Raw genomic sequence first — 71,181 nt, 5'->3', positions numbered from 1 at the left:
GGTTGATGTGCAGTAATCCTCCTTCATGAGGATGGTCATGCAACCGTCTGACTCAAGCAGGTCGCAAACACGCTTCACATTACTCTATGAGAAAATTGATTGACGGATATCCACTTGAAGGTTCACTAGAAACTTTTCACATCCATAACGAATTCGAGCTTAAAATTAAAACATACGGTGACAAGAATAGAGAAATCTTGTGGTAAACTTGTGATTACCCTATAAGACTGTTGCTGGTGTTCTTAGCTTATAACAAATTTGGTGTTCGCTTTTTGCTCCATATAAGGATCAATAACAATGGAATGGTACAGATGGGTAACTCTAAAATCAATGGCTTCCGTACCGAATATTTCATATGCATACTGAACTCGTCAAGGTAGTGAACATTGGATTAATATCGTCCATAGCAAATCACACAAATAGCCCTAAATTTGATTACAAATAACTCAGGAACCAAAGGCTTGCAGCATGAAGATATTTCAATTGTGTACTAAATTCTGAAGTTCTATCAATACGTCAATTTTGATCAAGATCGGATGCGTTTTATCGATCGCGTACGATATATGCATACAATCTTTGTGATTGATTATTTTGAGAAAAATCAAATGAAGGATAAAAGTAATAGGACAATAGAAATAAAAAAAGATAATTATTTCCCAACTTCTATTTATTTTTTAAAGTAAAGTTCTTCCGCGTTGCCATACATAAATTCTGCAAACCAAGGTTTATTTGTACAGGGTGATTCTTTATAGGGTTTACAACTTTAATCAGTTATAATTCTTTATTGGAACCACATGCAGACTTGGTTTATATGTCATTATACTGCAAAACACTTCAAGTTCAAGACGTTCAAGTTCAAAACACTTCAAGAAGTTGCGGAGTTGACCACTCGCGGCGCCATCGGTCAATTGTTGAAAATGGGGACTTTCACTGGTGTGGAAACAGCTAAGTGCATGTTTTGGTTTGAAGAAACGAAACAGCAACGAGTGTACAATGTAAGTTTCGCACACAATACGGCAAGTAACCACCCACCAGACCAACAGTGTACAAATGGCACCAGACATTTGTTCAAACAGGTTGTTTTGTACGATACACAAAGCCTCCAGGGTGCTCACCCGTGACTAACGATGCAGTTAGGAAGAGTTTTGTCCGCAGTTCTTGAAAATCTACACAACATGCATCACAAAACCTAGTATCCCTCAGATCACTGTTTGGCGTGTATTGCGTAGACATTTGTCCATGAAGCCATACAGACTGTTCTTGGTACAAGCACTGAGTGAAGTGGATAAACATACCCGACAATAATTCTGTGTTACCATGTTGGATCGCATTAGTGGTGACAAGTCATTCTTAAACAATGTGGTATTCAGTAACGCATCAACTTTTCACATTTCCGGCCGAAAAATGAAATGAAATCTTTAAGTTTTACGTCCCACGATATGCCGGTTAGGCTAAATGGGACGGTGATGATGAGAGATGAGTGAAATGAATGGAATGAAGGGAATGAGTGGAATGAAGGGAGGAAACGGGAGAACCCCGAGAAAACCCTCGAGCACGGTGTTTGACCAGCACAAAGTCCACACGGCGCGAGCTGGGATCGAACCAGGGACCCCAAGCACCGGAAGTGAACGCTCTACCACTGAGTCACCGCGCCCCCACCTTTCCGGCCGAGTCAACACACATAATTGTCGTATTTGATGCACGGAAAATACACATGCGCACGTGAGGCTGTTTCTGAACAGCTCCAAAGTGAACGTATTTTACGCTGTTTCCAGAGCAAAGGTGTATGAACCATTCTTCTTTGCTGAGAGCACCATTACCGGCATTGCCTATCTTCTTATGCTAAAGAACTTTCTTGTTCCAGTTAGATGAAGGTGACCATGATGGCCACTTATGGTGACAACAAGACGGCGCCCCGTCGCACTACCTGATAGACGTAAGAGAATTTCTTGATCAGTGTTTCCCAGATAAGTGGATAGGTCCTGGTGGGCCAATTGTCTGACCGCCACATTACATGGCACTTGACTTCTTTCTGTGAGGGTTTGTGAAAGCTAAGGTGTACACCCCTCCCCTGCCTGAAAATGTTAATGAACTGAAACATCGCATTACAACAGCCATCGCAGACGTTACCCCCGAAATGCTAGCTACTGTTTGGCAAGAAATCGACTTTCGTTGGGATGTGTCCAGGATGACCGCAGGTGCACACATTGAGCCATAATGGATTTGTCACAAAAGTCTTGAAGTATTTTGTAGTTTAATGACATAAATACGGCGACCATACGTCCCGTTTTGACCGGGGCAGTCCCGTTTTAGGGGCGTGTTCTGACCGTTCCGTTTTGACCGGGACAATCCCGTTTAGGGGCGTGTCCCGACCGTTCCGTCAGTAGATGGAAAAAAGTAGTATTTGTCCCGTTTTATGCAAGTGAAAGAAGTAAATAAAAAAACGATTATTTTCACTCCTTGTAAAGGTAAGCTATTAATAATAAAAAAGAGGCAAGAATTGAACTGAAATTCCCTACATTAAGCATGATCTATAGTTCGCAGTACTGCTCGAAAGGCAGCAAAGGTTTTAGCAGCTGCTTGTTTCTTGAACAAACCAACGTGTTTTTTTCTTTTTCATAAATATCGAATTACGTAACCCCGCCCTGTAACAAAGAGATAGAGAGAGGAGGGGGAAGCTATTATATCAGACCACTGATAACAACAAAGGTAGGCCTAAAAGTAGAGATGCAAGGGCTCGGAAAAAACCGGCTTTTTTGGAAAAAACTCGGTTTTATCTGCTTCGCTTTTTGGCTTGGGAAATTTTGGGCTTTTTTGAAAATTCTGCTTTAAATTGATAAAAGAGACTTTGTTTCGCTTCTGTATAACACAAAAAGTCATTTAATTAGTGGTTGATGCCGATAATAATATAAAACCTGGAAAATAAACCATGAATTTCGAAAAGATATTTCAAACAATTTTTCTTCAACACATTTACGTTATGAATTCCAAAGGATTAACCAATGCATGTAATAAGAATTTTTTAACCTCCTATATACAAAAGTAAGCAGGGTTGGCAAGAACCATGGTTGTTTTTGAAAATATCAAAATCCCGTTTTTTGGTGGAAGTTTAAACCAGGTTTCTTGGGTCTAAACTAGGTTTTTTGATTTAGATATTTTGCGTTGTGTTTTTATATTACATATTCACAGAAATAAGTTTGTTTCGCCTTGGTGTTATTATGCAACAACGGGGTTATGCTGGAAGAGGTCCCATAAGCTTAAAGAAGTCCGGTCAGTAAATTTCTTAAATTGAGAAATTCCCGCCCTAGCCATCGGGAAAATCCCGTCATTACTTGAAATGTAAAACAATAACGCGAAAATCCTGTTGTTGCTTTGCATGTAAAATTTGAAGGTCAGCGTATCATAATCAGTACGCTAAAACTGAGGTATTAAATTACAAGTTTAGTATGTAGATATCATTGAAAGTCCAATCCAAGCTAATGTTAGAAGCTACGTAGGCAATCGATAAATTTTGCCAAGTTCTATCAATATATTTAAGCAACCTTGGCTTCTTTATAAAAACAGGCATTCAGAAATATATAATTTGGTTTCATTTCGTATGTTTAGGCTTAACATCCTTACATAATACCGAGGTTATCAAGAAGAAGATTTTCGCTTAAAGTAACATCCGAACCGATACTTGGTTTACACTTGAAAGATGGGTTGTGGTTCGACCGAAAATTGAATATGAGGCGCCTTGATTAAAAGGTGAAAAGAAAATAAAACTAACGCAGATGGTTTGATATGAGGAAACGTCACCATGAAGTTCACACGATTCGCATTTTTCTTTCTTTTTATTTTTATTTTATTTTTTATTTTTTTGGTTTAAACCAGTTATTAAAAAAAACAGCTGGTGTAAACCAGCCAACCCTAAAAGTAAACACTTCTTTAAAATAAATACACAAATAACTAGCAAAATTGTATTTAGTATTTTTACTTCAAAATATTCCATATCCTCTTTTTGAAACAAAATAAAATTAAAACATAAGAGAAATACTTAGATTTATATGATACACTTAAAGGCTGCACATCTAGAGCTTTTGGTTCTGTATATTCTTGAAATTCTACAGTTAAGTTTTATATAACCACCATCACGGTTTACCCAATCCTCAAGTTTTCTGAATTTTTAACAAGAGGAATTCAACATATCATTACGGAATTCCTCCCCCCTACCAAGAAAAAAAGGACTACGGAATATATTTAAGCTAAATACAACTGCACAATAAACATGACTGAGTGGTTAGCTTTTGCGTTTCTATCGGAAAGTCCGGGATTCAATCCAGCATTCGACCATTCTGACAAAGCTTTCCTTCATTCCATCTGTGAATGTAGAAATAGTGCGTGTACTGTGAGTTGGCCGACTTCCTTTCTTATTGATTTTAAATCGTTATTATTACTAATTACCAGCAGTGACGGTTTTACGAAGATTAGGGGGCGGTCTTTCGAACTGAAACCTGTTCTTCAAAGTTACGGAATGTCTAAAACAAACGAAATATCTATTAGTTATGCCTTTACTCATAAACTTTAAGCTCCCGTCAAATAAAAATTACGAATGTTTACAAAAACTAAACATTAGTAAGAAAAACCTCTCCAAAAATACTTTTCTAAATCCCCCACTGATTCTCAGTATAAAATGATCTTCAAGGTTGTATCCGAAAGATTATTGCTAAATATATAAACGAAACGAAATATTAGTTATGCCTGTACTCATAAACTCCAAGCACTTCCCAAATAAAATTAGGACTTTTTAGAAAACGAAACAGAGAAATCCCTCCCAAAGTGCTTTTCTAAATCCGCTACTGATTATTTGTATAAATTGGTATTCAAGGTTGTATCCGGAAAACCATTGCTAAATCATTGCACAACTGTAGTATAACAGAAGTGTGAAGTACGGTTTGACTGATATATTGAAAAACGTACGCTTTGACGGATATATAGAAAAACGTAACTTTTGCGCTAGAAGCTAGAGTACTAAGCTCTTAGAAATGAAACACGGATGACAAACTAAAATGATCTAGAGAAGAAAAATGTCAATAACTCAAGAGTTTCAGAGCGAAATATGGCATTTAGGTCATGGAATTCTTATCTAACTATAGAATATATTATAAGAAAGCTATTTAGATTGAAAAATCATGAAAATGTAAAAAGCCAAAATTTCCAAAATTCTCGTTTTTTCCCCAAAAAGCCGGCTTTTTATGTAAAAAAAAAAAACATCGATTCAAAAGAGCCGGCTTTTTTGCATCTCTACCTAAAAGTCAGCACCAGTAGCAATCCTAGCCACATTCAAGAGTCAAGTTCTCACCCAATGTAATATCAAGGAATCAAGCTACGGCAAAGAATCAAATGATGCAACTGCATCATGTCCTACTATATTGCAACTTAAATGCTGTTTATATGTTATAGCTTATATATATTATAAAATGATATAAATGTAGGTGTATTAGGTATTGCTAAGGTAAACAGGAACTAGTTTACGCAGTGACCTGGTTCTGATTTCTCCTGATTTTTCAAAAGCCGGAACCCGTCCCGTTTTCAGCTTAAAAAAATTATGATCATCCTACATATATACCAAGTCTATATGTGGTTCCAATAAAGAATTATAACTGATTGAAGTTGTAAACCCAATAAAGAATCACCCTGTATAATCGATGCCCTTGAAATCATTACTTCGCATTGTATGATCATAACATTTAAATGCTAGCGTATTCTAATGCAATCTAAGAAATAATACTATTTTATTTGCTACTCCTGGTTCCGATTTTGAAGTCAAACGCGGTATAAACATTTGACATTAGATCCTGACACTTCTACTATCCAAATCGTACTCAGGAATAACAAAATTTTTCATCAGGGTGGAATATACAATAATTTGATACTTAATAGCCAAGCTATTTGATATTATTCAATAATACATTTAGAATGACCTTTGTTTACTTTTTTTTTAGACATTCTTATGATATTCAATGCTGAAAACATCAATATTCCAATTACTGTATCTTCGAAGTTGTTTTTTAAGTATCTTTTAATATATGAGAATAGCAGCGGAAACTTGAGTTAGTGATGGAGGGGCTATCGAATCTGGGAATTCTTCTTTTGCAAATGAAACATTGGGGAACTTTTTTTTAATTAGAAGGAACGTCGGAACTAAACGTTCCACGAAAATATAATATTTAGCTTGGCTCTTCGTGATTTTTGAAATGGGCAATGTATTCGTGTTTTCAGGTTTATAGTGCGTTGTTTTACAATGGATTAACTGAAAGTAAAAGTAACTGCATGTATTCTATTTGCTGTTATTATAAGTTTGGAAGTAGTACAACTCTTTTGCAACTGCTTTTGGATTGGATTTAATATGAATTTAGGGTCCTTCTCAGCTTCAAGACCATATAGGATAGACCTACAGCTTAACGTGGGATCCGAACCACATGAGCTCCCACCGGGAATTGAAATCAGAAGCGTATATGCTAATCAGTCAGAAGCGTATATGCTAATCATATAGCTACAAAGTAGCGCACTGTTAATTGTTATTACAGCTATCGAGTACAGTTTAGGCATGGCATTGTGTATAATTTGTTTATAGTAGCATTGATAACAATCACTTTGTTGCTGAGGGGACAGGAAAGATTGCGCTGATATTAAACTGCAGTGCTGAACTTTCCGTGGTCTGATATAGTAGCTCAAGTAATATTGAGTGCAACTGAGAATAGGCTTCATTGGAGGTTTCTGTCTTATGTTTTTGTACTTTACACATTTTCTGCCGCAAAAATAAGAATTTGACACCCTGTTCTTTCCAAGTCAGCTTTGTGGTGGACAAACATCGTATGTGTGGATTTTCCGGGGTTTACCCTTTTCTTCTCAATTTTGTCATTCCACTATATGATTTACCTCATCATCACTATCTCCCTTGGTCACTGTGCCTAAACTCTAAAGTAAATACACATAAAAATAGATCCTCCCATAAAACCTAGAAAGTAGGTAGCCATCTCCAGTCATATCTCCCTTTACTCCCTCCCTCGCAATGAATTTCTGAATATGTTCCTCCCTTTTTCTCCTTGTCCCTGACCGATTTAAATACTGAGATGTGGAAATTATCCAAAAATCGTAAAGGTAATATGCAAAATATTGCATCAAAGTCGAAGAAGTTTAACTAAAATTATACTGGAAAACCATTTCGTTATATTTATGTGCTATCAAATGTTCAGACATGTTATTGCAGGTAATACGTTTTTGTGCCTCCTCCTGTGCTTTCTTATACAATTTGTCTGAACATTAAAATTCGCATGAAATTCAAACACTTCGTATTAGTGACTTAATAAACCATCCCTACCTCATTCTCTTTCATTTACGTCATATATATATATACGTCGTTGAAACGTGTTTAATTATCTTAAATGAAAAGTCTCAATACCAAATTTCATGCCTTATTACCTTAAAGAATTCCGAGGTAACACTTATCCCTACTTCGATATTGAATTTCCTTAGTGATTTCTTACGTCACAAATCCTATACATCCTATATATCACGTCACAATGTATAGAAATGTTTTCTATACATTTGTATGCATGTTGAGATATAACGAACGTGCAATATTAGATGGATTTTTATCCTTTTATTATTAAGAGGTCTGAACCTTAAATCACAGGCTCATTAGAGACAATTATTTCCCAAGGTTAGAGGAAGAAATATATCAAGTTTCATTAAAATCGAGTAAATTTTACGAAATTTGTCGTGGAACAGATAGACAGATTAACAGGTAGGTACAGAAATGGTTGAGTCGAATGGCAGAATCTCGCTTATACCCTCTTGAACTACGCAGATTTAAGATTTAAAAGTTGTTTGCTTGAGCCATGCACTCAAAATTGACCTTTAACTCGTTATCAAAGGTAAACGTATATATGTGTTAGTTAAGATCAGAGAAAATTATGAGAGATAAAGAGTATAAAACTCAAGTACATGAAATGTTTCCTTTCCTTGTCTTTCACATTATTACATTACGAAAGATATAATCTTTAAAATAAATTGTAATGACCTAGAATATCAATTCTTTAAAGGAGACGGGAGTATGTAATTTGTCATTGAACATGACAATGAAATGATCTTCAAAGATAGTGTTTTTTTTTTTTTAATGGAAGTCAGGTCAAGGTTACAATTACAATTTTTAATATAGTTAAATTATACAATATTACAGTACTAATACTTAATTTTAAAAATGTAAGAAATGAGACATATAACACTAGATAGATATTCCTAATTTCAACAAAATGATATAGGTTAGTGTAAATCCTCATGTGTGGTTTATCGAGAGAATGGAGCAGAACATTTTCTTTCTTTAGCTACGTAAAAATTTGCACTTAACAATAACCACGCAACCCACATAGCACAAGTTCGTCCACGGGATGTCCGAGACTGAGCCCGCAACGGACGACGGGACATCCCGGGATATCCGAATGTGCTCCGAGGACATCCACAGGATATCCGCGGGAGATCCAGATGTCCGCTAATATCCCGGGATACGGGATATTCAACGGGACCACGAAGGGATGTCTGTTTTCCCTCGGACCTCCTGTCCCATCTGGAATCCCATGAATCTCTCGTGGAATCCTACATGGGAATCCTTCAGGACGTCCCATGCAGGACGTCCATGGGATGTCTTCTCATTGTCCCGATAATCCCGGGAACCGAATGGGATGATTGGGATCAAAATAGGACATCCCAGGGACGTAGTGTGCTATGTGGGAACTTATGCAGCTAATACTGAAGTATTACTTCATCTACAATATTTGCTCATTATGATTCCACCAAGGTGATATTATACAGTAAGGAAGTGTTAGTAGGTTTCCTTAAGCAAATTTCCCTCGATTAACACAACGTTTTCCCCTTTTCCCATCAAATTTTCCCTAGTTTGTTGAGTACCCAATTCCTATGACCAATTGCTTTTATTGTTTTTGAAACATTAGTTAAAGTTTCAGTTGCAAAATTTCCTGTTATACAATGTGTAAAACAATACTTGAGATCCACAATTTCAACGCCTAACCTAGCCATAATATCCATCAGGAGAGAGTTAAGATAGAAACTTCTGCAGTACCCACGAAAAGCTGTAAACTCATGATATACCCATCATAATCTTGGTTCTGTTTGCACTCCCTTCCCAGTTCTTACCTTCTAGATCCGTCACTGTCCTGAATCATTGAAACGAATCCTGTACATCCCAAAAGAGCAAATTAGGTAAAAGCTCATGTGATTCGTGTCCCACTAACGTAGTAGGTCCATTTCTCATATAGATTTTGGGCTACATTCCACAACGCTCTGCGTCAACGTCCGCATTTTAGTTTGCGATATAGCCTAGCACAGTGGTTCTCAAACTTGTTGTTCCTGCTACCCAATTAAATAATAAAAAGTATTTTGTGGCCCACCTACTTTTATTCACATACACATTGACATTCTACGTAATGGTGGTGTACCGGTATTTGAAAGCAATTAAATTTTGTAAATCATATCTCTAATTTATTATTTCCTAGACGAAAGAAAGAATAAATAAATGATATACAGAAAGTAATTGGAAAGCAAAATCTTTGTACTGCTATTTGTAATGAGGAGCATGCGATGTATGTACTTGTTTTCAATAATTATTCACTGCATCGATATCCACGGTGAAACGAGTTGCTTTCAGGCGCAAGGAACTGCACACTTGCAGTCAGTTTCTGTCTTTAGTCTTGATCCCCACCATCGCTGAGAACCCAGCTTTACATAAATAGGAAGAACTAAACTGGAGTAACACCTTCAAAGTTTCAGTAAAAAGTTGTGGATAGGTTTGCTGAACGGGCAGTCAAAATAGTGTCAGCTTTTTGAAGTTGAAATTCATACGAAGTGAGCTATCTTGAGATAGGTCGATTAGTTCTCATCAGCCTTCACTGATATTCCAGTTGAAATGCCCCACTGACCAATGGGTTTGCAATCCACTTCTGTTGCTTACACTTTTCCGTATCTTCAAGGAAGTAAGATTCAAAATTTTCTTTCAATGCCTCCAAAAGTGCGGATATTCCAGAAATTATGGAATCGTCTGGATTCAGTTCATTTTCGATCACGAACGTTTACGAATGTTTCAAAATAGTCATAATTGTGGTTTGCAACGTTACTCTTCCACAAAACTTCTTACGGCCCACGAAAAATCGGCCCGCGACCCACTAATGGGTCGCGACTCACACTTTGAGAAACACTGGCCTAGCAGTTATAATTGATTTTGCTTTCGGGTCCGCAAATTTTGCGAAGGTTAGTATGAAATAAGGCCCTCGGTATTAGAATAGTACCCTAAACTCAAAATTAGCAAACGGAAAAATACACAAGAAAATACGTACAAAAATAAATCTCTCACCAATCACAACAATGGAACAAATAGTGTTATCTCTACAACACGTATGTGATAACACTATTGATATACGTTTCATAGACTATTAAAAGATATAAATTAATAATTAAAAAATAGTAGCAACTGACATTTCATCTAAGAAGGTTTTTAGTCAGGATGTGGTTGCTAGGCCTCATTAGTTTGCTTGTAGTAGATTTATGTGTGAGTCAAAATGATGATTTTTACTACGACACTTTTCCTGAAGACTTCATCTTCGGAGCTGCAACTGCCGCTTATCAAGTAGAAGGAGCCACCCATGAAGGCGGTAAGTAATTAACTAAGTCTATAGCTTAAGAGATACGAAATTCATCGCTTCAGAAGCAAAAGCTCGCAATTTGCATTTAACATAAGACAAACCAACGAAGGTTGTTGTTACTCATTCTTCTCATGTTATAATTTATCCTACAAGGTTGTCCAAAGGTCTCTTTCCACACGTTAGCCTCATATACACCAGTGATAGAACGGGATCACGAACTTCGTCTAGATAGATCAGTAACCCGAGTGACTCGATCTGTCCATGATAGATTCACAACGTGGAGTAACTCACAATCTTTTTTCTCGTTTGTTGTGTATATCCTCGTGTGTCAAAGCATTGCACCGAAGGATACCAGGGATGTAACATGCGTGCGGCAATCGGGGCAATGCCCCAAACCAATGGATTCGTGAATAAACGGAAAACGGAAATGTGAATCCACCAGAAAAAAGATTTTTGGGAAAATAAAAAAAATGAATTGTGTTACTGCTAGTACGTGTATAACAATGGAAACAGGTTACCTTATCTTCACCCGTCTGCTCAACACGTCATGACGAGGCATATTTCGTACACTGTGCTAGTCATAATCCAAAACTAGTCCTTATAAATGAGATAGAGGCCATTAAGGAAATTGCAGAGTTCACCGACAGTTCAAAATATAGGGTAACTAGATACAATAACCCGACCATTCTTAGTTTTTCGAGGATTGCACATTTAATAATTGTCGGAATAAAATATATTGTTTCATTGTTTCTTAGCTTAATGTTCGCTGATTACAACATAGTACAGTATATATACTACAAGTAATACACACAAATATCGCCCAAAGTGAAATGGCGGCATTGCATACACTATGGATACAATAGCGTCAGTTATCATTATTCATATTATCATGAAACTAATGAACAGAGACACACTGGAACAAGTACAATTAGTTGGAACAAAAAGAGCTGTGTCCAGTAAGAGGCAATATGTAATCACAAGTTTCGTGATACCACTCCTTACACGTTCCACATTGCAACGATTCAATGGTTTTACCAGCATTGTCGTAATAGTGCTCTTTGCAAGTTTAACCGAATAGTAGAAGCTATCTTTGCGATGACTTTTACCTTCGCCATTCTTTTTAAATACCTCCTTTCTTTCGTCTACTCTCTTGCAAAGTTGACCCTTTATCCTTAAAATATTCGTTAAACAGACTTCTAGCACTGTCATTACTTTTACGTTTTTTGATCTGTTCCTTCCAGAAAGTGGTCGTTAATTTTTGGAGTTGGAATAAGTTCAGTGAAATAACTGTTACTGGAGGATGTAGAGTGAGAAGACTAAGACAAAGCATTAGCTATATGATTACGGATACATGGTTGGGGGGTGTTGATATCTTTAATGGATGGCTGGTTATTGTTGACCAATGCAGTTCCAATAGGAGCTTATATCGGAAACACTGAAAAGATGGTACTTGATGCAAAGGCAGTTTCTAGGAAAATTAAAGGATTCAATGGGTATATGCCAATAGCTTGAAAATCATATATTGAATTCTGAAGTGTTACAGCTGCAACCCAGACAGTACAGCCATTACATTCATCGCGTTCGACGTTATTGGAGCCATACAACACAATGAACATAATTGACTCATGTAAACACAGTCGATAAACTCACTATTGACCATTGTGTTATATATATATATATATATATATATATATATATATATATATATATATATATATATATATATATATATACATACATATATATATAATATACCGTTTAAATTCCTGTAGTGATATTAATATAAAGGACTTCGAAAACTTCGCTTACGTTTTCTGCCTTCAATTTTCTGGTCTAAATTGATGACACAAAAACTGCACAACACACACGTCACACCAGAGGAAATCAATTCACGCGCCAAAACAACAGATATGCCTCCCATGCAATGATACATTGCAGAGTGCTGCCACGTGCTTAGTTTCTGTGCTGTAAACAGTTGAAAAACAAATGGCGTCATTGTAGCCAGTTACTCCATATATATATATATATATATATATATATATATATATATATAAAACCTCAACATCCCTCGATGGCAACAGCTGAAAGTATCATCTGAGAGCGGTTCAATGGTAATATTCAAACTCGTTAATTCGAAAAGTATGATGCCGTCTATGCACTTAAAAATATCTTTATTGATGTTCAAAAGTTTTATCGAATATATATTTTTTTTGAGTAAAAATACCAGTGGACGCAATGAAGCCAACGGGTTAAAGGCGAAAGTGGAATCGTGCTGTTTCGTTCTGCTACTGATCAATCGGCGGATCCCCCTTGGCACTACGGGTATTACTCTGCTTGCATCCCTTCTGGTGGTTTTCGGTGGGTGAATATTTCGCAAGGGGAGCCTGTTGTGTGTAATGGGCCACAATAGCTTTCGCAGTAGTCATCCCCAGTGTTAAATTATTCTTCCCACACTGTTACACAATGCGTACGTACGAAAACTTAGCTTGGAAAAGGGCGATTACGTAACCCTCCCAATACCGGTTGATGTTCGGCGCCATTTGATAACACTCACGCACTTACAAGATCACACAAAACAAGGCTCCCGCTAACAAACCCATAGTTCCATCAGATACGCCAGGTGACAGCACCGAATCGAAATGGTCGGATATACAGCAAACAATCTTTTGTAGAAGACGTAGACATCAAGATAAAAAGTTAAATTGGATTTTGTTTTCTTTTAGGAAAAGGGGAGAACATCTGGGATAGAGTCATTAGCACAAGGCCCAATTACACAGCCGATGGCCAAACGGCAGATATAGCTTGCGATTCTTATCATCACTACAAAGAGGATGTAAACGCTTTGAAGGAAATGGGGGTAAGTTAAACGATGAACTACTTTTAGTATAGTAATAATACACCACTGTGCTAAACTTAAGGACGAAAATAAGTTTCGCATGCTGAATCATTCCGAAGAGGCAGAGATCGATGGAACTTGAACTCATACGGAAAGTGGTCTTACCACATGGCACAGAAAACAACGGGAAGAAACACGTTAGAAGAACTAAAATTATTGCCCTTCTATATAGAAACAATAACTTACGTAGAAGTAACTGTGACCCATCATGCTCCCTCCTGACATTACAAAACGAGTGAAATGGTTCTTAAAAAGAATATGACCACCACGGACAGCTATGCATGCTCTGCAACATGCTCACAAAATTAGTAATGAGTTGTGGTGTGGAGTTCCATTCTCCACCTGGGCTGTTGAGAACTGCTCGATAATCCTTAGTGCGTCTGGACGTGCTGCAGGACGTCTCCCTATGGCATATCACACATACTTGATGAGATTCAACTTAGGGGAAGGGTAGGTAAGTCTATTCGAGAACATTCTCTCGTTTCAAGAGTTCTGTCATCTGCACTCTTCGATGCAGTCCCGTGTTATCATCCATAAAGATGAAGTCGGAGTCGACTGTAATTCTAAAAAATAAAGTGAAATTTTTGAGTTTTTCGTCCCAGAGCCATTCTGCATAGGCTAAAGGAGATGTTGAGAATGAATGATATGGTAGAATGAAGAAAATGGGAGGAAGCGGAAGAACTCCGAGGAAACTCATATACAAGATGTTTATATATCACAAAGCCGACTTGGCGCGAGTTGGGATTGAACCCGAGATCTCATGTACCAGAGGTAAACACTCTACCGCTGAGTCAACGCGAACTTTACACCTCTGAAAAGACGCACGTGAGGAAGGAGTACAATGTCACAATAACATTGACCGATGAGTGTACCACGTTCAAAAATGTGGAAGTTGGTATGCACATACAACATTAGTCTATGCCTCCCCATAAAAAAACATCCATACCACCAAAACCATTATGTATAACAATGTTCTTGGGTACATTATGTATTACACCTTCCGTCGGATGAGTGTAAGACCAGAATCACTAAAGACTCGAATAGCTCTCATCTGAAAAGAGACGTGACCTCATCCTTCCTCGGTCCAGTCCTGATGTTCTTGGCTCTACGGCAAAACGATGTGCAAATGTCAATGGAATACAATACAATGACCCTAGGCCAAAAGGACTACGCCATGCAGTTGACATGCCACTGGAAAGCATCAGATTGGGCGCCTTACTGCCCTATTAACATCTTTGAAATTGCACTCATTGTTTGACGTCGGTCCCTTAGTGCATATTGCACAATGTAACGGCCGTCCATTGTTGTAGTTGGCCGTGGTCGATCTCCACCTCTCCTCACAGCATTGCCTGTGGTTCGAAAAGCTCCCTATGAACGTGAAATAATGCTGTAGGCAATACCAAACTGTTGGACCACACTCGACACATTCATTCTTATATTCTCCCAATGACTCTACCCCCAATTGTTTTGTCTTGGGAAGCAGTTCTCTTCGACACTGCAACCACATTGACAATACGCCATGCAAAGTCTTACTCCGTGTGTACATGTAGGAGACTTGTGGCAACATGTTGCCTGATTTCCGTTCATTTCCAGTAACTATTTTGATACTTTATTTCATCTTTGAGTTTTGCACACTTGTGTACTACAGAGAAAGGTAAGTCTTATGTGGGTGAAAGATTACCTTAATGTGACAAGCATCAACCGCTTGCGTTCCAGGTGCCATTTTCCTTTGTGCGTGCTGTGATATCAGGTTTTCATTTATTGTTAAAATACTGTCTAGACCTTTATATAGTGCATAGTTATTGTGCAAGCGCGAGGATAGCATTCACATTATTGATAAAAAGCACTTGCATTGTGAAACATTTGTACTGAAAAAGAGAAATGACATGACATCCACATGTATGTCATTGAAACGCAAGGGATTAATTTCCGGCTGGGCAGAAAATAATCTGATTAAGAACATTATTAGTCATGATTTTTTCATTCTCTCGATTCCTGATGAGTTGCCGAAGCAATTAATTACGAAAGTTATAATTCCAAGAGAAACATGGTTCTTTCTTTCTTTCTTTTTACATAGACTACATTGGCGCTCCAATATTTTAAAAAGAAACTGGAATATTAAACGACAAAACATTTTGGATATCACAATATCAATTGAAAAATTACGCAAATTTACACTTGAAAAATTTGTTACAAAAACTTCAGTTACAAATGTTATAATTATTAAAACTAAAAAAAAAAAAATGCCGCGAAAGTTAGAGAAAAATCACCAATCAAAATTCACTTGTTACAGGAAATCAACTGAAAACATGGCGGAAAATATTGAAGCATTACTGTTTTATTTTGATTAACCTATAGGAGTATTTGTAGAAGAAATCTAATTTTAATTTATTTTTCTTAGGCTGATTTTTATCGTTTCTCTATCTCGTGGTCGAGAATTCTGCCAACTGGAGATATCACTGTTATTAATCAGGAAGGAATAGATTATTACAATAATCTTATTAATGAACTCACAACCAATGGAATTCAAGCTATGGTAAGTGGTTTTCTTAATGTACGAATAGACACTGACTTTTAAATCAAATTCTTTTTCCTTTATAACTAAGCAATGGTATAGCCATATTTGATACTTCTTCGGATCAACAATACCAGTTTTATTTAGTATAAAAATATCCATTTTAACGTTTTTACCTGTCGTCGGTATCTTGCCATTTCTTTCTTTCTTTTTTTCTTTTTTCTTTACAGATTTTTTTCTAAAATATATACAAAAAAACTTATTTTTGTAACCAGAAGCTGACAAGCTAATATGTTTTTCGTTATGAAGACTCTATAAACGGGTATTCGTATACGAAGACAATACGTAATTTTCTTTCTGTTTAAATACATTCTGAATACATGACTTCATAATGCCCGTTCTTCGCACAAGGAGAATACGTTTCATTTTGAACATAAACGGGATTTGGATATAAACGGTACTGGAAGTGTCACTGTTCCTTTCAGTGACCCAGAAAAGTATGGATTTGGCACTAATATCGGACATTTTCAATCATTTTTAAATATCCTCCCCTCCCTTACGTTGCATCGTTAAAGTGAAATGATAAAAAATTCCAGACGCGAACTTAATCTATGTTGAAAATTTGATCAAGATCGGTCCGGTGGTTCAAAATTTATTAAGTCACAAATTCAGTCACTTTCAGTTTCATGTATTTTTATATATCTCCCCTCTCCTTCCCCTAAGTCGCACCATCAAAGTGAAATGTTAAAAACCATCCCAGGCCCGAACCTTATCAATGTGCAAATTTGATCGAGATTGGTCTCGTGGTTCAAGAGTTAAAAAGTTTTAGTCACTTTCAGTTTCATGTATTTTTATATATCTCCCCTCTCCCTACCCTACGTTGTACCGTCAAAGCATAATGACAAAAACAGCCCAAACCCAAACCTCATCTATGTTGAAAATTTGATCGGGATCGTGTGGATGGTTCAAAAGTTATTAAGTCGTCAAACATAGTCACTTTCATGTATATTTCGACAATTGTATACTTACTCAGTAATAACCATTATTGCATGTAAAAGAGGTAAGTAAATAAACATTTGATGAATAAACAAAGAAATCCTATGGTTAGCAAATAAGTAGATATCAAATACACATCAAGTCTTGAAGATAAAATCTGCAGTTTAGTGGTTACGTTTTATGTTTCATGCTTAACATTAAACAATGATTGGTGCTTTATATTATCTAAAAATATCTATTTGATAGTTTTTCCTACTTTTAACTAATTTTAAAATGCTTTACGGATATGTTTGATGTTTAAATATTGTTTAATGAGGTGCCTAATGAATTCAGAGTTTTCATGGTCATGGTCAAGAGGGATACGATGCGAAAGAAAAAATCCTAAAGTTCCTTTAAAAAATAAACATTGAACCTTTGTTAAGAGGGGAATAACTTTTTTTCCTATTATACATTAAATAAAATTGTGTTTGAAACTTAAATGTTCTATGTTGTAAATAGTTATTGTTTTATTTTGACTAAAAGTGTCTATTTTGGCGTTTTTGCTATCTTCGTCTACTTTGCAAATACTACACAAATACTTGTACTTAAAACACTATTTATTTAATATGCAGAATGGAAGAAGTTGTATATTTGCATGGTCTTGCATTTCTTCTTTTACACCTAATTTAAGATCTTAAAGCATCTATTTTAACTCCCTAAAACTTACTCTTTTAGAAACTAAAAATCTTGTATCTGTTTATGTCAAAATCTCCCATTAAAAACGAGCAAAATTTACTTGTTTTTATAATTCCCCTGGTATCGTAATGTGAGTGTATAAATACGAGACGTATGTGTTTTTAACAGTAATTGGTAATAAAATGCACAAGAAAATAATTATAAGAAGTAATATATCTATGCTCCTCTGATTTTTCACTGGACATTATTTCAGTATCCCATTGATTCCTTCCTCAGTCCAAATAGTTGTAAAAATAGGAGTACTGATTCTTCTTTACATTTTCTTAAATATATAAAAAATTAGAAAATTCTTGACATTTCTACTATGAAACACCACACTCAGAATAAATCCTAAATTAACCGTGTTTAACCTTCGTTTCCAGGTAACACTTTATCACTTTGATCTACCGCAACCACTCCAGGAGAACTTCGGAGGATGGCCTAACCCTGTCCTCATAGATTACTTTGCAGATTATGCCAGAGTTGCTTTTGAGAATTTCGGAGACAGGGTGAGTGCTCTAATAGATAATGATAAAAACAGCTGTACATTGAGACAATCATTACCAATTAACTTTCAATGTTCTTAATACTGATTGTTGGCATGAAGACGAAACTCTTCTTTACCACAATATTTCTTTAGAACATAAGAACTGCAATGTTTTAATATGAAAGGAAAGGTATAATGTTTACCAAGGAAGAATTCATCACAACTTTATATATTTATTGTTCATTTAATTGGGACTGAAAATTCTTTACCAGCACTAAAATTCTTCACGAGAACTTTTTTTTGGTGTATCGTGGAATTTAAACTTACAATTCCACCGGAAGTCGAATTTGGGTATCCTGCACGAAAAAGGTTCGAAAGCTAATGATTTACCGTCATTAGAGTTGTATTGTTTATTAAGTAATTTTCTTCTTTTATGACTATACTACAATGACATTGATGTGCTATATAAAAGAGTTTGTAATCAAGCCAATTTTTTTTTTTTTCAAGAAATTAATTTAGTCAGTGTAAGAATGGAAATATTTTAGAAAACTGAAGAGAGATGCATGATTCATTATCATTTTTGTTTTTCCTTGCTAAATTTCATCGTTTAATCTTTTGAAATAAAGGTAAAATATTGGATAACATTCAATGAACCGTGGGGGCATTGCACAGGAGGTTACGGCAGTTCAGGTAGCGTACCTGGAGTTGATTCCCATGGTGTTGGAGAATATTTCTGTGCTCATACAGTCCTCAAATCCCACGCCAAGGTATACTATATGTACAACGAGGAGTTCAAGCCAACACAGAATGGTAAGAATCAACTATAACTTTTTCTACATTCAGAAATATACAGCATACAGGATGAGGCAATATTTCGTATTATAAGTAGTGTAAGTGAATATATAACACAAAGTATTGAAATTATATTGACTGTTGACTGAATTATATTGACACGACTTTAAATCATATTGGGCATTTGGTAGAGTTCAAGTTGTGGTTTACAAAAGTTTAGCTAAATAAAATGACCAGCAGTGGAATTCAGTTGGTTTATATTGGTTAGCCGAAACTCGTTGCTCAAAGTTCTTAAGTTACCAGAACCGGTTGTTAAAACTGTCTTCAACTCATAGATCCAGTACTTACGAGAAAAGAATACTCTAGTACTATTTTTGAGAATTTAGTATATATATATATATATATATATATATATATATATATATATATATATATATATATATATATATATATATATATATATATACATTTTCCTTTCTAGATTTTAAAGATATAATTAAGGCAAGTTGCAGTTAAGATACGACACTTGAAATTTGTACAGTTTTCCATCAATGAAAATGTATTTCTGTCGACTTCAGACGCAGTTCGTTTCTGGAACGTATGTGTAGTTTCCTGTCAGAAACGAAACTTTTGCGTTAAGTTGCTACTGTTATTAGTATTAAGTAATAATAATATAGTGTATACACATAATGTGATCATATAATAATAATATTAAGTCAACTTACTACATTTATAACAGAACCGGTTGTTAAATTATTTGAATGACACTACTGGAAATCATGGGCGCACGAAGATCTAGGGGGCTATTCTCCCTGGTTGCTATATTAGGTTTGGTATTTTTGTTTGTTTATATTCAGAGAATCTTAAGGAATTTAATAAATTTTCGTGAGCCAGGGAGGCTCCCCCGCTCTTCGGGCATCCATGCTGCTAATGTCCATTTGATTTTGCTTCCTATTGTCAAACTTCGATGATACACAGTATTTGTAGGTAGTCTTGTACGAGTGGAAAAAATGCCTAATTTAATTTTCTATCTTAATTAGTTTTTAAGCTTTAACTTTCTGATATTTTCAAGATTTTCTAAAAAGCAAAGCACGTGCCTACGGATTCTTATCGAAATATAGGTGTTGTTCAGAAATTTAAGATTTTTCTTGTGTGTAATGGATAGAGGCAGCAGCGTAAGCAGGAATTTATTTCGGGAGAGGTCCAAACTCAATATGAAGGCATTTTATATTAAAATTCCTAAAATATTGCCCCTATAATTAAGCTAAATTTACACAAAAGTCGAAATACATCCCTGGGTAGAGGTTATAACATTTTGTTGATATTGTCTTGTAGAAAACTCCCATTTACGCAATTACATTTGAATTTCTCCAAAAAGTGTAAATTTTAAGAAATTTTGATTGAAAGTTTTTATAGGCGTTGGCGATGCTTTCGCGAAGGTATGATGTACCTAAAATACAGTAATTCTGGGGTCATGATTGAATCGAAAGCTTGCAATGAATAGAATAAAATTTGCGTTACTAAAATTATTGTCTTAGAACAGACAGGCAGACGCATGAATGCCGATTGAGTCGAATTACAAAAGCTAGTTATACTTTCTTGGAATTATGTATAATTTTGTTAAAATGTAATACTTCATGTTTCATTATAATGTTTGAAAGATACGAGTAATCAAATAAATTCGGAGTGTGGCTACAGAAATTTATATTCATTTATTGAAGATGTAAGCTATAGCTTTAAAATATCTCAAAGATCCCTTTCTCTTTCAGTAACAAATAGAGTTGAATCATTTGCTGCAGGCCCGTATCCAGGGGGGTCTTGAGGGAGCTACCCCCCCTAAATTTTGGCTGGCCCCCTAAACATTTTACAGTAGGCGTGCAAAAGAACTATAATATGGTGATGAACTATCATATGGTTGGATCGGCACCCCCCCCCCCCCTAAGTTTTTGGGCTGGCTACGGGCCTGCTTTGCTGCCGAATAAAAATAAACAATTTTACCATCTATGTAGTGTAGCAAGGACCTAGTTGCAAAATCTTTCATCTTAAAATATTTTATCTCACCCATACCAATAAGTACTGTATATAGTTTTCTTTCTTTTAAATGGCATTTTAAAAAGTCACTACTTAAATTGAGAAAAATGAATTGAAATCTTTGAGTTTTACGTCCCACGGTTATGCCGGTTAGGCTAAAGGAGACGGTGATGATGAGTAATGAATGAAATGGTGGAATGAAGAAAGTGGGAGTAAACGGGAGAACCCCGAGAAAACCCACGCACACGGTGTTTGTCCATTACAAAGTTCACTTGGCGGGGGCTGGGATCGAACCCGGGACCCCAAGCACCAGAGGTAAACGATTTACTTAAATTGAGATTGCCTTCTCCGCTGGTCTAGTGGCTAGCGCTTATGCTTTTGGTACATTTGGTTTCGGGTTTCGATTTCCGGTGGAAACGCACAAAAATTTAATTTCAGAACTTAACCATCTTCTGTAGCCTAAAGGGTATAATCATGAGTCGTTAAAGTGAACAATTTCATTCCATTTTTTAAGTTAAGATTGTATTCTGCTCATTTCGTCATTTTGTTGATTACAATTATTTTATTTCATAAGTTTGTTTTCCGTAGGTAAAGTAGGTATTACCCTTGACTGTGGCTGGTATATACCCAAGACAAATTCATCGGGAGATATCCAAGCAGCTGAAAACGCTCTACAATTCAGGGTAATTATTATGTTAATCTAATTTACGTGTAATGTTAACACTGTAGATTTGTGTAGTAACTACGTTTCTGTTAAAGCTCTTACCGATCTACATGCACTTTGCTTGGACTTCTCCAATATATAGATCTAATATTGTACTATCCAACGTGACACTTGAATTTTAAACTTGTAAGAAAGAAGATAATACATTATTGTCCAGTTTGTTTAAGAACATTCGAAATAAAAATATTTTCTTACTCGTGTGATTTTTACCTTTCTAAGTACAGTTTTGTAACGAACACACACACACAAAAAGAAAACTCCTAGAGAAGATAAAGCATTCCAACTTGCCTTGATGATATACAATGATAATTTATTAAGTTTTTGCTGTACCATACAAATGTGTCTTGCCAATTTGTATTTCAATAATTAAATTTCTATTCCATTTCAGCTTGGTTGGTTTGCCCATCCTATCTTCAGCGCAGCAGGTGATTATCCACCGCTCATGAGAGAAATGATCGATCAGTTTAGTAAAGAAGAAGGTAGACCTCGTTCAAGGCTGCCTAATTTCACAGCTGAAGAAGTGGAGTACATCAGAGGTAATGTAACCAAATCGACCTTATGCTTAAACCATAGTTACTGATTAACACAAAAGCAATATTTGTTAAGGATTGTATGGAAAGTTTTTCGAAGGGTATCTGCAATGTAAGGATTCTAAGAATCTATTTTCGGCAGAATTGTTTTTTAAGTGTGATAGGAATGTGTCGATAGGAATGTATCGAGTGCATTTTCGCGTTTTTGGTCTCGTGCACATACAAACTGTAATCTCTTTATAAAGCAACAAGTTCTTTGAATCTTGCACAACAATGAAATTAGAAACAAAAGTATTCTGAAGTGGAATGTGGCAAAGATATCCAGAGTAAGATCTGGGAACTTCAGCATGTGAAGCAAGGAGTTGAAGAGATTCGTCACTTTTCCTTTCTCTATAATAACTCTTGAGTTGATCGGTTGCTTGCTAGTGCAAGACTATTATGAGTATCATACTGATAAAACCTGCATATTGTAACGTCTATTGGTAGAGTCAATAACAGTCCGGGATTTAACCATTCACCAAATTTATTTATAAAATATTACAAAATATCTTTGTAAGTACAAAGAGAATTATTTAGTGTTTATTCTTATCACAAGTGAAGGTGAAGGAAAAAGATAATTTTGCACAGGAATCAATTACCTCCTGGCAGCGTCCAGGATGTCTGTAGCGACTATAAGTTATAGTATCTCTTGGTAACCTCCTTAGCTCATTACAGCCTCCAGAGGTTTAGGTTGTAGTTAGGAATTCCCTTAGCTCATGGTAGCCTCCAGTGCTTTAAGTAAGATGATACTTCTTTGTCCAGGGCGACCTCAAGAGCAGATATGAGTTGTGCCATCAGTGGTCAACTGTACCTAGGTAATTTGGATGTCTCTTGGTCCTCTTTTATAGGTGACTCCTGGGTAGTTCGCCCCTCTTCGGGTTTCGTCTTGTAGGCTTCGTATCTTCCTGTTTACTTCATGTGTATCGTCTGCTTGAATTGATGTTAATAAACAGTAGCACGTGTTTGATAGATGTAACATGTGCTCGATGAAATAATGCGTACTGAAAGGTGGGAATCCGTACAATATAGACACATACGTAGAAGTACATTGTATTAAGGTCAAATAGATCTCATCACCAAATAATATCAGTTCCGCCACTGTAACACTGTTGGACAAATGGAAAAATAAAGTTTACGAAAGATTAACAGGTAACCAAGAAGTAAAGGAACACTCGTCTAGTTTTCACATCTAAAAAAATAAATAAATAAATAAAAGGACTTTAGAATTTTACCAATAATCGATTTAGCGTTTTCTTTCTCTTGAATGCATCTGTTATACAACCTTATCTGGGGATCAGCAAACGTTTATTCCTTGAATTCCTTTAAAAATTCTAATAGATAATGCGCAAGTGCTGTGCTCGTGATATCGAATTTGACCTGCAATAAAATACTTGTTTTGGACATAAACTCGAGTAATGCTTTATGTCCCATTTTAAAATGTCTCTTATAATCTCGTCGTTAAAAAAACATTAAACTCCAATAAATCAATATTTTTCATTAAATATATTAACTTAATACTTTTTCATATACCTACGTACAAAGAATATACGGTACTTACAAGGGACATCACCCAATTGTCCGGCTCCGATTTCAATGAAATTTTTATTGCTGATAGAGGACATGTATTCATTACTTGTGATGACAGAAATTTTTGCCATGGTGCAAGTTTTCTATTTTTAAATAATTTTCAAAGGTTGTGATGTGGTTAATAGAGATTACTGCAGATGTTCCTTACTACCCTTTGTAAACGGAGTGTTAATGAAAGAACAACCATGTAGATACGTATAGGACCTAGGGGGAAGTCGTATGGTACGTATGGCCTTGACGGCAGCCATCTTGAAATCCGCCATTTTGAATTAAGGTCAAGTTTTCTAAATGGGAATAGGGTAATATGATATATAATTTCGGGCTAGAATTTAATCAGGAAGACAATGGTGAAGTTAGTTTTAAGATGTGCCGATTTGGTGAAAAGTTACAAGCATATTAATTGTTTATACTTACTATGTGCGTAAGTTCCTTACCTCCGCTTATAATTCCTCTATTAATGATAATAAGTGGATACAGGTTTCGGTAATACATATTATGCCTAGAGCGAAGTGATACGATAAGGGTATCATTGACAGCAGGCATGTTGAAATATGCCATTTTGAATTTAAGTGAAGTTTTGAAAACTGAAAACCATAGCATGTGGCACCAAATTTTAATAGTAAATTTTCCCCAAAAGCCAATGGTATGCTTATTTTTGTTCTATAGTTAACCAATATGAATTTATGGCTCTTCTAATGTGCACGAAACGTCCATTTCAAATTGGCGACACTCCTAATTTTCATCGCATGTTTTAGGATTCCAACTGGCACTTTGCAATTGTTTCCATGGCTCATGTTTTCTAAATTTATTTTCTTTTTTTAAGAGTTGCGATTTGTCAGTTCATGAATAGTGTTGGGATAAGCATCCAGCAATCTTTCTGAAGTTTGAAGATTTGCCATGTAATTAGTAATTTCATAGGCAATGTAATTATTTATTTCCTATACCTGCTCTTCAAAAACTCATTTACTGACATGAATCATCGCAGAACGAAAGAACTCCAACTTTGCATTCAGGTAATACCGGAGACGTAGCTTGTAATGGATAGTAGATGAGACGAGAAATAAGTTGAAAATTTACTTCAAAAAAGGAAACGAAATATGATTGTTGTGTAAATCAATGGTCTTTTGTTTTGTTTTATATTTATTTGTTTATTGTATATTTATTTATTTATTTATTTATTTATTTATTTTCTATGGCAATATTTTAGCTAGTCAACAAAAAAGTCATTCGTTTTCTAGCGATTGTTGTCGATGGTTCATGTTTGTAAGATTTATAATCAGTATTGATCGGGAACTCGATTAAGTTACACCTCTTTATAAACAAGTTACCTGTTTTCATATTTTGTTCACGGCATAAACGTGTGTTGGGAACAGTCATATTATGTCTCTCTGATATTTTCTATCATTGCTGCTATTCCTTTAAAGTTATAAAGTCGTATTTATTTTTTTTAAAAAAATACTGTTTGTCGTTTGCGCAACATGTAGGCTACATTTCATGATAATTTTGAGTTCTTGTTACACCAATTTCTTATAATTTCATTTGTATTTCTTTACATCACATAGGTCCATAGGTACCTCATGTACTCTGGGTTAAAATAAATAATTACACTGCTAGGAAATTAATAATTACATGGCAAGTCTTCAAAATTCAGAAAGATTGCTGGATGCTTATCCCAACACTATTCATGAACTGACAAATCGCAATTCTTAAAAAAAGAAAATAAATTTAGAAAACATGAGCCATGGAAACAATTGCAAAGTGCCAGTTGGAATCTTAAAACATGCGATGAAAATTAGGAGTGTTGCCAATTTCAAAGATCGAATAATGGACGTTTCGTGCATATTAGAAGAGCCATAAATTCATATTGGTTAACTATAGAACAAAAATAAGCATACCATTGGCTCTTGGGGAAAATTTACTATTAAAATTTGGTGCCACATGCTATGGTTTTCAGTTTTCAAAACTTCACTTAAATTCAAAATGGCATATTTCAAAATGGCTGCCGTCAATGATACCCTTATCGTATAACTTCCCTCTAGGCATAATATGTATTACCGAAACCTGTATCCACTTATTATCATTAATAGGGGAATTAGAAGCGGAAGTAAGGGACTTACACATATAGTAAGTATAAACAATTAATATGCTTGTAACTTTTCACCAAATGGACGCATCTTAAAACTAACTTCACCGTTGTCTTCCTGATTAAATTCTAGCCAGAAATTATATATCATATTACCCTATTCCCATTTAGAAAACTTGACCTTAATTCAAAATGGCGGATTTCAAGATGGCTGCCGTCAAGGCCATACGTACCATACGACTTCCCCCTAGGTCCTATACGTATCTACATGGTTGTTGTTTCATTAACACTCCGTTTACAAAGGGTAGTAAGGGACATCTGCAGTAATCTCTATTAACCACATCACAACCTTTGAAAATTATTAAAAAATAGAAAACATGCACCATGGCAAAAATTTCTGTCATCACAAGTAATGAATACATGTCCTCTATCAGCAACAAAAATTTCATTGAAATCGGAGCCGGACAATTGGGTGATATCCCTTGTTAGTTGTATATCTTTTCTATAATGTTTAACCGAGATTCATATTCGTATTGTTTTATCGTAGGGGCTGGCGACTTTTTGGGACTGAATCATTACACGTCAAACATAGCAGAAGAAGGACAGGAAGACGGAGTCAGCCCATCCTGGCACAGAGATCAGTCAAATATTGAAAGTGTCGATCCCTCATGGCCAACTTCTTCCATGTGGTGGCTGAAGGTTAGAAATTCTTTTAATGATCCTTATTATTTCATAGAATACAATGTGATATATTTTCAAGAAACAAAAATATATATTCTTAACAATATTTTAAACTAATATAAACTTTATATTTTACTCCGATTGCAGCGTATTGTAATTATTCATTCGGACATGTGATACAGGTTTCTAGGATTTTGTGTTTATTGAATTTTCTAGTTAAAATAGTTTTTATTATTAGTAAAAATGATCTGAGAATTTTGACTAAATTCAATATATTAATTCCAATAATTTCTATTGCATTATCTTAGTTATTTTTAGTATTAAGATCACGGTAAACATATTAAGGAAAACGTCAATTAATAAAGAATTACGTAAAAGATTTGCTTTAAATATTTTGTTTATAGAATTATTCTGCACGAGACAGAAATGTAGGCATTTTGAGAAAGCAAAGAAAAGCAATTTTAAACACAGAGATTTGGTAATGAGGAGAGTGGAGAAAATTAGGTTGATGAATTGGAAACTCAATGAGGAAATGTTAAGAACCATAGGGAAGAAGCGAGCAGTAGTGGAGGAAATTAGAAAGAGAAAAATAAACATTTTTAGGAATCTATTTAAGATGAAATTGTGTCCTCAGAGATAAAGTAGGTGGAATGGGTAAGGGAAATGAAGGGGAATCATAATAATGCTTATTCTTGTTTCGCATTAAAAACATAGAAATTCTACTAAGACTTAGCTAAGGAGAACGTTTTTAATTTGTCTATGCTGATCTAAAGATGGCAATAGAATACTTACGAGAAAGAAATCAATGTAACTAAACAAAAACAATAAAGACAATTGTAAGTAGAAAATTTGTAGTATCTAAATAGGTAGACTAGGTTGATGTTACTGTATAGGTGAAATCATTGTGTGAATTAATTCGGTATATAAAGGATTTCCTCCCCAGACAAAATATATCTCCCCTGGGGAAGAAAATTTTCATCTCTGGTTAGGATAACTTTACCCCTCTTGATTTTTTTCGAATGGTCATAAAGATAATAATATGATAACTTTTATTTTGTGTAGACAAACTTAAAACAAATAAATTTTCCCAATTAACGGACTCAATCAAAGTAGCCACATTGAAAATAGAATTCATGCCAGTCGAATTATTATTGTTGTTATTATTATTATTGGAAAATCGAGATCTACTTTAATCATTTTTTTTGAAAACATTATTTAAAAAATTAAATTCATAGGACCCCCTCTAAGATGTAGTGAATATCGTCCCACAATTACTGTGAATACTTCACTGCATGAATTTTCAGAAAGTTGAAATCCATTTAAGTTACTTACTGGTACGCGATTTTTTAAAAACCGAATTTCATTAACATTCTTAGAACTGCTCTCTTTCTTGTTTCCGGAGGTGGGTTTAAGAAAAGTTTCATAAAAATGCTTAGACATTTTTGAGATACAATTTATGAAGAGAGAGAGAGAGAGAGAGAGAGAGAGAGAGAGAGAGAATATAAAATGTTATATATAGGGTGTAACGGGAGGTAATGTAAATACTGCGGTAGGTGATTGTACATGAATAGTACATGAAAAAAGTTCATATGAACATATATTACAAAGCCTTCATAATGGTGACGAAGAGAAACGAGTGGCCCTAACACAACATGGGCACTTAATCCTGTATATTGTGTTCACCGATGAGGCAACTTTTACGCGAGATGGCATAAATAATAGCCACAATTGGTATTATTGGTATGATGCCAATCCGCATGTCATCATCTCCATAAATTTCCAGCACAAATTCTCGGTTAATATGTATTGTGCCGTGGTAAGTGGCATACTTTTTGGCCCAATTGTCCTAGACAATAACCTGAATGGACAGACTTTCATTCAGTTTCAGGAGACATTACCACCTGCGTTTGAGGACATACCACTGGACATTTGCCAAAACATGTACTTTCATTAATGGTACTACTAGTAGTAGATCGGTGAATACGTACGTGGTGCTTTTCGTTATTACTCGTTTTCCCCAATTTACTCGAAAACTAGGCGTTTCGCGATGTATGTTTATATGAACTTATTTCGTGTACTAGTCACGTACAATCACCTACCGCAGTATTTGCATTATCTTCCGCTACTAAAACTAACTAACTAACTAACTCTATGGCCTATGGAACCCGCAGGTTCAGTGCCGCGTTCACAAAAGCTCTCCACTGACTTCTATCCTTAGCTAATTGCATCCATTTTCTACTTTGTATTCCTATCTCTGCGAGATCTATCTTAATATTATCCTCCCATCTGCGCCTAGGTCTTCCTAATGGTCGTTTTCCTATGGGTCTTCCAGTCAAGACTTTGAAAGCGTTTCTACTTTCTTCCATTCTAGCTACATAACCTGCCCACCTAAGCTTCCTAGACTTGACGACCCTAACAATGTTGGGTAAACCGTATAAACTATGTAGTTCCTCGTTATGAAGTTTCCGCCATTCCCCATTCTCGTTCCTCTTGGGTCCGAATATTCTTCTCAGGATCCTGTTCTCAAATATTTTTAGTCTATATTCTTCCCTCAGAGTAAGTGACCATGTTTCGCAACCATACAGAACAACAGGCATGATTATCGTTTTATATATTTTAAGCTTCAAATTCTTCGACAGAATTCGCGACGACAAGAGATTTTGAACCGAATAGTAACACGAATTCCCTGCTTTTAGTCGACATTTAATTTCTTCGTGAATATGATTTTTCGTCTGTTAATATTGATTCTAAATATTTGAAAGTATCCACTTTATCAAAAGTATTATTTAATATTTTAACGCCTCCACAATTTGCCGTATTACGGTCCCGACGCACTTCCATGTATTTAGTTTTCTCTGCATTTACTTCTAAACCCATGTCCCTGCAAGCATTTAATAAGACCTCCCGCTACACCCTGTATATTAGGGTAGTCCTTATTTTTGGACTTCTGAGTTTTTCTGAGTTTCATCCCCTAAAATAGCTCCGCACATATCAGACCAAAGTAACCCATGAGAAAAAATATCTCAATTGAGTAATAGCATATGGTGCCCCAAGCGACCTCAAGTTTTGGGTGCATTTGAAATGAAATCTTTCAGTTTAACGTCCTACGATTATGTCCTTTAGGCTAAGGGAGATGGGTGATTAAGGCAAGTGAATGATGATGGAAGAATCGGTGGAATGAGATTGTGGGAGTAAAAAGGAGTATCCGAAGAAAACGTATGTACACAATGTTGTCCACCACAAAGTTACTTGATATACGTACCAGAAGTAAAGTCTCTATCACTGAGCCACTCTGTTAACTTAAATATGTTAACTATGGTACATGTGGCCAGTGGGAGTAAATGTGTAATTTATGTGAGAATAAATGGCCTTTTTTTTTTTTTTTTTTTTTTTTTTTGCTTGTGGTATTGGATCATGCAAATAATATTATTTTGACTTAATGATAAACTTTACTCCATATTAGTTATTGTTTTTCGCGTACAGTAATTTGTTCCTTTGATTGTAGGTATTTAAAATGCATGTTTTTGGATAATTCGAATATTTTTCGTGTCTCCTTTGACTTTAAATTGAAATGAGCCCGCTGTATAGGTCTATATTAGTTTTAGTTTCTCTAAAATTATTTCAGTTCCCCTTTGCAAACTTTGTACCCTGATTCCGATTATAGTTGTGGTTGATTCACTTTTTTTTTTTTTTAATCCAAAATGCCTTTGTCACTTTAAAATTTCATTTAGTGTATTTAAGTATTAAGTATTAGGTGAATAATGAAAGAATATATTACTTCTGAAATTAAACGTTTAACTTCATTCTTTTAGTGTGCCACTCTATAATATGAACCACGTTTGTCTTCCGTGTACTTCTTTATTTACTTCTTTTAATATATTCTTACAATTCTGGAATATCTAGATCATCCAATAAATACAATTAATTTTATTATTTCTTTATATAATTCTTATACTTGATTAAGTTTACAGTCTAGATACACTTTTCTATCTTTTCAGAGAATACATCATGTGAGTAATACGTAGTTTGCATGTATCCATTTTCGTAGCATTTCCTGCCCGACTACTAACCCAACATTCACCCTCCTTTACACATTTTACTTCTTAAGGTTTCCATAACGTCCACAACAGAACGTACAAAAGAATACAAGCTACTTAAAACATAAATTAAAACGCGAAAACTGGTGTTGGTTACTTGGTAGTGCTACTTCAAAGTTAATATTAAAGTTAATTAAATCGGGCAATTCAAAATAAAATGAAATTAAAATCTTTCAGTTTAAAGTTCCACGTTTATGTCCTGTAGGCTGAGGGATAGGAATGATTAAGGTAAGTGAATGATGATGTAAGTATTGGTGGAATGATAAAGTGGGAGGAAATGGGAGTACTTCGAGAAAATCCACGGACACGATGTTGTCTGCCACAAAATTACTTGACCAGGAATTCGGTGAGCATACGTAATCCACATCAGTGGTGCTATTCAGCCAGTTCGTATCGGTTCGTTAGAAACCGGTTCTTACAATATTTCGAGTTTGCAGAGCCGTTTATTATATCCAGACAAAACAATAAATTTGCCTAGTTATACCCAGGAACAGTAAAGTTTAGTTTAACTGTCTTCATTTCTAGAAATTCTTACAGTTACAGGGTTAAACATGTGATCTCTCAGAAAAAGGTATAAGCGTTTGTTTCTTAATCTCAAATGCTCAGATCAAGAACGAGTACTTTGATCATATGAGCGTAGTAGTGAGGGTTATTGATATTTGAAACGCATACATACGTTTATCAATTTTTGATCCGTTGCTAGATTAAGGTCTTTCCAATACATTTTGACCATCTATCTCTCGAATAATTCGTTTAAATATATATATATATATATATATATATATATATATATATATATACGATTGTTAAAAAATTAGAATAACACAACTGATCCACATCCAGATTATGGAAGAAAAATATAATACGTAATTTTACTTAAAAATTTTCAAAGAAATATTAAGATATTATTTTTTTTTTTTTTAATTTCTTTTTCCTTTCTACTGTAGGTTGTTCCATTTGGATTTCGTCAGTTATTGGGGTGGATCAAGAGTGAATATGACAATGTCCCAGTTTTCATCACTGAAAATGGTTACGCTGACACAGGAGGTCTGAACGATACTGGAAGAGTTGATTATTATCGGGTAAGCCACTCACAATTAAACTAAAGAAAACAAGTAGAAGCGTCATGTGTACCTCACGTGAAGGAGTATAGTTTGTACAGCATGCTATTTTTCTCAATACTGAAACCGGAAGTGGTAGCAGTTTACTACCAATTCCGGTTTTAATAGAGAAACTAGAGAGGAGATGGAATATAAACTAAGGTTGTTTAATTGATTACATAAAACTCTTTTCGTTATCTATTACCGTTTTTATTCTGTAACTATTAACGTTAAAATCGGAAGTGGTTTATACTCTATGGAGATCAATATTGAAACCGGAAGTTATAGTAAATTTCTATCATTTCCGGTTTTAGTAGAGAGTTCAAGATGGAGATAAAATGTATTTTTGATTGCAGAAAACCGCTTCTCGCTATCTATTAAACTTCTAGAAATTGTTAATTTCTACCACTTTCGGTTCGAATAAACAATTAACGCACTCAATTCCTAACTGTTGACCCTCTAAATCAGTGACCGCCAAACTGTCGATTGCAAGCTCCGACATTTACGGTAAATCGCGTTAAGAGTCTTCATCCCGGCGAAATTAAAATACCGCTAATTTTACAGTAATTATGTGATATCTTCAAATAGATAAAAGATAAATGAAATATGGAACAAGAGCGCCCTAGACAATATTATTTTGCGTGAGGTACCGTTATCACAAGTTATCTAGTGGCTTTCCGTTTTCAGCTGTTTAGAAACGCGAAAATAAATGCCGATTTTCAAAATGGCTCGAAATCGAAAGCAGATAAGTGAGTCGTGATAACGGTTTCTCACGTAAAATAATATTGTCTAGGGCGCTCTTGTTCCACATTTCGATTATCTTTTATCTATTTGAAGATATCACATAATTACTGTAAAATTAGCGGTATTTTAATTTCGCCGGGATGAAGACTCTTAAGGGCCCGGTTGGCTAACCTTGATTAGTGTTGTCATTTTGAGGTAATAGTTGCTAAATCTAGGGGATTGGACTTCCAGAAGAAAAAAAAGTTGTTGATGACAAAAAAGAGTTCCATTCTTTTCATTAAAGATAATAAGTCTGATAAAGAAAAATCTGTTATTACATTTCTTATATATATATATTTAGAGATGCAAAAAAGCCGGCTTTTTTGAATCGATGGTTTTTTGCACATAAAAAGCCGGCTTTTTTGGGGAAAAAACGAGAATTTTGGAAATTTTGGCTTTTTTCATTTTCATGATTTTTCTGTTTAAATAGCTTTTTTATAGTATACTCTAAAGTTAAATAAGATTTCATGACCTGAATGCCATATTTCGCTCTGAAATTCACCATCATGATGGATGGAGCACATGGTTTATGAATTAAAGTAAACATAAAGAAAGTAGTATTTGAGGGCAATTTTAGAAGCTATTTAACTTTATTTTAACTGCTGAATTATCGACATTTTTTCTTCTCTAGATCATTTCTTTTTAGTCATCCGTGTTTCACTTCTTAGAGCTTAGTACTCTAGCTTCTAGCACATAATTAAACTTATGTTTTTCAATATATCCATCAGAGCGTGCGTTTTTCAATATATCTGTCAGAGCGTACTTCCACATTTCCGTTATACTGTAGCTGTGCAATGATTTAATAGTAATCTTCCGCACACAACCTTGAATACCATTTGATAGAAATAATCAGTATCGGATTTAGAAAAATATTTGGGAGTTTTTTTTTCTGAATAATGTTTGGTTTTTCTAAAAATTTCTAACTTTTATTTAAGAGGAGCTTAAGTTTATGAGTACAGGCATAACAAATATTTCGTTTCGTTTTTATATTCAACGATAATCTTCCAGATACAACCTTGAAGACCACTTTATACTGATAATCAGTGGCGGATTTAGAAAAGTATTTTAGGAGGGTTTCTTATTAATGCTTAGTTTTTCTAAAATTCCTAAATTTTATTTGAGGACAGCTTAAAGTTTATGAGTAAAGGCAAAACAAATATTTAGTTTGTTTTAGAAATTCCGTAATTTCGGAATAGAGGCTTCAATCCGAAAGACATCCCCACCCTAACCCTCTTCGAAAATCTATCACTGCTGGTAATTAATAATAACAAAGATTTAAAAACGATTAGAAAGTAAGTCGGCCAGGACTCACAGTACACGCACTATCTCTACATTCACAGATGGAATTAAGAAAAACTTTTGTCAAAATGGTCGAATGCGGGATTGAATTCCGGACTTCACGATAGAAGGGCGAAAGATAACCACTCACTCATGTTTGTTGTGCACTTGTGCTTAACTTAAATGTATTCGCTCTCTCTCTCTTTCTCTATGGCCACAAATGCTCTCCATTGACTTCTGTCCTTACCCAATTCAATCCAGTTTCTACTCTGTATTCCTATTTCTGCTAGGGCCTAGATTTTCCTAATGGACGTTTCCCGATTAGGTTTCCAGTTAAAACTTTGAAAGCGTTCCTACTTTCTTCCATTCTGGCTACATGACCTGCTCACAGGAGCTTCCTAGACTTGATGACTTTAACGATGTTTGGTAAACAGTATAAATTATGTAGTTCCTCCCTATGAACTTTCCGCCATTCCCCATTCCCTTTCCTCTTGGGTCCAAATATTCGTCTCAGAATTTTATTCTCAAATAATTACAGTCTGCGTTCTTCCTTCAGCGTAAGCGACCATGTTTCACAACCATAAAGCATAACAGGCATGATTTATATATTTTAAGACTGAAATTCCTTGACAGAATTCGCGACGACAAAATATTTTGAACTGAATAATAACAAGAATTTCCTGATTTTAGTTGACATTTAATTTCTTTGTGGGTATGATTTTGGTCTGGTAATACTGATCCAAGATATTTGAAAGTATCCATTGTGTCAAAAGTATTAATTGACATTTTAACGCATTCATAATTTGCCGTAACTTCCTTGTATGTAGATTTCTCTGCATTTACTCATGTCCCTGCAAGCGTTTAATAAGGCCTCTGCATTTCTTTCGATCGTTCCATCAGATTTACATCATCAGCATACACCATAACCTGGTGAATACCATTCAACTCTAGGCCATGGTTCCTATCTTTGATTTTTCTTATAGCGTACTCCGGAACAAAACATAATAATAAGGGCGATAACGCATATCCTTGTTTCAGGCCAATCTCGACGTGGAAGCTCGCATTTTTCTACTCGGACTTTACTCTGGAATTCATTTAAACACTTAATAAATCTAGCTCTTTCGGTATTCCAAATTCTGTAAGAATGTTGTACAATGTTTCCCTCCTTACCGAGTTGAAAGCCTTTCTAAAATCAATAAACAGTTAATGTACTGGGTAATATATGCCCATTTCTTTTCGAGTATTTGTCCAATGGTAAATATCTGGTCGATTTCGACTAAATTCACACTGATAATCTCCAATAATTTCATCTGCGTATGGGGTCAATCTTATTAATAGAATGTTAAGAGAAATACCTCGATAATTATTACAATCAATTTTGTCGTCTTTCTTGTGAATTGGAACAGAGGTTGATTCTTCCACTCTTTTTAAATGTATTCCATATTTTTTCTTTTTTGTAAAAAAAATCGTAGGGGAAGGCGTTGTACCTGCGAACACTTTTAGAGTCTTCGAAATTTTGGTGCTAATATTCCCCAATTTTTGTCGTACATTTGAAGTGTCATCTCTTTGCTATCAGATAGGATGATTTTTAAACGTGCTACATAATTACAATAGCTTTTATAAGATAAAATAAGGACAAATCCGTTTTGTTCACATTTACATTATGGTCGTGTACCTTTGAACAGACCCTCTTGTACCTTTGAACAGTGATAATTACAATGTTTCTCCGGCAATAATATAAAAAGAAACACAAATATTAACAGTTATAAATTGCAATAAAAGGTTTAGCTATAAAAAGCTCCCCAAAATTAAAATTTTATCAATTAAATTAAAAATTGAAGAGAAGTTCTAACAAAAACTTGTGAACAATAAAGCAGTCTTAACATTATGTTATATAATAAGCAAATATATAGAAACTACTTAAAATTATAATTAATAACTTTATATCCTAACCTAACCTATATAAAATATATCAATTGTTTTAACTACTTACATTGTGTAGCTTTAAGCAGTATTATTTAGCGTTCAAAGGTACACGATGCATTAATGTTCATAGGTACAAGAGGGTCACCATTACGAAAAAAAGTTCTCCACTAGCTTAAATATTGAACAGAAGTTAAAACTAAAGTATTACTCTATTCACCAATGATTCTACCCCAAGTTTGGACAAATAAATATCACAAGTTGCGAACACCGAAGAGCACAAAACTCAAAAGGTAACTGCAAAAAATCTTCGTTTTGGGGGTGAAAAATTAAAAGAAACATTACTCGACACAACACTCAGTAAACAACAGCCAAACGCGTTTGTAGTGCTTTTTTTTCATTTAATCTTTCAAATGAATTTTAATCATTGCACCTAGATAGCTCTGAATTCGAGAAAAGCACAGGTGTTCAAAGGTACATTGTTTCAAAGGTACAATGCCTTCACCTAACCATATGTTGAATTTTCTTGTTAAAAATTTACAAACCTTCAGCATTGGATAAACCGTGATGGTGGTTATATATTCTACAGCCTAGAAAACCATACGCTCAAATGAACCGTCTATTACGTATATGATCCATGAACAGAAAATTCGATACTTTCCCGATTCTGAACAAGCTTAAGGAGCAGCCAGTGCATTACAGAATTTGGAGCTGTACCGATTTTGCAGATCCGAAGTACTTGATAGGTGGTAACAGATTATTACGTATGTGATCAATCAGTGAAAAATTTGTTCGAAATATTCATACAATGTATATGAAAGTTAAAACTTAACTGAAAAATTTCAAGAATGTACAGAACCACCCGAAACGAAGCTCTTAATGTGCAGATTTCTCTCATGTTTTTCTTTATTTTGCTTCAAAAAGAGGGTGTGTGATATTTTGAAGTAAAAATACTACATACAATTTTGCTAGTTATTTGTGTATCTTTTTTTAAAGTACTTATTGTATATAAGAGGTTAAAATATTATTACCTATATTGGCTAATCCCTTGGAATTTGTAATGTAAATATGTTAAGAATTTAAAAAAAAAATCTTTTTGAAATTCATGGTTTATTTTCGAGGTTTCATATTATTATCTGCATCAGCCACTATTTAAATGAGTTTTTTTTGTTGTAGAGAAGCGAAACAAAGTCTGCTTTATCAGTTTAAAGCAAAATTTTCAAAAAAGCCCAAAATTTCCCAAGCAAAAAAGCAAAGCAGAAAAAACCGAGTTTTTTTCCAAAAAAGCCGGTTTTTTTCCGAGCCCTTGCATCTCTATATATATTACTAATTACACTTCAATTTCTTTCTTATGTATATACATTCCGTGCATATGTTCCATTCGAGCTATGTATCCCTCGCATTATTAGTGAGAACAAAAAAGCTACTAAAGAAATATTCAGAGTGCAGAAAAATATAAATATTTCGGTTATAGCCTTATGTGGCCTCCAATTTTCTCTCAAACAAAGAAATTCTGATTTGATTTATTCATAATACCAACTGCATAATTCAATTACCAAAAGTTAAAACGTAGATATTCATTTGTTACAGAGTTACATCAACGAAATGCTGAAGGCAGTGAAACTTGATGGTTGCAACGTTCAAGGCTACGCAGCTTGGAGTCTCATTGACAACTTTGAATGGGGTAGTGGTTACACGTTAGTAGAATATGTCATTCCTTATTTATTTATATTGTCCATTGTTAAAACTTTGCTTTTAACAGACTTAAACCTGATTTAAACTACTCGCTGAGAAAAACAAATACGTTTATTGTGTATATATATATATATATATATATATATATATATATATATATATATATATATATATATATATATATATATATATATATATATATATATATAAGTGTAACAGTTTCGTCAACTATCCACTTTGGTTATTTAAATGGTACTACCTAGTCAAACCTGTGTATTATTTTCGATTTCATTTCTTACCTTTCTGCTTACCTTCATGGACCCCCTGAGGTATATCAAGAACTCTGTTGTAATCGTTTCAAGCCTGAATATTATATTCCAAATAAATATAATAATTATTATTTATATGTTATTCTGTCGTTAGTATAGAAATTAAATTAGAATAAAATATTAAATATTTTGCAATTCAAAATACTGGGGGGGGACCCCTCGTCCTCCCCGCCAGAGACGCAAGTGGATTTAAGCCTTATTTATTTACTTAATTTTAAATCATATTCAACAATTTAGTAAAACTATTTGTATCTGCATATTTTTTCTAATTGCATGATCACACAAACTAATTTGATTCAAAACAAATTTATTGGATTTCCGAATTTTTTTATGGAAGATTTTGAGCAAAAAGCATTAGAACTGACACCTTTCAAGCCGTCATGTTTTTATAGATTCGTAGATGATACGTTTGTCATCTGGCCTCACGGGGAGAAGACACTGCATTTGTTCCTAGAATTTCTTAATAAACAACATAGTAACATCAAGTTCACAATGGAGATTGAAAAGGACGGATGCTTGCCATTCCTGGACATTCTCATCCGCCGGAAGCCCGATGGTAGTCTCGGCCATAGCGTCTACAGGAAACCTACTCACACTGACCTCTATCTCAATGGCAACAGTTTTCATCATAAGTCACAGCGAAACACCGTCATCAGTACACTAGCACATAGAGCGAAAGACATCTCAGACGAAGAATCCCTCCCTCGGGAACTGGATCATCTCAAGAAGACGCTACTCCAGAATAATTACAAGAAGCGTGATATCAGTTTGGCCCTGAAAAGGACCTTTTCTGAACAGAGGAAATCCAAAGAAGAAACTGAAGAACCATTGAGTATAGCAGTTTTACCATACACTGGACAACGTTCTGGAAAGATCTCCCGGATTCTGAAAAAACATAACATTAAGACCATACACAAGCCGCCACCAAAAATCAGAAACTTACTTCGCCCGATCAAAGATGACTTGGGCTTAAAGACACCAGGCGTGTATCGTATACTCTGTGAATGCGGAAAGGCTTATATAGGACAAACAGGACGCACCATTGAACAACGTTGCAGAGAACATGAAAATTACATTAGATTATTCCATCCAGAAAAATCAGGTTTAGCTGAACACAGTTTAACTGAAGGACATAAAGTTTTATTTAAGGACACATCCATCATTACTAAGAGCACCAATTACTGCACCAGGATAGTAGCTGAATCTCTTGCCATAGTTCATGAACCGAACAACGTTAATAGAGACACTGGATTTCAACTCAGCCCCCTGTGGAACCCGGTCATCAGTACCACAGCAAAGAAAACGACACACAAACATCCAGATAACCCTAAGCCAATCAGTACCACGGACCACGGAACATAGCCAGCCAATCACAGCTCCAGTTTTTCAGATTGTATCAACCAATCAGGAACGAGCATTTTCAGCCAATCAGGAACCAGCATTCTCGCCAGTCCAGAGTATATATTACTTATATCCGCTGATCTCTACATAATTGCCCTGATGATGAGAACGATGACAGCTCTCGAAACGTTGGCCTATCCACCAGTTTTCACCTGGCTGATTGCCCGAGAAGAACTTTATCAAATTTATTGGATTTGTTGCATGTGATGTACTTTGTATCTCACGTTAGCTCTAAGAGATCAATGATTCATATGGTGCGTTCAGTGCATGAGGGAATCAAATCCACGTTTTGGTCCTTTTGAACAATTTCATACTTAAGATTTCTGTCTGAAGGTTCTCCCAAAGATCAAAAAATTCAAACTAACTAACAAAATATATGAAGATGCGAAGAATATGTCTATAACATTTACTGATTACGGCTCAAAACGCTTTGTGTAGTTTATTTTCTTTTAATAATCTGCATTTTATTCCCATTTTGATTTTTCAATAGTGTACATTTTATTTTCGTACGATTGTACATGCCGAATGCCCCTTTTCTGTTACATAAAGTAAATGACTTATTAGTAACGTGAAAATGTATGGCAACATTTGTTGTTTTCCTTTCTTTAAAAATATTTATAAATTTGGCTTTTCTTTATTTTTTCAGGCAAAAGTTTGGACTATATGCCGTGGACTTCGATGATCCTGCAAGACCACGTACTCCTAAAGAATCATCTCGTGTTTACAGTCAAATCATTCAAGATCATGGATTCCCACAACCTACAAATTGAAAAGAAAATGCATACTGACCCATTAAGTACCCAAACCTTTGTATGATATTCACAAAATAAAGAATAACTTAATTAAAAAAATGTTATAGTAGTTTTTGAAATATTTTGAATCTACGTGGAGAAAATATAGGAAGCTTTACTTAGTGTTCTGAAAAACTTTCTTGGGATATTCTAGTAACGTAACACGATGTATTTTTATGAAATGATAATACAAGAGAAAATTTACACACAATTTATTCACAAAAAATGACATTTTAGATTTATTATAACACACAAATTGAAATTTGAAAACAATAGCTATTGAATTAGCAGAAAGATGGATAGTTTATGCTTTGCCAGCTACATGTTTTCACTAATGTATTCTCTTTAAAAAAAATGAGTAAAAATTCAAATGAATATATTTAAAATTTGGAAGAGCTTTATATCTTTTCAAAGAATTACGTAATTTGTTGCACAATAAGGAACACCTCCATTACACATAAAATACTTCCACTCTAAGTACATTACCTTGGGGTTCAATGTGTTGTTTGCTTGTAAGGTAGAGCACGTATGAGTATTTAAGAAATATTTGTTGCTGACTGAGAATAAGACAGATTGACACGTACACAGATAGGGAAAAGAAAGCACATCGTTCTCGATTGTTCTAACTATTGTTTACAACATAACTTTCAGTAACATTTTTAAAGAAAAAACAGACTAAATACAGTATCAACAATTTGGTTAGTTGGATTGAAGTTAACCTCCTCTTCTCTTCAGTGAGGCTATATGATACACTGGGGCTATAGTAGTTTAAGCCCGAATCCGAACTAACGTAATGTGTTCAAATTTCAATCCTTTCCCATTTGGAATCGAGGCCGGAACCCCATTTACCAAATTTGCATACTAGCCACTAGACCAGCGTAGAGGGTACTACGAGTATAACTTATGTATCTTCAAAACATTAAGGACGTAATAAGAATGGGAATACTGTATGATTAAAATATAGAAAGACCTTTTTCGAAGTAATTGGATAACTTTTTGCTGTTTTCTTCCTTGCTATTTGTTTTATACGCTTTTAATGGCGTTTAAAGATTAAAAATCCAACTATTTTGGGAGACGGAGGCATTTTGCCATAAAAAAAATCTTCTGAAAACACGGAAATTTTCTCTTTTGGAGCTTTTTTTTCATATTGAAGTGTTACTTTTATTTACCTGTAGTTGATTCTATAATTAAGAAAGTTCTTTCCGTTTAACATCCCACCAATGTATAATTAAGAATGTGTATTTACAACATCATATCCTTGTGATTTCTATGTTTAGTACAGGGTCGGTTATTTTGATTGATTCGCATTCTGGAATTTTATTGTTGCCAGTAACGGTAAGTTATGCAAACCATCATAACACTAGTTCCATGTTGGTTGCCTAACTAGCTTCTCTAGTGTCTGGAAGTTATAGATCTAGTCATATATGTTTGTTCCTTGTTGTCTAAATCCAAACTGACTGGCAATAAAAAAAAGTACCAAACACCAACAAACAAATACAAAACTATTTTGGTTTTGATATAAAATTTTTCTTACATCTTATTCTTCGTTCGGGAAACTCTTTATTCTGAGCTTCAGATATTCTAATAGAATCTAATATGAGGTCAGTTTGCCAAATTAAAGTTATAAACGGCTATTTTCTGTATGATGTTAGTTAACACAGTAGTAAAATTTCATTATTCATACAATTCCAACTTTCTCTACTGTTAAATAGTGTCAAAATGTTTGAAGTAAGAAACTTTAGCGTAGCATCTTCAACTACTGTATCTCAGCTTCGAAATTTAGTGCCTTCAAAAAATTTTAATAAATAGTTTATTCAAAAATAATAGTGAAATTTTAGTTTATTTAAAAATTTAAACTTATAATTTTGCTTCACGGAATTTATTACATTTTCAGAACAGTTACAGCCAGTGGCGGATCTAGCGCGGGACCTGAGGGGCCTAGGCCTCCAATTTTTTGAGTAACAAAAATAATTTAAGCTATTATTTATAAATTTTTAAAAGTTCATAGTAAACTCAGGATATGCCTATCATAGTTTGGGTTCTAGTTGGCCCCCTATTTTTAACCTTCTAGATTCACCACTGGTTATAGCTAACATTTTTCTTATAGTTTAATGTTCCACGAATATGTACTAAGCTTAAGAATTTTTTCATTATTTTTTTTTCAAAATACAGTAATTAAGCATATATTTTTTGTGTTATAATGGAATAGAAAAGATGGAAAGTTCTGTTATTTCTTCATTAAATCTAAAATATTTATAAAAGCCTAAAACTTCCAAGACAAAAAAAGACATGAAAGAAAGGTGTCCTTCCATCTTGCTTAATCCCATCTCGTCTAACGATTTATCAGCCGCTGATATCTCCAAGATAAGAATCTCCGCCATTCTAGGCGAGATGGGAGTTCCCATCTTGCCTAAGATGTAAGAAGGGAATTTCTGCACTAAAGAAGGGATTTCTGTAGAGGAAATTTCTCCATTAAAGAAGGAATTATTTTAACCAGATGTTTCAATCAATATTCGCCGTTCGAATATGTCTGCAGTACAGATACATAGAACAATTATTACATTTTCTGAAACCATCACAAATCTCGGGATAACAATTGATCCATATTTTGAGTGGAAACCCTGTTCAACGTTGTGCGTAAGAAAGCGTTCTGGTCTTTTCATTCACTCACCAGACTAAAGAAAATTCTAACCATTGACTCAAAATCACTCCTTGTAAAATCTCTAATATTTCCTCACCTCGAATATTATGTGATGACAATTCAAAGGGGGCCCCCAAAAACAGAAGAAAATGGTACCAAAAATTGCTAGTAATCTAAAATTTCACAATAATTCTTTCTCACACATAATAAACGAATAACAATATAAATATTAAATACGGAATAATAAACGGGTTGAGTGGGGGCCCTTGTGCGTTCCAATGCTTCCACTGTCGCTATTCCTTACTGAGTATCACTAAGTTATATAAGTTTCATATTTTTGGTCAAAATTTCAGCAGCCCACCAGGCTTGTTTTCTTTCAGAATTTCAACCAAATTTGTGTACTGAAGGTAAGTTTATATTAATGCTTATTACAAACATAAGTTAGTGCGAACGAGGCATAGCCTTACAGCTTTGAAATAATTTTCATACATCCTATGCTTGCATGCGATGGAGTAGTAAACGTTTTTAATACCAACCAAAAAATTATCGTATTGTTCTTGGGGGCCCCACATCTCCGGGGCTCTCGGCGATTGCCGACATGCCGACCTGGCCAGACCGCCCCTGATCTGGATCTTCTATGATTTTGGTCCATGTGCAGTAGGCCGTTTACCGTTGTTACCACCATCTATAAGTAATGCTTATCAATATATATAGATATACGATTTACAGTTTATGACAATTTATGAATATATGAGAGTGCAACCAAATATCATCTAACATCTTTTGAAACATCGAAACTACCCAAAATCTTATTTTTTCAAGCTGCATATATCCTTTTTTACCTTGCAAGCTGAGATACTTTACGTCGTAAGCATGCTCACTTCTCCTGGCTTCTAACTTGAGAAAACGGACTAATTTCATGACATGAGGATTTTGCTTATTTAGCAGAGTATTTAATCTATTATCCCAATCCTCTACGGGATTATTTGTTCTATGGCGTTTTTTATGACAGTACCACATGCTAATTAGGACTGTAGAATTTTCTAGCCACTGGTCAATGAAATAATCATAGAACTGCTCAAGCTTAGGGGGTGTCTTCTTGAATAGACAGTCAACCACTGTCGACCATTTTAACGGAAGCTAATGACGCAAACATTCGAACCTGAAGTCATTGTTTTTGTAGTCTGTAACCAAGAACAAATCCTGTATCTTAAACCAAAGACTCTGGTTAAAGTGAAAATTTCACCCACTTATGAAAGCTGAAGGGAAAATTGTGCTAAAAGAATTTATTACTGCTTCCTTGAAGTCTACCACTACAACTTCAGGATTCCAATTCAGGACTTTAACCTTTCATATATATACTTTATCTTGTTCGGGAGAAGGCTAAAAACCACTGGAATCACATTAGTTTCCTCTATTGAACTTTCAATATCTGCATGAATTACAAAAAATTGGGAAGAAAGTTTGTTGTAGCTCTTAAATGTCTGCCAATAAAGAAGGTCGTGCTGGCGTGCAAAATGAAACTATTCAGGGGCTCTTATTCGTTGTGGCTGCCACTCGAAATGAAACCTTTAGATTCCACATCCAGCTCTGCTCAAAAACAAACAAAATTCACAGAAATAGTACCAGCTATTGAACCTGTACGGAAATGGGAATTCTTATCTCGCTTTTAAATCATGACATTTCATTGCATCTGGCACTTGTACGCAACTGGGAAGGATTTTGACATGTACGAAAATGGGAACGTACTCAAGTGGGAAGACACCATTTTTGTTGTTCTTAACAGTATGTATAAAAAAATATGCCTAACAGAACAAAATTCAAAATAATATTTAAAAATACTTTTCTGTAATAGATTCTAATTATATTTATCTCTTCCAATTATCTTCGCGACCTCCATGAAAGCTTCTTGCAATCCCTAGGTTGATAAACTCTGGCCTAGAGAGACCCATGGATGGTCTGCTCAACCGACTTCTTGAATAGATTGATTGACTGAGATTGTCGTATGTTGGGTGGAAGATCATTCCATGCACGGACAGTGGATGCAAAGAATGATTTCTAGTAATATTTAGAGGAGTGTAGGAGAAGTGAAAAGAGTTTATTTACACCTGATCTTGTATCGTGATCGTGATGAGCATTTAATGGTTGCAATCGTTGAAATAAGTAAGAGGGTTGTTAAAAGCGCAAAATCTTAGAGAAGTGAGAGTCGATGCAAATAACGTCTATCGGAAAGTTTCATTAGTCCCACCTGTTTGATCGTTTAAGATTATAAGCAAACCGTATACAGGCGTTTTGGATACGTTATAAACAATTCTTCATTTAAGTCTGATAGAGCTACATCATAATATTCGAGGTGAGGAAATATTAGAGATTTTACAAGGAGTGATTTTGTGTCAATGGTTAGAATTTTCTTTAGTCTGGTGAGTGAATGAAAAGACCAGAACGCTTTCTTACGCACAACGTTGAACGGGGTTTCCACTCAAAATATGGATCAATTGTTATCCCGAGATTTGTGATGGTTTCAGAAAATGTAATAATTGTTCCATGTATCTGTACTGCAGACATATTCGAACGGCGAATATTGATTGAAACATCTGGTTAAAATAATTCCTTCTTTAATGGAGAAATTTCCTCTACAGAAATCCCTTCTTTAGTGCAGAAATTCCCTTCTTACATCTTAGGCAAGATGGGAACTCCCATCTTGCCTAAAATTGCGAGCATTCTTATCTTGGAGATATCAGCGGCTCATAAATCGTAAGGCGAGATGGGATTAGGCAAGATGGGATGGAATCGAAAGAAACACTCCGTTATATTTTTGAGAAAAACACTTTTTTTTCGAGACCTTGTATCTCTAGTAGATATTACAATCTTCTTGCCTATTTTAATTTTTTTTCAAAATGTTATAAAGGTGGTGTTTTATATTTATTTCTAGAATCAGCAAAGTACTTTTTAAATTTTATGGATGGTTAATTAGTTAGTGACCTGCGCCGTTTTCTACTAATTGTCTGATCAAGAATAGTTATTTGGTCCAATGATGTCTGACTCCACACTGACGATCACCGATCATTTTACCTCCATATGGTGTTAAACAGTTGGAAGTAGTGATATTCCTAACTACTAGTAATACTTTCATTATAATTATTGCACTCTATTTGGCCATCTTCTTTGAATATTTATTTTGATCCCTAAAAATTCAATTAGTCTGTGCACATTTTACATTAAGATTGTATCTCTGTCATTAGTAGTTGAGTTGGAGGTTGATTTAATTCCAACTCTCCTACCTATGATGGAGATACAACTTTAATGTAAGATATGCACAGACTAATTAAATTCTGGCTGATTCAATTTGCAAGAGAGATGCTGTGCTTAATAAGGTGTTCTGCTATGTGTATCTCACTGCCCTCTTCCTCGTTTACCACACCAGGTCATCCAAATACTGTACCATCCGTTTAAAACATTTTCAGGTTCAGGTAAAATGATTACAGTTCCTAGACATAACTAATATAGGTTAATATCTGTTTCTGAGTTCACTTATGTATTTGTATAGACTCGTTACGGTTCTCTTTCTATATATAAACAGAGCCGTAGCTACAGTGGGGAGGGGGCGAGCGGGGCCGTTGCCCCGAACGCTGATAGCGTATTACTTAAAAAAGTTTTTGCTTATTAATTAAAAAAGTTATTGCAGATGATTGTTAATGGCGATGAGATATACAAGGTTCCGAGTAATGACTTACAGTGTACGCAGGAGCATTTTCAAAATCAAAAACGGTTAAAGACTGAAATACGTGCTTAGTGTTTTGATGGTGAGTTTTTTAGTCAATCCCACTTTTCTACAGAGATTCTTCACGATGGTGAGAATGAAGGTTTGAAAATGAGAGGGGTGAAGACACACACGCAGGTTGCTGTTTGAGCGGGAGTATTAAAAATGAGGTAAACAAGGGGATTAATAACATTTTCGAACTTGTAGCACTTGTAGAATAGGGCCTTAATGAGTCAGAACTTAACGCAACAAATTTTGTCTTTTTCAGAATGATCACTACTATTGATTTTTTAACATTCCACTGATATATGAAATGCTTCCGACCTGAAGGAATTTATTGGGATCATTTCTCCATTAACTACTTGTATCGTCACAATATTTGAATGTGTGTGTGTGTGTGTATTCGTATCTAGTTGTGTGATATTTTTATCTACATACATACAAAACATATACACACATTATAAAGTTTGTGTGTGTGTGTATGTGTGTTTGTGTATTTTAATGTTAATTAATAATAAGTAACCTTAAATTCAGAACTTTCATTCGTTAAGAAATTAAGTAATTACTGTAATTTCAAAGATATGTAGTAGCCAAACTATATTTTAGATTTTAAATATAAACTTTAAAAGTATTCTTCAGCTTCATCGATCAATGTTGAGAAATTCGCAAAGAAGTCTGCTTCTGAATTTTCGTTAATTTCACAAAAAAAAAAAAAAAAAAAAAAAATCCCGCAAAAAATCGAAATTAAAATGATATTTGTGTGGTCACATACAGAATAAAATTTCAAAAGTTTACAATTATTAATGGAAATTAAAGCTGTCACCCATTTTAAACATTTTAAAAGCATTTCCATAACTGTTCTCCAAGTGGGTCTGTTTAGCAATAAAAGGTAGTTTTGTCAAGTTTAACAAAGAGTCCAAAATAAGCCTCTTGAAAACAGCTCTTATTTGTAAAAGAATACGTAAAAATCACTTCTGGCTGTTGCAATTGTCTGTCCAAGCAGTTTGATAAAAGTTTAGCGTAGCATAACAACGAAAGCTGTTAAAAAAAAAAAAAAAAAAAAAAAAACGGTGACATGAGTGTAGGAATACCGAAGTTTACTTCGTGCAAAAATCTCTGTTTACCAGGTGCTGAAATAATAGCAACAACGGAAATAGACATCTTGTAGGAGACTTCGAAAGAAGCAAAAAAATATCTGGTAAACATACGACGGAAAAAGACTGCTTCCAAAATTATAAGCTGTCGAAAACGACGGAAAATAAACTTTAAAACTCCATAGCTCGAGAATTATGGAATCTATCATAACTGGGTCAAGGAATTACACAGGAATTATATCAAAATACGCTCTATCTAAATATTCATGTTTCAGAATTCTCTGGCAAAGGCGCAACGAATTATATAGAGGAAATTGGGTATAGGGAGATACTTTTAAGTGTTAATTAAATATAAATGACCATATTCATGTAGATGTCATTTAAAAGTCATTTCATTTCTCCGTTGCTAATTGAAAATAACAAATATCACTTTCCCTTTCATATAAGAACCAATATTACTTTCAGGAGTTATGCAACCACACACAACATATTTTAATGTCAGAAAAATCTTTCATAATAAAGTGGAATCAAATTTTGATATTAACATATAATTTGATAACGTATAAAAACATATTTACTAACTTGCTCTTGTTTAAGAATAACAATTATCAAAAGATTTCATATCTTAAAAGTTCGAATATCACTTCTGTCTAGCAATTCATAGTTGTTTCACAAAATCTAACAATAATTGTAAACTAGTCGGGCATTAGAAGGTAAAATTAATTTAAGAAAATATTATTACTCAATTGACAGAGAATCGAAACCAGGTCTCTTATTTGGTACCAGTTACTTTATCGCTTAGAAACTTGGGGCCATCAGTTTTTTTCTTTTCTTTCCTTTTTTCTTTTTTAGCTCTGATGCATATCTTAACGAGGGAAGCAATGAAGTAAAATTTAAATGATTGTTTTGCACTTTACTATCTGCAGATACAAAACAATGGTGAGAGGGTATGGTGGTTTAGTGGTTGTGCGTTCATGTCTGGTTCTAGGAATCTCTGGTTCCTTAGGGATCCCAGATACTTACCTTAATTGTTGTTACTTACCTTGTGTAATCTTTTCTTTAACTGTCTCTTAACATCTCTCCTCATCTTTCTGTTGAATTCATTTTTAGTAATTTTTATGTCGTAATTTGGAAGTTCGTCGAAACCATGTTCCAATTCTTCGTAACCATTGTCATTAATGTGTTCTTATGTTCCTTTCGTAGGTGTGTGTGTGTGTGTGTGTGTTTGTGTGTGTGTCAGAGATGAAGTGGGTCAGTGGGTCGGTGGGTCAAGTGGGTCAAGTTTTCTGGGTGGGTCAGTGGGTCGTGGGTCAACAGCATGTGACCCACCACCCACCGTGATCCACTGCGACCCACCACCCACCATGACCCACTGCGACCCACCGACTCAGTATGATCTACCGACCTTCTCTGCTCACTGCGTTGTAGACAGTATCTTCTGAGGACTGGTAAATTTGTCTCCGTTTTACTTTCAAGACCTTCATTTCCCTTTCTTTTCCACTTGTTTCTGTCTACTTGCCTGAGGTGAGTATATCTAACCAAGTGAAAAAAGAACTTCAGGCACTTTTGGATATTGATATTTTTAATAGTAATAATAGCAATAGGACTTACACTACTACTTGGCTTTCGAGACCTGTGAGTTTTTAGAGCTAACTACTGGAAAATATACATTTTTGAATCACTGTAATATATAAATTATTATATAAAAAAATTGAATGTAACTATGTGTGCCTGATCATCACGGTCAAATTGCAAAGTCAAATGAAATTACTTTTGGTATATAGTTAGGCCTTAATCCAAATTGGGATGTTATATTGCTTTTATTATAATGCATAATATCCTAAGGAGGTAGTGAGGATCCGAATATTTGCGAAAAAAAAATGAGTATCTCGCAAGCCGTTAAACTTACGGAGATGAAATTCAGTGTATTAACTCTTTATTGAGAATAAACAGTGTGTCCTAGCATTTTTTGAAATTCTCCTTTATGTGGGGGGAAGGGCACTTTCTATATATGGAAAATTGGTAGTGAGTTGGTTTGTAAAAATGATCGAAAACGATCGATGTTATTTGAGAAAAAAATTAGAAACAAAAAATACAGTGCTTGGCTTCATATATCCATTGCTTTCTGCTATAATAATTGCTGAAGCTTATGTTTATTATATGGAGTGCTTACAGCACAAGGCAATCAACCCATAAAGTTGTGAGAAAAATAGGCATAAAATTTGTACTGTAAGCTTAATTATACGGAAATTTGAAGTCTGGATTGTACGCATAATTGTATGGAAAATTTTACACTTTTTCTCCCTTTACGTTGGTCTACTTACTTTGATTTGGAACTTTGAAATTTCATCCTTTTTTCCACTGAAAAGTATTGATAATTCAACAAGGAAATAATTATACTATGATAATTTAATTGAAATTCATCGTAATTTGGCACATGGCAAACAGCAGTGTGGTAATTGAAGGGGAAGGAGGGAAATTCCCATTCACCTCTGAACACTTTCCAGGAACCTCGTTTCCTTTCGCTTTCTAGACGGGGGAGGGAACTTGGTAATGGTATTAAACCTTCCTGTGTAATTACAAAAATTAAATTTATAAACAAATAAGAAATCATCAGTTTATCAGGCTTTAATTGATAATTTATGCACAAGATTCCCTATCAAAGGCGTGGTAGATGAAGTTTCTGTTCTACATGGGTCGACATTGCCAACTGACATGGCCGATATGGAAAAGATGTTGTATGGTGATAGAGAGATGATACTTCTTGCTGAGTATCTCAAACCTGACCAAGAAAAATTGTTATCAGACTTAAGTCTAACAAGTAGATTGTCGATGAGAAGTTGCAGAAATCGGGTAGAAATATTATCAATTTCCACGACAGAGTGCAAACGGGGATTTCCCCTTATGAATTTACAGATGACTAATATTAGAAATACACTAAGGGCTCAAACATTGTCTAACTTGTTGCTCATCAATGTTAATGGCCCACCGCTAGACGAGCTCAAAGTAGACGAGCTAGTTATTTCTTGGCTGAAGGATGGACATCATTCCACTGCGGATGTTTTACCGCCAAAAAGTTACCAACAGGAAATAAATCCGATTTTAGATTTGTTTTAAGGTGGAAAATTACGAGTTACGGAAAATGTATACTTGTATTACTAATGGCTTATTTGTGTCCTTCAACGTTGTACCTAATTTTTAGTAAGTCTCTTCTTTGCTTTGGGTAAACTACTTTGAATAAATATTCATAATAATTGCAATTATGCATATTTGTAACTTAAATTTAACGTGGTGTTTTAGTGATTACACAAATTACAATTATGAGCATACTTTATGGAGATGCTCTCACAGAGGGTACCCGAGCACCTTTATACCCTATGAACAACTGATTTTTCAAGTCTTTTGTGAGAAAAATACTGTGAACTGAGAAACGATAACCTTTTCCATATTGTACAGGGGTATTTTCCTGCGAATAGAAGTTTCTTTTGGAATGCGTTCAGAAATTAAACTTGAAAGAATACTCTCTTAGTACAAGTATATTTTAGGCACACACTAATTTCCCCCCACCTCGAACTGTTTCAATTTCCTCACTGACAAACACTTTACCATTTTATATCGTAATGGTCAAATCCACTGTTATTGTAACAGAGTGGTCCGATTAGTGACAGTTTCACAGTCTTGTTTTATTACAAGTGTAAACTCTTTAGTCAGTTCAGGAGAGGCCGTGGATCGTGTTCAGAGTTGATGACGATGGTTTTTGGTGAGTCAGAGTAGGTCAAAGTGGATGAGAGTGGTTCATGGTGGGTGGTGGGTCAGAGTGGGTCACGGTGGGTGGTGGGTCAGAGTGGGTCACCGTGGGTGGCGGGTCATGGTGGGTCACAGTGGGTGGTGGGTCGTGGGTCAGAGTGGGTCATGGTGGTTGGTGGGTCCTTGGGTCGTGGGTCAAGTTTTCATTGACCCACGCCAACTTTGAACATATCATTAATTTTAATAAAACAATACTTTCGTTTTTATCACGAAGGGCCTAAACCATGGCTGCACAGAGGATGGCAAAAATTTCGCATGTGGGTCATACCCCTTTATTGGAACAAGTGTCATCTTACTTTTCAAAAGGAGTTTATAAACAAAATTTAATCTGCCTATTTTAAGAGTTTCGGAAGATACTATATTTTTTATCACAAATTTGGAGCCGATTTCTCCCTTAGGATACCGATTCTAATGAAAGCAATATGATAAAAAAAGAAAACTGATTCGACTATCTTCGAAGTTTAATTTCAAACGATTCAGTCCTTATCCGTGATGAAAGTGATGAGTACAAACTATTTCTCCCGGGGAAGAATTTCAATACACAGGGCTAAAGTAGCACTGCAAAAATACTGGTTTCTTCGGAAGTTTGGACGGAAGTGGTAAGAATTTCATTGGTCCCAGGAGAAAATGTGCTCCTGTGCTACCCCCTGAAATCATCAGTACGTGGTGATGAGGCAATCAACATCAACTTAATTTTTACAAATTGCCCTTTCTCCTTTTTGAAGCCAAGCTATCGTAAACGCTGGAATAAGTCTTCACTTACTTCATTGACGATTTATATAAGTAGATTCAAATCTCTAATGACGGACTCGCAGGATACACTATTTTTATCATGTATTTTGAATCTTCTTCCGCTTTAGGATATATATTTTGGTGACAGTGAGGTGGTGAAATCACGACTCTAGCCAAATGATTTGGCGTGGGAGACCTGGGTTCGATTCCCGGAGGTGCTCATGTGGTTCGGATTCCACATTAATCAGTAGGTCGCGTCTCATATAGCCTCGCTGTTGAAAGGTACTTTAAACTCAAAATCAACTCAACTCTAGCCAAGTGATTCTGATTTTCAAAAATTCGTTTTACATAATTCAGCGTTTACCTGTGATGAGGAGACAGAAAACTTCGATTCATATTTATATGTTGTGAAAGTATTATATAAATTACATTTATACCTTTTCCTGTAGATGCTGAATATTCGAAAACTCGATTACACCGAACCATTTATTTTAGTGAGGAGTTTATATATCAAAGTTCATCTATCTAACATGAGGGACTTTTGAGATACTTTATTTATAGGTTAAATTTTAAAATTTGATTTCACCCTTAGGTTGCAAATTTTAACAAAACATTGACAAGACGACAGTGCTAATTATGTTCAGAAAACCATTTAACTAAACTAAAAAATGAAGCAACCACCCCTTTCCGTATAATTTGTTTATATGTGTTATCGAGATGTATTTAACAAGCTAGCAATCGTGGAGCAATCAGTTAGTGTGCACTCCCTTAATGTTCACGTTTGATGATGATCAGCAGTTCAAAACCGGTATACTAGTTTTTTTATTTATCATTATGTTCACATTTTGTTAGTGATATTTTGTTAAACAACTCTAATTTAATCCAGCGTAGGAGGCCCGGGTTCGATTCCCTTCGGGAGCTCATGTGGTTCGGATTTCACGTTAATCAGTAGGTCCACGTCTTATATGGTCTCGCTGCTGAACGGGACGTTAAACTCAACTCAACAATCTCTTTTAATCCAAAAAATATTTCTCAATATTACTAATTTAATGCTATTCAATTTGAATATGTGCATAAAGTATAATTCAAAATTTTATATTTATCAAATATTACAATTAGCAAGATTTCAATAAAAAGAAGGAACTTGATTGTCACAACCTGAAAATGAAACTTTAATAAAAGTTTAGCTAACATACCCGCAACTTTAATAAAACATTACTTTCCTATTTATTATGCATCATGTAGTGCTAACTATATTTGGTGTATAATTTTGCAATACAAATTAATTTAAATATTCTAGAAAAAAGTAACTACATTTGTTAATTCCTTTTGCACACAATGCTGTGATAAATAGTTACATTACTATATAAACAAGTATGAAAGTATCAAAATTATTTTATCGAAAATTTCTTCTAATTCAATGCAGAATATTTTAAAATCATCATTCAATGTTTTGTTGCATAAAAATGACCATAATAGGATTGCTCTTTTTTGTTTAATCTACATATGCATTGCAGGTTATACGTAAATGTAGTTGAAATAATTAATATAATATAAAAAATATATATCGATTGGCGATTTAAAAAAGTGTTGGTCAATATGAAGATCTACAAGTATCATTTTATGCGAAGTTGTCTAATATATTTGTGAAATTAAAATTAAATATTTTTAAAGACAGCACTCCAAGTTAATTTGTTTAATTGTAAATGTAATATTTAAAAAAAAAAAAAAAAACGCTTAATACTCTTTGATGAGTGTGAAAAGGCGACGTAAATAAGTTTTCTGTTTGATGGCTGATCTTGAGTTTGTCGTCTCTTTGAGCACTGAGGCTACGTAGATCTACAGCTTAATGTGGGTTCCGAAACACATGCGCTCTCACCGGGAATCCGAACTTGATCTTTTGCGTCGAAAAGGCGTACGTGAACCTTATAATCACGAAGGATCAGTTTTCACTTCAAGGAGAAATCCCAATCGGAGGTGACTTGAAAGAGTTTATTTCGGAAGAAAGATTAAATATTTGCATGAACTTCAAAATGGTTAACTTTTTAAGGTCTGGAAAACCTACTTAGTTGCGTCTGAACTTTTGGAAATGTCATTTTGAAGGTAGATAGAGTCTTGAGTGTGTGTGTTTTATAATGTATTTTACAGTGACCTTATTGTTTCTCATAGTCATTCTCTGAAATGAAGTTTTTTAAAGTGGCAATTTTAGTCGAAATCTTTTATTTTAAGGTATGTGTATGAAATTAAGTTAGAAATCCCCCTTCAGTAGTGTTTGAAGGATTGATCTTAAACGCTTCATACTTAACACGTTATATTTCACCCAGTGCTTCTTCCGGACAAGCTCTGACAGTGCCCCCCCCCCCCGTAATATTGACAAGGAGAAGGCAGAGTTTGGTAAGTGAACTTCGGAGCCATTTTTTGGGAGGTGGTAGTGCACATTTAAAGAGTTAATATTACAAACTGAGAGAGCGCAATGGGCAAAAATGACGGAGAAAAACCGTCTTAAAGTTTTCTACTCACCGCATATATCGGACGACATACGAATTTACCAATTGACGGTGTGGCAGAGTGAGTAAAATCTGTAACTTATGTATAAAGTGTCCCGGGTTCGATTCCTGTTCGAATCACACTTCTTCTAGTTAGTGGCTTTATACAGGGTGTTTCAAAACAACACCGACAATATATTTGGGATGTGATTAATGACACCAAGATAGGACAAAAAGTATAGACCAGTCTGGGTGCACAAATGCTTCCTTTCGGAGTTGTAGTATGCCAAAAATATGAAAAATGAACTTCAAAGGTCCATAGGTTCAAAACTATGGCACCCACCGTGGTCGGGTCAAGACTTCACTTAGGAACTATATGTGCTCTCTACAAATATCCAAGTTTCACAATCCTGCGATACTTCAGAAACAATTTTTAAAGAGGTAGTTGGTGAGTACTTCAAATTATATGCCTTTAGCCAAACTCCCTCTATAAAAATTGTTGCGTGAGTACCTTAAGATTCTGAAACATGCATTTTTGGATAACGCACATATTAGTTTCTAAGTGAAGTCTTGACCCGACTACGGTAGGTCCCATAGTTTTGGACCTATGGACCTTTAAAATTCATTTTTTTTTCATGTTTAAGGCAGCCTATAACTTCGAAAGGAAACATTTGTGAATCCAGGTTGATCCATATTTTTTGTCTTGTCTTGGTTCAGGAATCACCTCCCAAACATTATCGGTGTTGTTTTGAAACATGTTTCAGAAGTATAAAAAAGATAATAATCAAAATTCAGTAAGGTTTATCAAATTTGCTTTGGAAACACGCGAAAATCTAGTTAAGAATTTCAAAAGTACTTTAAGAAATTTATCCTAATTTAGAGATACGAATCCACTTTATTTTAATGGCGTAGAGGACTCGGATTCGATTCCCGGTGGGAGCTCATGTGGTTCGGATTTCACATGAGTTAGTAGGCCCACGTCTAATATAGTCTCGCTGCTGAACGGGACGTTAAACTCAAAGTCAACTCAACTAAACCCAACTTCATTTCAAGTTTGGTTATGAATAGAATTTGCTTTAAATCACTTGCAAAGAAAATACAATTTTCGACTATTGCATTTTCCTTTTCATCAGTCAATAATGAAGCCCTACGTTTTCAATGCAAGAGACGTTTTCTTAATAATGGCAAACAATTGTAGTAATTAGGTATCTCTTTTGTATAGAGTTTTTAATTACGAAGGAATGTTACGTATGAAATTTTGGCAGCTTGGCAGCAATTGTGCAAGGTATTGGTAGACATAACCGCTAGTGAGAGGCTAGAGTCAGTTCAGCGCTCGCAACGAGGCGAGTAACATCGTCTCTGCCGTCGCTCCAGTTGCGCGTGTTTCTTTACATCGCTTCTTTCTTGTGCGAAGTTCAAGTTTCAGTGTGACTTACTTTCAGTTTAAAGTTATAACTTTATAAGCATTTTCAGTGCATATTTATTATTGTTCATAGTTTGGTGACGTTTATCGTCGAATTAGTGCCATGAGTTGCATACGAGCAAATACATTGCGCATCAACTTTGTCACGGTGAGTCAAAAGCCCACGTCTATTGCCGTTCATGAATGGATACGTAAGGTATTTAAGTTAACTGTTGATCAGGTGTTGTCCATTGAAATGGACTTTATACGTAAGAATTTATATCTGAAATTAATTAACAAAGTGTTATGTGAACAAATCCTAGCTAATACTAATGGAGTAGTGACCTACTCAGATAATAATGGGGACCATGTGTTGCCTATTGATTTGGCGGATAATTCTGTGGTGATAGTCAAGGTGTCCTTATGCCCCATGGAACTTAGTGACATGCAATTATCCCGTGTGCTCTCCCAATATGGCGATGCCACTAGTATTGTCGACGAAGAATATTCAAAGGAACATGTCTATGCTACCAGAACGGGTCGTAAGCTTGTTAAAATGACTATTAAACGAAACATTCCTTCGTTTATCACGGTCTGTGGTTTACGTTTGTTTACCAGCTTTCCTGGTCAAATTCAAACTTGCGCCATCTGCAACTCCCCCGACCATTTTGTTCAGGGGTGTTCCAAGAAGAGGAATTCACGTCTTACTGTGTCATCTTCATCAACCAGTTTCATTTCTCCCATTGTGCGAGTACCTCATAATTTACCAGTGGATCCATCAGCTCCTGACACCGGTAGTTACAGTGTTTTCCCCGTGCTTCATAAGAATGTTCTGGAATCAACTTGTTCAAATCTACCGAATAACGCAGACAACCAGCTAACAGATCCCGACATTCACTCCGAATCGGCTCCTGCAGAAGCTGCACCTTCTAATACCATGGAAGTGGAAGAAACTCAGGATACTAAAATTATTCCAGCACCCATAACACCCAGCACCGCACCAGCTGTTTCAACAGTCGTAACATCAGTTTCTACGGTAAGTGATTCTGGTTTAGTCGAAGAAACTTGTCCCGTCTCTCAGACTGTACCTTTAGCTGTTCCACCAGAATTAACTCTAAACTTACAATCACGCTCTCGCGGTAGTGACTCCACAAGTGACTCAGATACAGAAATGATTCATAGTGATAAACGCAAACTCAGTAAGCAAAAAGTACTCAGTAGTGTGTGTGGTAAGGACTTGCGTCCCATACACGATCTTCCTCTCAATCATGCACGCCAAACGCGAGCTTTAACAAAAAAGTTGAAATCAGTGGTTAATTCCGAAGGAGGGGGTCCCTAAAATTGTAGTGGCATCATAATACTATATTGTTTTATTTTTCTTTATTCTTTTTGCAGTAATATTACATCCTGTTTCTCATGTGGTGTTGCGCTTGCATATATTTCTGGTCTCTCCTCGTTTTTATGTTTACGTTCCGTTTAGCGACTGTTAATCTCAATAAGTTCACTTCTCTAGTTAAGCAACATGCCCTGAGTGATTTTATTCATCAAGAAGAAATCGATGTTTTATTCGCTCAGGAAGTCGCAGTCACGGAATTCCATTACCTACCCAATCATTCTCATGTTACCAGTGTTAGTGAAACAGCTTCAGGAACCGCCATTATTTATCGCAGCGATCTCAATTTCTTGGCACCTTTACAACATCCCAGTGAACGTATTACCACCGGAGATTTACAAAATATTTGTTTGTGCAGTGTCTATGCTAAATCTGGATCTTCGTATAAACGAGAACGAAATAATTTCTTTGCTACTGAACTCCCACCGGCTTTGTATAATGGTCGCTCCCCATGCATTCTTGCCGGGGATTATAATTGCACCCTTTCTCCCCTCGAAGCTTATCCTCATCTCAGTGATTAGTCTGCTCTACGTCAACTAATAACAACCTATGACTTAGTGGATGTGTGGCGCCATTTTCATCCTAATGAACCAGGACATACATTCTTCACGTCTGGATCGTCTTCCTCTCGATTGGACAGATTCTATATCAGTAAGCCTCTTCTTCAAGGGGTTCGAGATGTACAAATTACCCCCATCTGCTTTAGTGACCACCTGGCAGTTACAATGACCATCGATATACCCGTCTCAAAATTTTTAAAACGAAGTGGTTTGTGGTATTTTAATACATCCATCCTCCAGGAGCCTGACTACATCCATCTTATTCATGAAGAATGGGCAGCCCTTTTACACCGTCATCAATATTACAAAGGATCCCTTATGCATCTCTGGGAACAGAGAGTGAAACCGAAGTTTCGTGTGGTTACCCAACAATATTGTCGGGATCGGAATGCTTCATATTGTACTCAGTATCAATATTACACCAATCTCTTAAGAAACTACATGAAAGAACAACTTCAAGGTAGCAATTTTCGACCTCAAATTCAAGAAATCAAAGCCCACTTATTAGCCATGCACAAACGCCGCATCCAAGGTTTCACGACTCGCAGTAAAATACATCAATATGACGACTAAGAAACTCCCGGAATTGTACAGCGGGGGACACTTCTAAATGGTACAGCCATATGGAGATTTACGGCTAAGGTGTACCATTTAGAAGTGTCCCCCGCTGTACAAATCAGCAAAGAAGTCATGCGCGGAAAGCAGAAATTTATATCTCAGCTTAAAGATGCCACAGGTCACGTGTATGTCGGTGAGGAAGTAATACATTGTGTCACAAATCATTATAAACAGCTGTATGCCAAGCCTACTTCCTTCTGTGACAGTCCTGAAATTCTCAACTATCTTCCTACAGTCTTGCAGGAACAGGATCAAGAATATCTATCTAGTCCATTTACAGTCGACGAGGTTAAATCAGCCATTGCTTCCGGCCGTCGAGGAAAATCTACGGGGATTGACTCCCTACCTCTAGAATTCTATATAACCTTTATCGATATATTAGTACCCTTTCTTACAAACCTTTTCAATGAATATAGGCAGACTCTTGTTCTAGGTGAATCTCTCCGCACAGGTGTTACAGTTTTAGTACCTAAACATTCTCGCACTTACAGTGTTCATGATTTAAGACCTATTTCCCTTCTGTGTACGCATTTAAAAATTTTAACACGCTGTTTTACTGCACGAATTAAAGTGTTTAGTGACAAACTGCTAAGTTCACATTAATATGGAATAGGCCAAAAGAACCCGATCTATAAGGCTTTATCAAATCTTAGAGATTTCATTTCCTACCACGAATCCACTGATCCTTCACCCGTTGCTGTTTTAGCCACGGATTATTCTCAAGCTTTTTATAGTATTAACCATGAATACTTATTTAAAGTCCTTGAGAAATATGGTTTTGGGTCCTCCTTTATTTCTCTTGTACGAGGAATTTATACGCATAGATTGATGAAAATCAAGGTTAATGGTGGCTTAAGTAACCCAATAAACATTAATAATGGTATTTTGCAAGGTGACCCAATGTCAAGTTTATTATTCAGTTTGTCCCTTGCACCACTTATATACGCGACTGAACGTTTACTCCCTGGTGTCTCTGTCTACAATACCAAACTAACTGTACAAAGTTACATAGATGATTCCCACTATTGTTTACAAAATCCGGCCGACATGACTTGCCTACAACGTTTATTAACATTGTATCAATAGGCTTCTGGAGCGCAACTCAATCACAGAAAAACAAAAATATTATGTATTCATCCAGAATACAATGCTCCATATAGCAACTACTATGATACGGTTCAAAGTGTCAAAATACTTGGTGTATGGTGGTACAATAATATCAAACAACCGTAGAACAGTCATATCATCTTACAGCAAATAAAATACGAAGTCTTCTTATTATTCATAGACAGCGAAACATGAACATTTTTAGTAGAAACTTATTTCTCAAAACATCTGTTTTTAGTATTTTCAGCCACATTGCACAGGTTTTACCAATGCCAGTTAAAATATCTAACCAGTTAACCAGTCAAGCTTTGTTCTTCTTATGGCATTCCAAAATCTTACGCGTGGCTAAGAATCAACTCTACCTCCCCTCACGTGAAGGAGGCATAGGCTTTTTGCACATAGAAGCACAGGCATGTGCCCTTCTTATGCACAGAAGTTGTAAGCTTGTCTGTGAACACGAGACTTCGATTACGGCCGCTATTATCAATGTCTGCTTCCACTGTTTAGACCTTCAGGCGCCAGTACACGTGTTTCCTTGGAGCTACAAATTTCCTCATTTACGTGATGTCATACTTGATATGATATATGCCTTGCTAGCAAAAGATCCCATTAAAACTGGTTCGGTCAACAACCTTTACTGGCGCTATGTTCGCTTGTGGGTTCCTAGTGTACCTAATGTCGTGTTAAAGCACCCACACAAAAATTGGAATGCTATATGGAAAAACATCAACGCTTCATTTCTCACCCACAACCAACGTACAACCTGGTATTTCGTAGTCAATAATGTATACGAAACATTGGAAAAACTTCACAATATAGGTATTGTAAATAGTAATATATGCCCATACTGCAACAATCTCGATACACTAGAACATAAGTTTCATGCCTGTTCCAACGTACCAATCATCTGGACGTATTTTTGTATTTTAATTAGTAAAATTTGTCGTCTTTCACCTCATAGCTTTACTGTAACAAAACTTATCTTGTGGCCTGATTTTAATTATTTTCCGACATTTAAAAATAATGCTATTATCTGGATTAGGCGACCAAGGTTTTCTGCATCTACCATCCTCCTTCTGCTTCTGGGTTGCTGCTAGGCTCTTTCTCCCGGTGGTTGTCCATCCAACACCTGAGTTATGCTCTGTCAGTGGCGGGTAGGCGGGTTGTCCTCTGTGTCATGGTACTAGCTACTATTGGTACGTGTAGTGGATGATCGCACTATTTCGCCTTTATATGAAGCACTTAAATTTCAAACCGCTAAGACATGCCTAATCTGTACAAGGCTAAATGCTAAGTCTCTTGTACCGAAGATCATTTAAACAAACTATAAGGTATTTTACCATTGGTCATAGCCTAAAGTGACAGGCAATGAGTTTGTCTTGAGCAATAATATAAACTAAAACTCAGCAATCACTGCAAATAACGATAAACATGTTTCACGGCGCTCGACGTACGATTGAAAAGTTTAATATGGGCGAAGCACTTCACAAAATATTATGAAGAAACGTCTCTTCAACCCCGAATTTGCCGTACATGTTTTTACGTAATGTAATATTAACTCACTGACATTTCAGAGAACCGCACCTTCTCAAATGTTAAGCGGGCTTCCTACACTATCATTCCACTAGAAGACTGAGTTCGTAGTAAATGCAGCCTATATTATGATAACTAAATTTTTAGCGGTCATTTCGTAAAACTCAAGTTCGACACACTCGCAATGTGTATGCTTTCAAACTAAAACACTGTCTTTTCAACACAGAGCTTAACGTGAACGACGTTTCCGATTCCAAGATTCAAGAAAAACTGTCCCTCTTGTGTGGTACACTACTGTTTTATTCCCACCGAAGTTCATTGTTTGCTTGAACTTCGTGTTGGGTCAAACCACTCTTACCCGCTTCTTCCAAAATAGGTGGGGTAGGTACATCCTTCACCGGTAGTCTTCCAGTGACCTACTTAATTCTTCATTCCACAGATTTTCTTGTTTTTATGCAATTTCTATCTCACGCCAATTAAATTGTTAAATGTCACTATATGTGCTTATTAGCTTATTTAACAAGCTTTACTATAGTATATAACACACACGATTACGATGCCGGGTTACTTGGCAATATTTAAATAAACACACAAAATTATAGTAAACTAGTCACTCAACATGTTCGCGTACTTCTCTTGACAAGTGGAGCCACCTAGTGGCGACGAACATAACTTTTTGTCCAAGTGACATTGAAAATCGCATAAACCTGAATTGATACATTGAGGGAATTTGATTGTAATATGATTTCTCATCGTAAATACACAATTTAAATACACTACACAAATGATATTAAGTTAAAAGAGTCCCAAACAGGGCTGTCATGGTCTGACACATTAAAACGAGTATTATAATATGGTTTGAGAGTTCTCCTCTCCATCATTCAGTATTGAATCTAGTCGATGTTTAAAAAAAATACTAAGGTTTGTGTTTGTCTTTCGATTACCTCTCAAGACCATCAACCAGGCTTATAATTACTATTAGTACAAGCCATTATCATAATTCAAACTAAATATCGATCTAAACATATCTAACTACTACGGATACATCCAGAAAGTTTATTTACATATTATAAATCATACACTTGTAGCAAATCATACACGGAAGAGCAGACGAAAATGATTTCTTAACAGAGACATCTGACGGATGTTTCTGCACTATTACAATCAGGATTCTGAACGGCTACAACCAGGACTAAAATGAACTCGTCCAAAATTTCAAATTTGTCAACTTCTCCTCTCTGATAGAAGTTCGTTGACCAAGCGATGCTTCCAGTAACTAGGACGCAAAAAAGGGGTGTGTCTTGAAAATATCACACTCCATTGTACGGACAATTCGTCACAGATACGCTAAAATTTTGCTTGCTACGAAACTATTGTGCAGGCGGACATGGTGTCTCCATAGTGTCAGTGTATGTCCCTAACTATAACTACACTAGAAAGTGAGACTAGCTCTGCAGATATGCGAAGAGTGGAGCTCATAGTTATTCTACCCAAATACAGATAGCTACATTGGCCCACTGTTTCTTTCCCACGCTGTGGAAGAACAAGGCTCCTTTTAGAAAAGCAAGCTTTCTTAAAGTTTTTTTTTCTGAGGACTTCTCTGCCTCTACTGCAAGCAAAATAGCATATGTGAACTTCCGAATGTTCTATCTTCTCCAATGTACTATTTAAAATAATATTAAAATATCGCTGCACCAATATGACGTCCAGTCCTGTTGTTAATCTATGTTCAATTACATACTCTAAATAAACAATATATATACATAAAATACCAATAAAAGTTATCTGCTCCCGCTGCTACGTATGCAAATCCAATAAAATATATATGTAAATTCCCTAACTAAACGATTAAATATTCATGAAATGAAGCAAAAATTTGATATGCAAATCTTATATAAACACAGTTCATGTGCTGTTCACACTATATAGACAATTATGTTTCTTGTGCATACTAATAGGCCGTATCATATAGAATTATACAACCAATATTTTAAATATCAAGCCAGCCTTCTCTCTCCTGCACGAAAAAGGAAACTTTTTGCTAACTATTTAACTGTTCTTACAGAGTCTTTGTCCACGCATAAACTAAAACACAGATGAAGCAAAAAAAAAAAAAAAACGTAATATTAACAAAAAAAGATGAAAACTCTGTAATATACGTTTGTCACATCAACTCCTGATAATGTAGGAATAACTCCTGGTAAAACTACTACTGATAATGTAACTTGCCTGCCCCGTGCAGACATCTCTGTACATGTACATTGTTTTAGTTCATTATGTTATTTTTTGTTTTGTTTTTGTTTTGTTTAATTTTACCATATACTTTTTTAAAAAATGTATTGATTATATATATATATATATATATATATATATATATATATATATATATATATATATATTTCTTTTTCAAAAAAAAATTCTTAATATGTTCATGTATTTTGTTTGTTGCTTCTCAATAAAGAAGATTTAAAAAAATAAAAAAAAGAGTAGAGGTAGCATTTCGGCTTTACGTAGTGAGGGTTGCGAGATCGAATCCCACTTAAAATACATTCTATTTTTTAAAAATATATTTCGATGATTGCATCACAACTTTTTCAGCATGCTTAATCACATATTCACATAACATTTTATGGATGAAATGTAGCCCTTAAAAGGGCTGTTTGAAACTAAACACGTTGTTAATATAATGTCCAGTGACCACCTGCTTCAACAACCGCTAACATTCGACGAGGCATTCTTTCTATCATTCGACGGACATAGCCCGTGCCATTCGCAGCAAGATCTTCCCAAGCATTAACGACCAAATCCCAGAGCTCATTGGAAGTTCTAGGAACTTCATTATCCCACTTCTCCCTCAAACTTCTCTTTACCTCTGCCCGGACATTTTCTAATGGGTTAAGATCTGCTCCGCGTGGAAGCAATTAATTACTTCTACATCATTTTGCTCTACCAGCCACTCTCGGACAACTCGTGACATATGGACAGGTGACCGATCGTGTTGAAAGTGGATTGCTCCCTCAGGATAACGTTCGCGAACAGATGGCAGCATAATATTCTCCAAGATGAACTTATACTGCGCACCTGTAAGACGCCCATCAATCCTGTGAAGATACCCAAATCCATCTGCAGAGATCCAACCCCAGACAGCCACTGATATGCGTCCGCTGAAACGCTTGTGCCATATGTATCGAGAATTGAACCTGGAACCTCTCTCACGAAAGACACAGACTGGTCCATCATTTGCAGAAGAAAATATACATTCATCGTTGAAAATGACACTTGTCCAGTTCGGATGCATATTTTCCTCTGCAAATTGACGTCGTTGTCTGGTGTGTTCCGCAGAAAGAAATTCCTTAATGGCTGCACGCCGAGCGAAGAGATTAGCTTCCCTGAGTCTCCTAATAGCTGTTTGACGTGAACCAGGAAAGTCAGCGGCTTGTCGCAGTTGACGCGAATTTGAATGGGAAGTTTTCTTGGCTTGTTCAACCAGACGACGGTCTTGTTTGTTTGTGGTAACTCGCCGCCTCCCATTACTATGACGACAAATTGTTTCCCAGGTAAAACGATATCTACAGATGGTGATCAGAAAAATGGAAACACCTGTAGTTGGCAACACGTGAGATGTATGGGTTGGCAGTGGTGTCGTGGCGCCCGCAGCGCCGGACCGCTGGTGGTGGTGTGTTAGGTCGGTCTCCAGATTACGTCAGGCGCAGTGGAACAGCAGTGTCCAGTGGCTGCAGCAGACGGAGGTAGTGTAAAATGGGAGACCTCTCCGATTTTCAAAGAGAGCAAATTGTTGGTGCGCGGTTATGTGGAGTGAGTGTGACGGTAGTGGCTACTGTGTTAGATGTGTCGCGTGGGACAGTGTCGAAGGTGATGACGGCCTACACAACACACGGGAAAACCACATCGGGGAAGCGGAACAGTGGGCGGAAGAAAATCATGAGTGACAGGTCACGCCGGGTATTAAAGCGCATTGTCACGCAGAACCGTCGTGCCACTGCGGAGCTAGTGACGGAGGAATCCAATCAGCACCTCCCCCACCCTGTTTCGACAATCACAGTCCGCCGCGAATTACATGACATGAACGTACGGGGTCATGTTGCACGGGCCAATCCGCTCATCAGGGACCATAACGCTTTCGCACGCCGCAAACGGTGCCGCGACCATGCCACTTGGACCGTTGAGGACTGGAAACGTGTGATATGGTCGGATGAGTCATCCTTCACCCTATTCCCAACCAAGGGCCGTGTTTATGTGTGGAGAACGCCCAAAGAAGTTTATGATCTGCTGTGTCTCCGCCCAACTGTGAAACATGGCGGCGGCTTGGTGATGCTGTGGGCCGCAATATCATGGTTTCATTGGGTCCTGTGGTCACACTTAGCGAACGAATCACTGCCAACGGTTATGTCGCAATTTTAGGAGACCACTTGCATCCTAAGGTCCGGATGTTGTTCCCGGACAATGACGCCATCTTCCAGGATGATAATGCACCCATTCACACAGCTGGCGTTGTTGCAGCGCGGTTTGAGGAACATCGAGATGAAGTTCAACACCTCCCCTGGCCCGCCCAATCTCCAGATCTCAACATAATTGAACATCTGTGGTCCGTCTTGGAAACACGACTCCGGCGACGATTTCCACCTCCATCCTCTCTCACAGAACTGGCCGATGCCCTGCACAAGGAATGGTGTAAAATTCCACTTGCTAGCATTCACGACCTCTATGCCTCCATCCCACGTCGCATCAAGGCTGTTCTGAAGGCGAAAGGTGGCCCGACACCATATTAATCTGATAAGTTGCAATTTCGTTCAGGTGTTTCCATTTTTCTGACTACCATCTGTATGTGCCCACCGCTGACCTGTTCTAGAGTGAATGCCTACATATTCCGCCTACATATGTGCATAATGTAACTTGTATTCTCCAGGCGTTTCAATAACCAAACACACTTAGCTTCAGAACTAGTAACAGTATATATGTATATACTTCAGTTTTATTCAATGACATCTAGAATACTTCTTACAGCATCGAGGTTATATAAGCCGTAGACTTATAGACTAGCGTTTAATTTGAACAAATGCACATTCACCAATAATCGAATCAGGCCCATATCAGGGGGTCTAGGGGGGCCGGCCCCCCTAAATTTTTGCTGCCCCCTAAATTTTCACGGTAGGCTTGCAAATGAACTATAATATGGTGATGAACTATAATATGGTTGGATCGGGCCTCCCCTAACTTCAGCCCTTTACATTTTTGGGCTGACTACCGGCCTGAATCGAATACAAAGTGCCCCCATTCCTTTCACAAGGATACCCCTTAGCCGCAAGTGAACGCAACATTCCTTTAAATTATATATACTTGAACCACTTTAAATCACATATAGACCCTATTTGATTCATTTTTAATTTACTTCGTAACAATAAATTCAATTTAATGTATGTATACAATTTACAGGTAAAATAAGTAGGGGATCTACAACTGAAATAGGAAATAGCGATGGCCAATTCCAGAATTTTTACTTCCCGGAATCCGGAAAGTAAAATCGGAAACATTCTAGATTTGGGAAAATTCCGATTTTGGAAAAAATTCGGAATTCGGTTAAATTACGGATTTCAGTGAAATTCTGATGTCGGAAAAAATTCGTATTTTTTCCGAATTCCGGAATATTTCTAAATTCTGGAATTGTTCCGACATAGAAATTTTTCCGAAATACGGAAAATAAACTTACCGATTTCGGAAAATAAATTTTCTGGATTCCGGATTGCGAAAAAGTTTGGCCATCGCTAGGAAATAGTAGGCTGTAATCTATATATCAAGGGTGCATTTCGTGCCTGTGTTTTAACCTGCATCTGATTGTTTCAGAGATAAACGTAAAATTTCTATATTTACTTCTTTAATAGCAAATATGTCCGTTGTACGGGAAAAGCAGTTTTATTTGAAAAATATTTTGAAGGTTCTTTGAACCTCCTTCCTCTTCTTAGAATGCATATTTGAATTGAAGTGAACTGATGAAAACTATGCTCGACTCAAGTGCTTACTATGTGCACAAATTCATTTCAAATGGTTGAGTCGTTTTTGTGGTGAAACAGAAAATATCGATGCAATTTTATATTGTTTATTGAGGAATAGTTCCGCTTCCTCCTAAAAGCGAAATTTTCGGAAACTTTGGATCTTGTGTCCACCGAGTTTTAACAAGGAGTTTATATACCAGATTCCATATTGCAATCATTTGGGGTTCGTGAGATACTATATATAATTTTTTTGCATAATTTTTAAGCCGATTATTCCACTAGAGCATTTTAATGAAATTGACATCACAAAAGCAATGTCGAGTTAACTGTTCATAACTTCAATTTAAACACTTAAGAAATTTTCCTATCATGATAAGACTGGATTGTATTCGAATGTGAAAAAAGTCATGGTAGAAATTGCTCCTTCCCTACCTGAAAACGAAATTGTTCAAAATACTAGAACGAGTGCGTATATATTTTAAATTAGGAATATATACGGTGACTTTCATATTCTTAACTTAAAGATCTCGTTAGATACTCTATTGTTATGTATGCTTTGAATCATGTTTCCCTCCTTAGTATATGTGTCCGTCCTTATTAAAGTAAAATAAATACATAAATGAATAAACATTGAGGTGGAAGACAGTGCTAATTATGTCTAGCTATTATCATGTTACTTTCAATTAAAATATGTTTGCTAAAAGATTAGAGATATTGAAAATGTATGCCAAAAATATATCTTGGAAATCACTCAAGTTTAACAGATAAAAGTCAGTATATAAGTTCCTTATTAAATCTAAGCTGGTATGAGTCCCAGCGCTTTCAAACATTTCGATTTATGGGTATGAGGATATCAATTTCCATATTATTCTAGTTTCCCATAGTCTATTCATAAAATAACCAAAATGTGAAAATGGTTACATCGTTTAAAATGAATTTGTGACTTGCGTCTACCTGAGCTTTTATCATCTCACTTTAATTCATAGGGGCATCCTAAAGGGGAAAGAGTGCTCAAATATACCTTTCAAATATGTTCCATACATCTAATCTTCCTGTGACAAGAACCGGCATTTCAACTAGTATATTGCGTAAATGAAATCAACCTTGACTATATCGTCGAAACGAAAAAAAATAATAAATAAAAGAAGAATTTTAGAGAAAAATTTTAAAAAAATAAAAGAAGAAGTCCATAGAGAAAGAGGGTGTAAAATTTATGCTTAAAAAACAGTATCTCACGAGACTAATAAGGGGAAAGCAGACTTTGGTAAATGAACTTCGGGTTCATCCTTCGCGAGGTAGTAGTGCATATTTAAGTGTATATATTACAAATTGGGAGAGCACAATAGCCAGAAATAGTGGAGAAAACGCGTCTTAAAGATCCCGACTCTCGCATATATGATGCGACGCGTAAAGTTATCAAGTGACGACGTGGCAGTTAGGAGCATCTACGACCCCGTGCAAATGGTTCCGGTTGGATTCTCGCTCGATTCAACTTTTTTGTATTTTGCTTTAACCAACAAAGTAGTCATAAAATATTAATTCACCATATGCTTATAATGCATAAAACAATAGAAATATTCAAATCAGTTGTAAAATCTTTCAATGTTCTGTGTTAACTAGCAATTAATTGTAACCTATTCCGCGTTGTATATTGATATCACGTGTTATAGTTATTATGGTTAGCACAGTCGTTGTGCAAAAAATGTTCTTGTCGCTTCGTGTCTATATTTGTGGACATTGTGCGAATTACAAGGGGGATGAGGGAGAAATTCCCTTTGGTAATATTGGATGTATGCTGTAATCAGGGCGTCATTTCAGACTTCAATTGAGGGGGCAAGAGCACCACCGACATAAGGCTTTCACGTTTAGTTCTAGTATATTAGTAGACAATCGATTAAAGGATATCTATTCCTCAAACTCTTGAGGGGTAATTGCCCCTCCTGCTCTCCCTAAATGACACCCCTGGCTTCAACTTTCATACTTTGCCATGGTATTGTCGTCTGGAGTACAATCCATCCTCCCTTGCAAATGTCCGGTCAATTTGCACACTGTTCACAGATATAGACACGAAGCGTCAAGAACATTCTTTACACAACGACTCTGCTAACCATAATATAACCCCGGGCCGCGGTGGCTCAATGGTAGAGCGTTCACCTCTGGTGCATGGGGTTCCGGGTTTAAACCGTGCTCCCACCAAGTGAACTTTGTGCTGAACAAACACCGTGTGCGTGGGTTTCATCGGAGTTCCCCCGTTTCCTACCACTTTCTTCATTCCACCATTTCATTAATTTCTCATCTTCACCGTTTCCTTTTGCCTAGCCGGCATAAACGTGGGACGTAAAACTCAAAAATTTCATTTTATTTCATAATATAACCCATGGCATCAATATACTACACGGAATAGGTTACATTCTATTACTAGTTAACATGGAATATTCAAAGATTTTACAACTGATTTGAACAATTCTATTGTTTTATGTATTATAAACATATGATGAATTAATGTTTTACTTGTAGTTAGAAATGGCTACTTTATTGGTTAAAGCAAAAAACAAAAAAATCACTCTAGCAGGAATCGAACCCAGGACTCTTTGCACGGGAGTCGTGGATCAACCTAACTCTGCCACGCCGTCACTTGAGAACTTTATACGTCGTGTTATACATGCGCTGAGTTAGAATCTTTAGGACGCCTTTTCCCCACTATTTCTGACTATTGCTCTCCTCCAGTTGTAAGATTAACATTTTAAATGTGCACTACTGCCTCGCGAAGGATGGCCCAGAAGTGCATTTACCAAACTCTGCTTTCCCCATGTTAGTTAACTCTGGCCGGGCTTTTCTCATGTTACTTTCATACAATAGATGTTCTAAGCGAGGAAAGGAAATATTAAAAATATACTAAAAAAAAAAGACTCGGCATTTAAACTCCTCCTTACAAATCTGTGACCACGTGATCCATCGTTTTTGGAAATTCCAACTCTAAGAAAGAAAGTAAGGCAACTGCTACAATATCTTAATTTCCCATTTTGTGTTCATAAACTGGCCAAAGTTAGTAAGTATTTTAGCTGTTTAAATTAAATCTAGAAGATAGTTAAGAGTTGAATTCACTTGGATCTTTTCCATTTCACTTCGATTGATATGCTATTCTATTGGGGAACAGGTTTGAATATTTCGCAAGTAATATTTCCATATTCTTTTCCTTCGGTGAATGGCTATTTCACTGACCTTTAAAGATTGCTCCATCCTATATTTTTAAACGAATTGTGAATTCTATTTTTGATTTTTAGAATATACTAGCATCAATTATCCGCTTCGCTGGGGTAAATTAAGAAAACATAGTTCCGCTAGTCAGTCTCTTTTTACTATTACTAAAGCGCACTTTTATATTGGTCATTTTCGATGGTTTTACATATCTCCTTCTCTCCCCATGTTGCGGGGCACAGGATCGGAAGTAACATTGTTCATCTCAATAACCTGGAAATCTATAGATCCGCTGCTAATATCGGTCATTTTCTATCGTATTTATATATCTCCCCCTCCTCCCTCTCTCAAACTGTGGGGCTAAATTTGGATTTAAACAGCATCGGAAGTGTCACTGTTAATCTCAGCTAGCTCAAAAGCTATAGATGACTACTATCGGTCATTTTCGATCATTTTTAAATGTCTCTCCTCCTCCTCCCTAAAGTTACACCGTCAAAGTGATATGACAAAAAACATCTCAGGTTCGAACTTAATTTAGATTGGAAACTTGATCGAGATCGGTCCGGTGGTTCAAGTACTATTAAGTTTTATTTAATTTAGGTATTCCCTCCCCTCCCTTAAATTCTACTGTCAAAGTGAAATGATAAAAAAAATCTCTGACCTTAACTTC

General features: G+C 35.7%; 1 protein-coding gene across 1 annotated transcript; it reads left to right on the top strand.

Moving 5' to 3' along the window:
• Positions 1–10,531: 10,531 nt before the first annotated feature.
• On the top strand, positions 10,532–40,327 carry LOC145664149 (myrosinase 1-like). The gene is made up of 11 exons (XM_081730551.1): positions 10,532–10,706; positions 13,421–13,554; positions 15,995–16,129; positions 18,202–18,327; positions 18,932–19,115; positions 21,717–21,811; positions 22,241–22,388; positions 26,639–26,790; positions 31,817–31,951; positions 37,544–37,650; positions 40,025–40,327. The coding sequence occupies exons 1-11, from the start codon at positions 10,559–10,561 to the stop codon at positions 40,146–40,148; spliced, it is 1,488 nt and encodes a 495-aa protein (XP_081586677.1). The 5' UTR covers positions 10,532–10,558; the 3' UTR covers positions 40,149–40,327.
• The last annotated feature ends 30,854 nt before the right edge of the window (positions 40,328–71,181 follow it).

Source organism: Thermobia domestica, chromosome 11 (genome assembly GCF_964235325.1).
Source record: "Thermobia domestica chromosome 11, izTheDome1.hap1.1, whole genome shotgun sequence".
Taxonomy (NCBI): domain Eukaryota; kingdom Metazoa; phylum Arthropoda; class Insecta; order Zygentoma; family Lepismatidae; genus Thermobia; species Thermobia domestica.
Note: the sequence above shows the minus strand (reverse complement) of the source record. Positions and strands in the feature narration are given on the sequence as shown.

Excerpts from the sequence above, each read along its gene's own strand:
- LOC145664149 (XM_081730551.1), top strand. The coding sequence starts at position 10,559 with ATGTGGTTGCTAGGCCTCATTAGTTTGCTTGTAGTAGATTTATGTGTG. Across the intron at positions 19,116-21,716 it reads GTTCAAGCCAACACAGAATG|GTAAAGTAGGTATTACCCTT; the intron begins GTAAGAATCAAC and ends TGTTTTCCGTAG. Across the intron at positions 37,651-40,024 it reads GAATGGGGTAGTGGTTACAC|GCAAAAGTTTGGACTATATG; the intron begins GTTAGTAGAATA and ends TTATTTTTTCAG.